This window comes from Aquarana catesbeiana, linkage group LG05 (genome assembly GCF_042186555.1).
Source record: "Aquarana catesbeiana isolate 2022-GZ linkage group LG05, ASM4218655v1, whole genome shotgun sequence".
Taxonomy (NCBI): Eukaryota; Metazoa; Chordata; class Amphibia; order Anura; family Ranidae; genus Aquarana; species Aquarana catesbeiana.
The window spans coordinates 94,946,838-95,018,926 of NC_133328.1; positions in this window are offsets into that span (position 1 = coordinate 94,946,838).

Consider the following 72,089-nt stretch of genomic DNA (forward strand, 5'->3'; position numbering starts at 1 on the left):
GAGTACTTCTATGTTGCTCACACCTCTTCTGGAGCCAGCCAAGAAGGCCTTCATTCTCAAGTCTGCCACTATACATGGTACTCTGCCTTTGTACAGCCGTTCTACAGCCTGTGTGTCACAATCAGGTATCAGGCTCGAAGATCAGTTGCTATAGCAGTAGTGGAACTACCACCGACTAGTAGGAAAAGTACACACGTAGTCACCCTGGTGAATGACGCGGGCTCACCTGAAGTGCAGAGTCTAAGTACTAATTTATGTTCACCAGAGCTCCTGATGGTGGAGATTTAATTTGCTGCATGTTAGTACCAGGCTGTGGTCCTCAGGATCGCCCCACAAGGAGATGAGCAACGCGGGGGCCAGTAGCGTATAAGCAGGCAGGGATCAAACAGAAGCGTAGCCAGTAAACAAGCCAAAAGTCAGTAACAAGTGGTTACTGACGCGTAGTCGAGGAACAAGCTAAGGGTCAAAAATGAGTGGTGGCAAAACATGGATGGCAGCAGGAAGACAAGAGCGAGATACTGGCTGGAGAAATCACAATAATCTGGCAAAACAGGGAGTGCAGAGACATGGCTTAAATCAGGAAGTTCATGGGTCGAGCAAAGATTTCAGGGTTCAAGAAAAAGGAGGTTCAAGACAGGATAATTCAAGGAATTGTCCCAGGAACTGTCCAGCATTACAGGTAGCTCAGCAAGAAGAGACATGCCTGACACCGCAGAGGTTCCAGGTTTGAATCCAGACTATATTACAATTACTGACAAACAGTGTGGGCAAAAAAAATTCCCACCATGATGTGTCAGGAAATGGCTGAAGGTATCATACTTTGGTACATTGACTGGGGGTGAATCAAGAGAGCTGCTATGATGGTGATGGCCTCTTCAGACCTTTTACCCTAAATCTTGCAGGATTCATAGAGCTCTTTATTTCAAGTGTTTGTCTTCAGTAACTGTGCATAATGCTGAGTTCTCTGCACACCCCAAGTCAAACTCATTCTTGGAGAATAGCTCTCGCCATCTCCGGAGCTGGGCCTGGAGTCTGTTCTTCCACTCTGTCCATATTGGAGAGTTTGTTGGATAGAAGTGTTCCACAGGAATTTCATCTTCTGTTCCCTCCACTGAAACAGAAGGAGAAATTAGGGTAGCTGAGTTAATTTGTCTAAGCAGCATTCAAGTCCATAGTTCCACTGAAGAGTCAGTGGTGCTGGGGACATTTACTGGAACGCTTCCTCAAGCTCTCTGTAGCATTTTCATGAAGATGATTTTGAGGATAAGCTCTCTCCCAGAGTCTCCTCTGTCGGGTCTGCTTCTAATATGACATGGAGGCCTGCCTGTTTACAACTTAACTCCACTAATGCCTTTTCTCCAGGATGTAAAACACTTTTGCCTCGTACACACGATTGGACTTTACGACAACAAAACTGTGGATTTTTGTTCGAAGGTTGTTGGCTCCAACTTGTCTTGCATACACACGGTCACACAAATGTTGGCCAACAATTACGAACGTAGTGATGTACAAGACGTACGACGGCTGATAAAAAGGAAGTTCAATAACCAGTGCACCACCTTTTGGGCTCCTTCTGCTAATCTCGTGTTTATCTCGTGTTAGTAGAAGTTTGATGAGAGACGATTCGCGCTTTTCAGCCTCGTGCTTTTCAGTTAGTTTCTGCTGTGTAGTTTGTGCTTGTCGGTTCGTATCTGTTCTTCGGTGCATGCTTGTCAGTTCACTCCTGTCTTTCAGTATGTTCTATTTACAGTTCACTTCTGATTTCCAGTGCGTTCTTCTCTGGTCGTTTCTGATTTTCAGTGTGTTCTGTCAGTTCGTTCTGAGCAGCCGTTCGTTTATTAACCATGTTGCGGTTACGTACTCGTCGTAGAGTTCATGCTGTTGTTGAGCTTGGTGTTGGAGTTATTGCTTTGACCCAAGTCCAGTTCATGAACAGGGGGAGGAGGAGTTCTTGGACCAAGAATTGGTTGCTTAATCGTAACCAATTCTGTCATATGCCTTTGTTGCGGGAGCTCCAGGAGAATAATCCTGATGATTTCAGGAATTATCTCTGGATGACAGACACCAACTTTCACCGTCTCTTGGCTTTGCTGACCCCTTATGTTACGAAGCAGGACACCTGCATGCAGCAAGCCATCACTCCCCAGCAAAGACTCGTCGCCACCTTGCGGAACTTGGCGACGGGGAGAAGTCTCCAGGACTTGAAGTTCATGACTGGTATCTCCCCCCAGGCTCTGGGAGTCATTATTCCAGAGACCTGTTCTGCCATAATTCAGGTCCTGCAGAAGGACTATATTAAGGTAAGTTGTATCCTTTAACATCACATTCTATGTATTTAATGTTTGCTAATGTATTGTATTTATTTCATCATTCCATAATTATCATGATTGTAATATGCTGTGAATGTTCTCTTTGTCCTCATGCTGTAAGCTTTTACTGCTCCTTTTTTGTCCTTCATGCATATTTGCCTTCACTAACCTCCCCAGCATGCTATCCTGGGCCCATACACACCTAGCCTAGTAACTTAACAATGTATTTTGTCAGCTCCATTGTAGTGCTTACCCTAAACACCCCCTAAAATGTGTCCAAATGTTATTGTTGTCCTTAAATTCAGGCAGAGTGCAAGAGGCTTTTTTTGGGGTCAAAACTCATTTGGAACCCTCCCTCCACCCCAACCGCTAAATCAGCAGATACCAATACTCTATCTGCTGACTTTGCCAAACCCATACACACTATACCTACCTCTTTTGTGGTCATATTTATGGATGAATTCACCAAAGCATGTATTGCAAATGCCTGCCTGAATACTTTCAAATGGTACTGTTTAAAGTTTTGTTTTCCTATTATCTTGATAGGTAATTGCAGAATGTAAAAATGTGCTTCAATTCGGACAGTGTGTATTCATATTTTTGGATTATGGTATTCCTTACCTGTCCAGTGGGCTGCCAATAGTGTAAGTAAGGAGGGGCTGGCCAAAGTAACACACATTATTTATGCATTCAGCTCTCAATGAAGTGGAGAGGGTTACCTGTCCAAAACATCTCCCCCCCACCCTGGGCCATCAGAGGGGGTGAGGAATCTGATAAGTGGGCCTTATACTTTTGTCTTTAAATATTCATTTCAATCAATGTTATACTTATGTTTGGCCAAGGATGTTTGTGTCTAATCTGCTTGCAATGTTATGTGCAAAAGTACTATTTTTTTTTCTTGTTTGACTCCACAGTTTCCTTCCAACCCACAGGAATGGCAGAGTGTGGCCTCCCAATTCCACCAGCAGTGGGACTTTCCCAATTGCGGTGGTGCGATCGAAGCACGTCCGGATGATCCCACCACCCAACTCGGGGTCATACTACTTCAATTATAAGGGGTACAGTAATATTGTGATGTTGGCGGTGGTGACGGCGAATTATGAGTTCCTATATCCGGACGTAGGTAACAATGGCCGTATGTCTGATGGAGGAGTGATTGCCCAGACGGAATTTTACTGGCTTCTCCAGAATGGCACCTTGGGGTTGCCACCTCCAGAGGATAACGTTGCGGGCCTCAAGATGCACACAAATTGGGACTCAAAATTTGAAATTCCCTCATGATCCCATGCCTAAAATGTGTGTATTTTCCCTACATCTATTTTGCTAAAGCCACAAAACACACAGAGGGGGTTATTTACTAAAGGAAAATCCACTTTGCACTGCAAGTGCACTTGAAAGTGCACTGAAAGTGCACTTGAAAGTAAAGTCGCTATAGATCCGAGGGGGAAATGCAAGGAAAATAAAAAACAGCATCTTAGCTTGCACATGATTGGATGATAAAATCAGCAGAGCTTCCACTCATTTCAGATCTACCCATTAGATTTAGAGCGACAGCACTTCCAAGTGCACTTTCAGTGCAATTTCAAGTGCACTTGCAGTGAAAAGTGGATTTGCCTTTTGTAAATAACCCCCAGTGTGTCAACATGTGCTATATGCCTTCATGGGATATCAATGTACGCGTTTTGTGGGTGCAACCCCCTTCCTCCAAACTAAAGTAGGTGAGAGGAAGGGGTTGCACCCCCAAAACACGTCCATTGATCCCCCATGATGGGAGCTAGCACATGTTGACACACTGGGCCTTATTTCAGAAAGGACAATCCACTTTGCCCTACAAGTGCACTTGCATTGCACTTGTAGTGCAAAGTGGTTTTGCTTTTTTGAAATAAGCCACAGTGTGTCAACATGTGCTAGATCCCATCAATGGACATGTTTCAGGGCTGCAACCCCTTCCTCTCACCTACTTTAGTTTGGAGGAAAGGGTTGCACCCACAAAACGCATACATTGATATCCCATGTTCCTCCCCACTGCCCTCCAACCAAAAGGACCAGGAAGGCAAGGAACCTGGAGGAGTCCGTGGCTGCTTTCCTAAAACAGGTTACTGCGGCAATTACCACGACCAATGGTATCCAAGAGGCATTTGGATGTGTCGCTGCCAGCAAACTAGAACACATGGAGGAGGGCCAACGCACTATATGTGAAGAAATTAAACAAGGGGACGAGGGGCGAACTCACACCTCAAACACACCTGTGTGAGTTGGACCATGCTCCTCCACCACCTCCAGCCACACTTCCAACACCACAGCCACCCCACCCACCACAGCAGCATAGAAGGAAGCGTGGAAGGAAGTGTTGAGAGTGATGGCCTGGGTTTAATGTGGTCTGGCAAAAAACGCAGGCTGTTGTAAGACCACAGCCTCGGGGCATATATGTCATCTGCTGCTGCTCCCGATCTCTCGGAGTCCTGGACCATATTGTGCTCCCTATTAAATGGACTCCTCAGGTTACCAATTTTGACAGTGCCTGCCCTGGGGTACAAAGGCTTCACCAACTCCAACTGTTTCTCCAGCGTTTCCTTCCTCTTTAGATAATAATGGTGTTGTGGTAACTTGACACACAAATGAAAAAAAGATTATTCTGGAGATCACGAGGAAAAAAACAAACCAGTGACATTTACACAGTAATCAGAGCATTTTTATAGCACTGATCACTGTATAAGAGTCAGTGGTCCCAAAAATGTCTCAAAAGTGTCCAGTCTGTCCGCCGCAATGTTGCGGTCCCGCTAAAAATCACAGATCCCCACCATTACTGGTAAAAAATAAAAATAATAATAAAAATGCCATAAATCTATCCCCTATTTTGTAGACGCTATAACTTTTGCACAAACCAATCAACATATGCTTATTGCATATTTTTACCAAAAACATGTAGAAGAATTTTTTTGGGGGGGGATATTAAGTATAGCAAAAAGTAAAAAATATTGTTTTTTTTTCAAAATTGTCGCTCTTTTTTCGTTTATAGCACAAAAAATAAAAACCACAGAGGTGATCAAATACCACCAAAAGAAAGCTCTATTTGTGGGAAAAAAGTACATAAATTTTGTTTGGTTACAACGTCGCATGCAATTGTCAGTTAAAGCGACGCACTGCCGTATCGCAAAAAATGGCCTGGTCGTTATTTGGGCAAATCCTTGTAGTCCCTAAGTGGTTAATTGTCCCACTTTTTAGTCAGATGTATAGAACTCTATTCATAAATGTTAAAGTATATCTAAACCCAAAACAACATTTATTGCAGCTTAGCCATTTTTAATTGTGGTGGTTGCATTGCTTTCTTTTTCAAGATTTTTTTTTCAAATTTTTACCTGGTGATTCTGGATATGGAAGTCAGCAGGTGGCAGGTGGCTGCATGACACTGAAACAAAATTATGGATGCTAATTAAATTGTAATGGGTGATGGGGGTGGGATCAACGCATTTGTATTCCATTTCCTCTATTATTTTATTTTTATGTACTGTACTGAGTTTTATCCCAACTCAAATATCAACACAAGTGAACAAGTACCTTCACCTTCAAAATAAACGTGAAGCATTTTTTTTCTGCACAGATATAGTGAGATAGTACAACATTCGAGTTCTGTGTATCTTCTCTTTATTTGATCTTCCTTTGAACCTTCAATAGAGCAGAGATCGTGTTGATGTTGTGTATGAATTACTCTCGCACTCATAAGAGACTTGCTATCACTCTGAAGTTTTAAAAGTAGAACACAATATTCCAAATAAATATGTCCAGTATTAGTTCCCCCCTTGAAGATTGTTGGCAGTCATGAGCATAGTAAATTAAAAACAGCATGTCCAAATAACCCACAGCTCCACAGAGACCGCATCTGAATTAAAGCTGAACAAAAAGCAATTAAATAAAAGTGCAACTCTTTATTAGCGCAATTTGTAGAAACTTCAGGTGAAAAGAAATAATGAAAAAAAAAAAGAATAAATAACAAACACAAAATTGCTCTTGATAATTTTGTTACAGAGATTAATGCAGATGAGGTCCAGAATGAGGAAATTCAATTTGGCTCAGCCAAAGCTCACAGTTTGAAGTGATTCTCTGCAAAGAACAAGATGTTAAATGTAAGCAGTATATTGGAAAATGGGGCTAAATTGTGGATTAATTAGTGAGTAAGTTTCATTGTTTTTCAGCGGCCAAAATCTTAACACATGCAGTGACAGAGAAAGGGGCTAAATAGCATTCAGACATCACACAGGCATACTGAAGACTATATTCAGAGGTCATACAGCTGTACATATGTGTGGAAAAGGACACTTTTTACGAAATGCCCCACTGCTTTCTACAGGTTTTCACATTTGGTACAGCAGTTCAAGAGAGTACAAGTAGTTGTCTCTCTGATAAACCTTAAGTGGATCTTCCGTGGCAAATGAAAAGTCTTATTTTTAAAAAAAATAAAAACAGATGTAAAAATTTGTACTCAAACTGTTTGCCCTAAAAAAAACAAAAAAAAAACAACTTGACCCCAGTCTCAGATGCTTCCCAGAGGCACAGGTGATTTCACCATGTCTCCCAGCAGAGCTGGAAGCTTTAAATCTCAGCTTTGCCTGGAGGCACGGTGACGTAATTTATTTGGGGTGTTGGGGGGGTTGCACAGTTTGTTTATAACTGACTTTTTAGGAAGTATACTTTAGTGAATTTATAACCGTTCATATCAAAATGAACAACAGATAACAGATTCTGAGATATAGAAAGTGGGAGTTACATGGAAAGCCAAACTTTTCTTGCAAAAGTGAAATTTGGTCCCCTCCTGTTATGCCTTTTGAGACTGCTTATTTGTTACTGAGCCTGTGCATTACATTATAGAGCAAATAGGAAGGCATGAAAAGTAAATATGAAGTTAGGTCCACTCATAAGGGGAAGATCCGCTTATCTGCCTCTTCCCCCCCTCCGGTGTGACATTTGGCACCTTTAAGGTGGGGGGGGGACGGGTCCTGGTTTTGACAGGTACCTGCCCCCACTTCCGGGAGATCTCGCCACGGCAAGCTCTCAGAAGTTCGGTTCCCCTCCTCATCCCCCGCCACCAAGCCATTCGGAAAGGCTTCACTGTTTCCCTTACAGGCAATGGTGGTGACAGCACCCGAGAGTCAATGGAAACATTGGCTGGGGTGCTGACATCACTGGATTCTAGCCCAATCCTCATCCTAACTGTACTCTTTTACATGGTATCAAGTCGTTCCTTTAAACTTCTACCAGAAGAGTAAACTTTTCCTGAATGAAATGTGGTGGTTGCCATTACTGACTTCTTGAAACCCAGTTTGTCTTTGCTTCAATCCTCTGGCTTCAATACTGCATTCCCAAAGTCAGGGTTAATGGTGAAGACTTGGATAAGTCACCGCATTCTGGGAAATTCACCATACTCTGTGCTTGCTTTCTCACACTGAGGTGTCACTACTTCAACTTTCTCTCCCGTGAATCCAGGCTGGGTCCTTAGGCACTCTGTGCCAGAAAGTGAGGAGCCATGCACATAACCCCCTTCACTACCAAAGTAAATATCACCTTGGCCATGTCACCCATCTCCTGGCTGGTTTGCTGCATTAGCATGGGACACAGACACTGTAGTCATTAGCAATGACATACTAGCTTCCTTTGGACAGCATTCTGCTCGTTAGATCCACATGCTGTATCTTCTCTAACCCTAGTCCCCTTTTGTTATAAGTGCTGTCCTTTTGATATGCTGTGCATGCACCCCTTTAAGGGACTTCAGACCAGGCAAAACAGGTGAATAAACAAACATCCTTTACTGAGGTCATTTGCAAATAACAAGAAACAGTTCTCAAAGACATCTTTCATACAATTTCCTATACAAGGCTCTATTGTGCCCCATAATTTGACTGTACCTAAGGCAGATAACAAAGTCCATTAAGCAATCATTTCAAGTCAAAAGTCTATTTAGGCAATAAACCTACAAGAGTCCATGATTTGTCAAAAATCCCCAAAGACAATAAAGTCCATACTGACAGTTATAAGTCCACAAGGGTCTACAGGCTTTAAACCCCACTGGGAACCCCCCGACAAGGCTTCATCACCACCCCCCCTCCCTAAAGGGGTTGAGCACTGCAACATAATAACAGCTATTTTGGCAATATTTTCACCCAGAGCCCTTCTAGGGCATTGGTGAGCCCTTTTATATGGTATGACCTGCAGGGGGTGGTAACCTTGCTGAAAAGTGCAGAAAATGTTAACCTTTTCTGTTCAGATACCCCCAGCTCAGAAGGTCAAACTGAGGACACAGTTAAACATTAAGACGTTATAACAATTTACACCTGGCTAGCCCAATTGACTCAAGGGCATGAACACAGACAGGAAAAACACATTAACCCTTCAGAAAACACACACACACACACACACACTGCTCTCTTACCATGTGGGAGCAAGGAGATAAATACCAACCTAGGGAAGTGGGCAGAGCTAAAAATGGCCAGAAGCCAGGCAAAATCCTCTTGGCTGGATGCTAGGGGTGGGTCCTACCCCATGCTTGCACTAACAGCCAATCAGTGCTCAGTCCTTCCTCTTCATGCTCTCTCTCCCTCTCCAAATTAGACTGGAGTTTCAGCTTTCCCACTCTAATAAAATGAAACGCATTTTTATTTCTGTTTATGCTGTTGTAGAGCTTTACATGCCTATCTGGTAAAATAATGTCAGCAGAAAAGGAATTCAGGGTATATTTCTCTAATTATCAATATTACAGAATACCCTGTGCTTACCTACCTACACCGATTATAAATATTATAAAATTATAAATATTTTCTCCTTTTTCATAAGTGATTACATAACCTCTGTTCTCAGCTGCATAGAGAGCTGGGGGAGAAGAAGCAGCAGCACACTGGTTTTCAAAGTGGATGGCTGTGCTCTCATGCCTAGTGTGGGCATTTTGCATTAGGAAAGCAGAGGGACTGGCAGGAACACCATGGGGTTGATTTACTAAAGGGAAATACACTTTGCACTACAAGTGCACTGCAAGTGCACATGGAAGTGCAGTCGCTGAAGATCCAAAGGGGACGGAAAATAAAAAATAGCATTTTTGCTTGTACATGATTGGATGATAAAATCAGCAGAGTTTCCCCTGATTTCAGAACTTTCCCTCGGGTTTACAGCGACTGCACCTCCAAGTGCACTTGCAGTGCACTTGTAGTGCAGAGTGGATTTGTCTTTAGTAAATCAACACCCATGTATTTCACACAAAAGAAGCAATACAAAGAAAACACTGTACATTCATACAAGTACATGGTACAGCAGGCACATATCGTGAATATGAATGTTGGGTTTACATAAAAAATCCACCTAAATCTTCTAGTGCATCTAACACCACCCTTTCCCCAGATTGACAATACTGTTGTCCAAGGGTGGCTCCTTTGCTCCTCCATACAGTGGAGCCACCCTAAAACAGGAAGTGTGCTACTGGCCAGATCACCAGGTGAAAATAAAGAAAAAAAGGCCAAAAAAAAAAAAGAAAGCAAATGCATCCACCACCATTAAAGTGATATTAAAGTCTTTTTTTGTTTAAAAATAACAAACATGTCATACTTACCTGCTCTGTCTAGTGGTTTTGCACAGAGCAGTGCAGCTTCTGCTTTTCTCAGCGTCCCTGGACCCTCCCTCCTGCCAAGTATCCCCACAGCAAACAGCTTGCTATGGGGGCATCCGAGCCAAGCTGCTGCTTTGTGTGTCCATTCAGGCACAGAGCTGCGGCTCGGCCCTCCCTCTCCTCATTGGCTCACTGACTTTGATTGACAGCAGCGGGAACCAATTGCACCCGCTGCTTTCTCAGCAATGAGGAGGGAGAGTCCCGGACAGCTGAGGCTCTCGTGCAACATCGCTGAGTCGGGATGGGGCTCACTTTAAGGATCAGTAAGCTGCACTATATTCAATTTTTGTTTTTGACTTTAACCACTTGCCGACCGCCTCACGTCTATATACGTCAACAGAGCGGCACGGGCAGGCAAAATCACGTACCTGGTACGTGATTGCCTTCCCGCGGGCGGGGGGTCCAATCGCCCCCCCCCCCGGTGCCAGCGGCGGTCGGCATTTGTCTAGGAGCGATCAGAGATGAGGGGGAGGCCATCCGATCGTGGCCCCCCCCTCGCGATCGCTCCCAGCCAATGAGAAACATCCCCTTTTTTTTTTTTTTTTTTCCTGATTACTGATTGGTGTCAGTTTGTGACAGTTAGAAGTGGTAGGGCAGTGAGTATTAGCCCCCTGTAGGTCTAGGGTACCCCCCTAACCCCCTCTAATAATGTTTTAACCCCTTGATCACCCCCCGTCACCAGTGTCGCTAAGCGATCATTTTTCTGATCGCTGTATTAGTGTCGCTGGTGACGCTAGTTAGTGAGGTAAATATTTAGGTTCGCCGTCAGCGTTTTATAGCGACAGGGACCCCCATATACTACCTAATAAATGTTTTAACCCCTTGATTGCCCCCTAGTTAACCCTTTCACCACTGATCACTGTATAACCGTTACGGGTGACGCTGGTTAGTTTGTTTATTTTTTATAGTGTCAGGGCACCCGCCGTTTACTACCGAATAAAGGTTTAGCCCCCCGATCGCCCGGCGGTGATATGCGTCGCCCCAGGCAGCGTCAGATTAGCGCCAGTACCGCTAACACCCACGCACGCAGCATACGCCTCCCTTAGTGGTATAGTATCTAAACGGATCAATATCTGATCCGATCAGATCTATACTAGCGTCCCCAGAAGTTTAGGATTCCCAAAAACGCAGGATCAGCCCAGATACCTGCTAGCACCTGCGTTTTGCCCCTCCGCCCGGCCCAGCCCAGCCCACCCAAGTGTAGTATCGATCGATCACTGTCACTTACAAAACACTAAACGCATAACTGCAGCGTTCGAAGAGTCAGGCCTGATCCCTGCGATCGCTAACAGTTTTTTTGGTAGCGTTTTGGTGAACTGGCAAGCGCCAGCGGCCTAGTACACCCCGGTCGTAGTCAAACCAGCACTGCAGTAACACTTGGTGACGTGGCGAGTCCCATAAGTGCAGTTCAAGCTGGTGAGGTGGCAAGCACAAGTAGTGTCCCACTGCCACCAAGAAAACGAACACAGGCCCGTCGTGCCCATAGTGCCCTTCCTGCTGCATTCGTCAATCCTAATTGGGAAACCACCGCTTCTGCAGCGCCCGTACTTCCCCCATTCACATCCCCAACCAAATGCAGTCGGCTGCATGAGAGGCATTTTCTTTATGTCCTACCCAACGAACCCCCCCAAAAAAGATGTTGTGTCTGCAGCAAGCGCGGATATAGGGGTGACACCCGCTATTATTGTCCCTCCTGTCCTGACAATCCTGGTCTTTGCATTGGTGAATGTTTTGAACGCTACCATTCACTAGTTGAGTATTAGCGTAGGGTACAGCATTGCACAGACTAGGCACACTTTCACAGGGTCTCCCAAGATGCCATCGCATTTTGAGAGACCCGAACCTGGAACCGGTTACAGTTATAAAAGTTACAGTTACAAAAAAAAGTGTAAAAAAAAAAAAAAAACCACAAACAAAAATAAAAAAAAATAAATAGTTGTCGTTTTATTGTTCTCTCTCTCTCTATTCTCTCTCTCTATGGTTCTGCTCTTTTTTACTGTATTCTATTCTGCAATGTTTTATTGTTATTATGTTTTATCATGTTTGCTTTTCAGGTATGCAATTTTTTATACTTTACTGTTCACTGTGCTTTATTGTTAACCATTTTTTTGTCTTCAGGTACGCCATTCACGACTTTGAGTGGTTATACCAGAATGATGCCTGCAGGTTTAGGTATCATCTTGGTATCATTCTTTTCAGCCAGCGGTCGGCTTTCATGTAAAAGCAATCCTAGCGGCTAATTAGCCTCTAGACTGCTTTTACAAGCAGTGGGAGGGAATGCCCCCCCCCACCGTCTTCCATGTTTTTCTCTGGCTCTCCTGTCTCAACAGGGAACCTGAGAATGCAGCCGGTGATTCAGCCAGCTGACCATAGAGCTGATCAGAGACCAGAGTGCCTCCAAACATCTCTATGGCCTAAGAAACCGGAAGCTACAAGCATTTTATGACTTAGATTTCGCCGGATGTAAACAGCGTCATTGGGAAATTGGGGAAGCATTTTTTCACATCGATCTTGGTGTGGTCAGATGCTTTGAGGGCACAGGAGAGATCTAGGGTCTAATAGACCCCAATTTTTTCAAAAAAGAGTACCTGTCACTACCTATTGCTATCATAGGGATATTTACATTCCCTGAGATAACAATAAAAATGATTAAAAAAAAAAAAAATGAAAGGAACAGTTTAAAAATAAGATAAAAAAGCAAAAAAATAATAAAGAAAAAAAAAAAAAAAAAGCACCCCTGTCCCCCTTGCTCTCGCGCTAAGGCGAACGCAAGCGTCGGTCTGGTGTCAAATGTAAACAGCAATTGCACCATGCATGTGAGGTGTCACCGCAACGTCAGATCGAGGGCAGTAATTTTAGCAGTAGACCTCCTCTGTAAATCTAAAATGGTAACCTGTAAAGGCTTTTAAAGGCTTTTAAAAATGTATTAATTTTGTTGCCACTGCATGTTTGTGCGCAATTTTAAAGCATGTCATGTTTGGTATCCATGTACTCGGCCTAAGATCATCTTTTTTATTTCATCAAACATTTGGGCAATATAGTGTGTTTTAGTGCATTAAAATTTAAAAAAGTGTGTTTTTTCCACAAAAAATGCGTTTGAAAAATCGCTGCGCAAATACTGTGTGAAAAAAAATGAAACACCCACCATTTTAATCTGTAGGGCATTTGCTTTAAAAAAATATGTAATGTTTGGGGGTTCAAAGTAATTTTCTTGCAAAAAAAATAATTTTTTCATGTAATCAAAAAGTGTCAGAAAGGGCTTTGTATTCAAGTGGTTAGAAGAGTGGGTGATGTGTGACATAAGCTTCTAAATGTTGTGCATAAAATGCCAGGACAGTTCAACCCCCCCCAAATGACCCCATTTTGGAAAGTAGACACCCCAAGCTATTTGCTGAGAGGCATGTCGAGTCCATGGAATATTTTATATTGTGACACAAGTTGCAGGAAAGAGACAAATTTTTTTTTTTTTTTTTGCACAAAGTTGTTACTAAATGAGATATTGCTCAAACATGCCATGGGGATATGTGAAATTACACCCCAAAATAAATTCTGTTGCTTCTCCTGAGTATGGGGATACCACATGTGTGGGACTTTTTGGGAGCCTAGCCGCGCACAGGACCCCGAAATCCAAGCACCGCCTTCAGGCTTTCTCAGGGCGTAAATTTTTGAATTCACTCTTCACTGCCTATCACAGTTTCGGAGGCCATGGAATGCCCAGGTGGCACCAACCCCCCCCAAATGACCCCATTTTAGAAAGTAGACACCCCAAGCTATTTGCTGAGAGGTATAGTGAGTATTTTGCAGACCTCACTTTTTGTCACAAAGTTTTGAAAATTGAAAAAAGAAAAAAAAAATTTTTTTCTGGTCTTTCTTCATTTTTCAAAAACAAATGAGAGCTGCAAAATACTCACCATGCCTCTCAGCAAATAGCTTGGGGTGTCTACTTTCCAAAATGGGGTCATTTGGGGGGGGTTTGTGCTATCATGGCATTTTATGGCCTTCAAAACTGTGATAGGCAACGAGGAGTGAAATCAAAAATTTATGCCCTTAGAAATCCTGAAGGCGGTGCTTGGTTTTTGGGGCCCCGTACGCGGCTAGGCTCCCAAAAAGTCCCACACATGTGGTATCCCCGTACTCAGGAGAAGCAGCTGAATGTATTTTGGGGTGCAATTCCACATATGCCCATGGCCTGTGTGAGCAATATATCATTTAGTGACAACTTTTTGTAAATTTTTTTTTTTTATTTTTTTTTTGTCATTATTCAATCACTTGGGACAAAAAAAATAAATATTCAATGGGCTCAACATGCCTCTCAGCAATTTCCTTGGGGTGTCTACTTTCCAAAATGGGGTAATTTGGGGGGGTTTTGTACTGCCCTGCCATTTTAGCACCTCAAGAAATGACATAGGCAGTCATAAACTAAAAGCTGTGCAAATTCCAGAAAATGTACCCTAGTTTGTAGACGCTATAACTTTTGCGCAAACCAATAAATATACGCTTATTGACATTTTTTTTACCAAAGACATGTGGCCGAATACATTTTGGCCTAAATGTATGACTAAAATTGAGTTTATTGGATTTTTTTTATAACAAAAAGTAGAAAATATCATTTTTTTTCAAAATTTTTCGGTCTTTTTCCGTTTATAGCGCAAAAAATAAAAACGGCAGAGGTGATCAAATACCATCAAAAGAAAGCTCTATTTGTGGGAAGAAAAGGACACAAATTTCGTTTGGGTACAGCATTGCATGACCGCGCAATTAGCAGTTAAAGCGACACAGTGCCGAATTGTAAAAAGTGCTCTGGTCAGGAAGGGGGTAAAACCTTCCGGGGCTGAAGTGGTTAATACCATTTTAAACTGTGAGTTTACTCTACATTGACCTAACACCCTAATACTAAGGGCCATTTTACATTGCCTTTATGTGCATTATTTTGCATGTTATCATGTGTTGTATTAAGGCAATGCATTCATTTGAATGAACAGCTAGTGGAACACAAGGCAGTTAAAACAGACATGCATCATTCCTTTCAATACAGAACTCCACAACAAGCATAACTTGCACTGCAGTAAAGGTTCATTAGGATTCATTGGCATGACAATGCAAAAACGTGCTTTACTTTGCGTTACAACATCGCATAGATGTGAATGGGCCCTAACACCCCAAAGCTGAATACTGACTTTATTTAAGTTGACAATGTCCCGCATGGTACTTACAGTGGTGGCAATGAAATCTCACAGCGCCAAAACCCCTTCACCAATGTGAAATGGCTAAAAAAAAAAATATTTGCTGATTTGTGGCAACCCTTAGACCCTACCTAAGGGCATTACACATTTACCTTCTAAACAATACATTTGTATGTTGCACTGTCTGCATTCTTCCCTCTTTTATAAGGCTTACAAGCTTGAGTCACCTCCTCCACTTCTGTTTTCCTGCAGTAACTACAAATATTATTTACACAGAGCTGCAGAAGGTAATGTTGTTCATTGCGTAAAAAATAATGTCGTCCCTTAACCAAAACCGTTGGATGAATTCATAAACAGATCATTAAGACTACAGATTGAGAATGAACACTGTTTACACTCATCTCTGCCCCCTCCCGTTACTCCTTCTAAGGTGGAAGCTTTTATTTCATAACTTTTTTATGTGAATGTTTTATCATAACACATCCCATCACAAGGTGTCCCGTAAAAGTGATAAAACCGTGTCTGAGCTAAGAGCAGCATTTGGATAATGACAACATTAAGTTCCATGTGAAAACAAAGTGCCAAAAATGTTTTCAACATCATTAGCCACCAGCACACAAACTGTGTCAAGAGAATTTTCTTCTAATTGTAGAACAAACCCATCTGTATTTTCAGAGATATGATTCATTATGTTGGCTAGCTTAGAACATAGAATTTTTTTCCCTTCAATTAAAGAAGTTCCAGATATGAGACACATATAATTATGAGCACAGAACTTAGAACTCATAAAATATAATGAATACAATAAATATGATATCATGAAAGCTAAATTGTTGCCCTCCTTAACTCGGAAGTGCCCAGTCAGTATCTCAGCAGCTGCTTACAACTTGGCCTTCGCTCATCTTATATTATAAAAAATCCAACACAGGTTTAATAACAAAGTCGGTACATTTATTTACAACAGAATTTTGGATAAATGTTAAAAGTGTATTGTAAGCCAAAAACTTTTTTTCTAGTTTTGGAAAGAGTGAGGGTCCTTTCACACGGGCTGACCGAACAGGTCCGCCTGTCAGTTTTTCAGGCAGACCTGATTGGACCCTCCATTCATCCCTATGAAACACCGTTATCTGATCCACTCCTGTCTGCAAAATAGAGACACATGGTGGTCCTATTTTCCATCCATCTGGCGGATCCGATGTGATTGGATGAAAATGAACAGGAGGTCCATTTTCATCCGATCTCCCCATAGAGGAGAGCGGGACTGGGTCCGTCTCCCCTTACTGAGCAGAGCGGAGACAGATCCTGTTATCCGCCAGCTCAGCAGGGATGGAAGGGGCCTGAGAGAAGATTAGAACTTGTCAGGTTTTTACCGCTTTAGGGGGCTCCATTAGTGGACCTTCATTTTCTGTCCAGTGGTCAACATCTTCACCAGACAAGAAAATCTACAACATGAACACAGGCAGAAATCCAAATTTGACTGGAGTTTCAGCATTCCCTATTCTAATAAAAAGAAAAAAAAAATTCTATGTTGTTTTTGTAGGGCTTTGCTCACCTGTCTGCTAAAATGTTGTCAGCAGAAAATGAACGGAGGGTAAATCTTTCTACGTATTATATTTGGGGAGGGAACCTGGGGAATGTAAGCATCAGTGCAGAGGAAGCAGGCTATCCAGCATACTTATTATTTTCCCTAAAGAAGGAAAGCATTACGATAGAATGGGTTCTTAGGCAAGGTAGCAGCTTTGCCCCCCCCCAATTCTTCAACTGACTTTGAAGAAGCTCATTTGCATTGTCTGTACTGGCATGGCCATCCCCATCAGACACCAACTACCTACAAGTACGTTTCCTCTTGAAAAGCTACAGGTAGCCACACAGCTTTGATCAATTGCACTGTCCCCCTAATTTATTGCAGATGCATAGTTTCTATAGATGGCCCCCCTGTACATCTTCTGGGCCCTAGACTCCTGGCCAGGATGCCTTGTGAATAATCAGGCTCTGGCCCTAGGTGTAGAATTTCCACAAATCCAGGTCTAGTCTAGTAATGCAGAAGTCCTCATATGGTCAGAACCAGACAGAGGTTTATCGGCCTGTCTGGTACCACAATATGACATAAAATAGTTTTCCTAAACTACTTTAAAACTTTTTTAACCACATACACATTTTCTGCTTATATATTTAATCATTACGGTTGCAGTGTTTGCCGCATGCTGTTTTTACAATAGAGGCTCAGAAAGCTATTCAGATTACATAAATATCACATATGGTGCGTTCGTGGGAGTCTACAAATGATCTCAATCGAGACAAAGTGCTCTTTTTCATAAACCATTTCACTTTTCAGCTTTGAGTTATAACTTGCCACACTTAACATAATGCGTGATTACACACTTGCCTGCCTCTCTAGTCTAGAATGCACCTTATATGTTAGCTAAATTGGGCTTCTAATTTGCCTATAAATTCCTGCATACCTAATGTTGAGCAGTCTGACATAACGAGCAAACCTCGGGGTGCTAATATATATGTATAATACTTGGTGAATGAATTTAAATTTATCAGAATCATGCTGTGCCAAATGATACAAAGAATAGCTGCTCATTTAATGAACGGCTCAAGAAAATGGAAACAGACAGTCCCATCTTTGATTTAACATTAATTGGAGCTTTTTTTTCTTTTTATCAGTAAACTTTATGAACACTGAAGCAACACAAAATGAGGATTATGCAAATCTTCAACTGATCTTTTTCTTTAAAATAAGCTGTAACAATGTTTCATAATGTTCCCAGTCGTCTAGGGTAATTTTGCTCATTAGCTTGGCCGCTGATTAGATATATTATTCCGTATAATGCGAAGCAACAGAGGCAGGATATAGCGGAAAAATCTTGAAATTCAGCGTATATAATAGCACAATGTGTAACCTTATAGGCTCTGCTGCAGCTGTAAATATCATGAGTAGGAAGAGAATGAATTTCATCTGGAAGTAATGAGCACACTAAATATCAAAGAATCCATTAGGGGGAACCTGTAAGGAATAGAGTGATCTATGAATATCAGTCCTACTGAGGTATATTGTTAAGGTAAGATTCAAATTTAATCACTGACCTGATTTAAGAGCAACTCCAGGTAACAAATAATTAATTTGATTACTTGCAAATATTATCCTGAGAACATGATGTGCTAAAGTCAGGAAGCCCACTCTGTGGACTTTCATTAAAATTTTACACAATATCCCTTCTGCTACTTTGGAGTTCCACAGTGCCTCTGGGAGGGAGTACAACACCTTTCCAGTCCTTCAGTGATGAGCAACCTCTATGCTTCTAGAGGACTGCATTGGAGAAGATCAGGAATACAATTTATGTCTAAACAGTGTAGTGGGAGTATCCTGGGATATTATCCTGTAGGGCAGCAGCACCCAAGCTTTTTGGCACCAAGGACCGGTTTCATGGCAGCCAATTTTCCCAGGGACTGGGGGGAGGTTGTGTTTGGTGGATGGGTCAGGGAATGGGTTTTTCACAGTCTGTCCTCAGCCCCCTTCACACCACAACCCATCTTTACAGCACAGTCCCATCTTTACATCAGTGTCCTCAGTTTCCCTTCACAGCATAGCCCCACTTTTATAGTGCCCCTTTACAGTACAGTGCTCCTTTACATTAATATAATGGGGACTGCTCTGTAAGGGGGCACTGTGAGGGGCGACCTCGGTCGCCACTCACTTCCTGCTGAGTGGCCCGGTCATCAACAGGTCGCAGACCGGAACCTGTCCAGCAGAGGCGGCTCTCTAATTAGGCAAATTAGGTGGTCGCCTAAGACCTCGCGCTCACAAGGGCCTCGCAGCTGCCTAATTTACCTGTGATCAATCACTGATGTCACCGCCTCATCACGGAGCGTCCCAGTCTGGTGGCAGCAGGTGCGGGGAGCGGGACAGTAGAGGCCTCTAGGTGGCGGAAGCGGCTGGATGATAGCACCCGGCTCCAAGTGTTTTCTCTACAAGGCTTGCGGGCTGCATGTCCATGTGGGACCCGCAGCTGAGCAGCTCCTTCAGCCTGTGCTGCTCACCCGACCTCTCTGCACCTGCCTCCTATTCAGTTCAGCAGTCGAGGGCCGGGGGGGTCGCTGAAACTATCCAGCTGAGCTGCCCAATGACTGTGAAGAGGAAGGATATCCGCCTTCAATGTCCTTGTGCTGCCTGGCCAACTGGAGAGAACGTGAGTGCCCGTGCAGCCTCCCTGTGTTCCTGAATAGGAGGAGCAGTGGGGAGACTGCCCATAGTGGAATAGATTTTTCCATATTCCTCCTGCAGCCGCTGAATGTCTGCAGGATTGAGAGGAGGAGAAGTGATCATTCAGCGGCTGCATGGAGGAATATGGAAAAATCAATTCCACTATGTGCAGTCTCCCTACCGCTCCTTCTATCTAACTTCTTCTGCATCCTGTGCTCTCAGGCCCCTCCTTGTGCTCGCTAGCTTCTCTCCTCCTGGTATCCAGCACCTCCTTGTGCTCCCTGGCTCCTCCCCCAGTGCTTTCCAGTACCCCCCTGCTCTCCATTCCAATTCTTTCTTCCCCCCTTGCTCTCAAGCTTCCCCCCAGTGCTCTCCAGCCCCTGCCCCTCCTGTGCTCTCCCCCCCAGCACTCTCCAGCTCCTCCCTGCTCTTTGCCCCCGTGCTCTCACAGACTGGGACATGGTGCACAGGAGGGGCTGCAGACAGGGACAGGGCTAGGGATCTCTCTCACCTCCCTTTCCCTCACCCCTCTCTCTCCCTCTCTCTCTCCCCTTTCTCTCTCTTACCCCCTGTCACTCCTCTCCCCCCCTCCTCTCTCCACCTCCCCCTCTCTCTCTCTCCCTCCCTCCCCCTCTCTTCCCCCTTCCTCTCTCCACCTCCCCCCTCTCCCCCCTCCCCCTCACTCCATCTCTTCCCCCTTCCTCTCTCCACCCCCCTCTCTCCCTCTCTTCCCCCATCCCCCCTCTCTCTCTCTCCTTTTCTATCCTTCCCTCTTCTTTCTCCCCTCCCTCTGTCACCCTCCTTTCTCTCACCCCCTGTCTCTCTCTCTCGCCACCCCTCTCTCCCTCAACCCTTCTCTCTCTCCCACCTCCCTCTCTCTCACTCCCCTCCCCCTCTGTCACCCCCTTCTCTTTCTCTCTCACCACACTCCTCCACTTACCCCTTCCCACCACTCCCTCCCTCTCCTCTCCACCACTCCCTCCCTTTCTCTCTCTTCCCCTCTCTCTCCTCACCTCTCCCCTCTCTCTCCCCCCACCTCTCCTCACTTTCTCCTCCTCTCTCCCCACCTCTCTCTCTCTCCCCCCTCTCTCTCTCCCCCCCTCTAGCTCACCATCTCTCTCCCCCTTTTGCGCACCCTAGAGCCGCCTCTGCTGTCTGGCCCGGGGGTTGGGGACCCCTGCTGTAGGGTACACATTTATAATGGACATTCATTGTAGGTACATTCAGAAGATAATTACAGAACTTTAGCACCAAATGTTTTGGGAAACTGTTTCTTCAGAAAGTCTCCATGTAACTAAATGATTTTCAGATATCAAATATACTTGTGCCTGTGCAATCAAACCAATGAATAACACAATAATACATATGATTATGTTTAAGGTTTAGGTGTTATTAACCCTTTGATTGTCATATATGTAATACATAGATCGCGGCTGTATTCCCTTTCAGGGAGCTAATGTTGTATGTAATTTGTTTTAACAATCAAAGAGTTAAAACAAACGCACTATTGTCTGCTATCTGTAAGTGACTTAGGCTGCTGCATAACCTCTAACCCCTATCACTAATGCCTGATCTTCAGAGATGATACTGGCATCTTTTCCTCTACAAAGTTTTATCACCAGCACCTATGGTAAGGATGGCAAAATGGGTGAACAATGAATGGGATGGGGACCCCATGTTAACCTTTTAGCTTTATTTATAACCTTGGGGTTGATAAGAAGCAATGGGTATAGATTTAATTTCAAGTTTTGCAAACAGATGTCAAAAGGTTGTAATGGTTATAGTTAAAGTATGGGAAAGGGCAGGGATTGCCTCTAGTCATTCTAGTCATGAGTAAGGTTACTATGAGAAAGCTTTAGCTTTGGGATGAATGTGTGAAGTCTGGGTCACAACTTCTAGGAGAACACCACAAGGGAAAATTGACAATGCTTTACATCTACCTGCATTAATTCTGCCACCCCAGACAGATCATATGTACAACACCTGGGCGAGCTGCATGTCCTCTTGTTGGAATAACTACTCGTCTTCCCCATGGCAAACATACTTTATGCAATGCCATGCCTAAAATGGGGCAAAATTAGACTTTTGCCTCAGGTGACGCTATGTGCTGTCATGTGCTGAGTGGCAGCCAGAGTGGCATGTCGGTTGCACTTTGTGCAATATGCCTGCCTGCTGCCACCTTCCCAAGTAAGGGGTGGAAGCTGAAGCATAGCAGCATGTCTACATAGCATAGCATAACAGCTGTATCTGTCTGTGCATGTGTGTTTGTATGTATCAAAGTGTGTATATGTATGTGTGCAATGTTCGCTGTGGAGATCTACACTGGTCACTACTGGGCACAATGAGATGTGTACTGGCCACTGTTGGGGACACTAAGATCTATAATGGTCACTGCTGGAAGCACAGAGGTCTGTACTGGTCACTATTGGAGACACAAAGATCTACAGTATACTGGTCACTTCTGAGGGCATTAAAATCTATACTGGTAACTGCTGAGGCTCTGAGGTCTGTACTAGTCACTACTGGGGCCATGAGATCTATACAGGTCACTGCTGGGGATATTGAGATCTGTACTGGTCACTGCTGTGGGCATTGAGATCTATATAGGTAACTACTCGGGGCACTGAGATCTACTGGGGATGCAGAAATCTGCATTGGTCAATGCTGGGGATCTACAATAATCACTACTGGGGATACTGATATCTACACTGGTCACTGTTGGGGGCATGGAGAGCTATACTGTTTGCTGTTGGGGACATTGAGATCCTCACTGGTCACTTCTTAAAACACTGAAAAAGTTACTGCTCACTACTGAGGACACCAAGATCTATACTGGTCACTGCTGGGGACACTGAGATCTGTACTTGTCACTGCCGGAGATACTAAGGTCTTTATTGGGCACTGCTGGGGACACTGAGATCTGTACTGGTCACTACTGGGGGCACTGACATCTGCACTAGTCACTACTGAGAACACTAAGATATTTACTTGTCTCTGCTGTAGGCACTGAAGTCTGTACTAGTCGCTACTGGGAACACTGAGGTCTATAGTGGTCACTGTGGGGGGTACTGAAATCTATACTAGTCACTGCTGGGGACACTGAGATCTGTACTGGTCACTGCCAGAGACACTAAGGTCTTTATTGGTGACTGCTGGGGACACTAAGATCTGTACTGGTCACTACTGGGAACACTGACATCTGCACTAGTCACTACTGGGAACACTAAGATCTTTACTGGTCACTGCTGGGGGTATTAAGATCTATACTGGTCACTTCTAGGGGTCGGGAGGTCTATACTGGAATCTGTACTAGTCTGGGGACTGCCGGGGGCATTAAGATCCAGCAGCGGCGCGTGCGTATGGGATGCAGGGGCGTGCCCCCCTAATCTCTATGTGCCCGGCCCCTAATCACCATGCAAGGCGCTGAACACATAGAGTTCTATAGGGGTTTTTTTTTCTTTTCTTGAAGCATGTGATTAGAGCCGGAGGCTCTAATTGGCTTCAAAAAGGGGGGGCTCGGGGCACAGAGCACTGCACCCTGAGCCCACCCATTTTTTACAATAGTGAATCAACATTCGCTATTGTCTTCCTGCTTCTCCTCTTGGCCAAACATGACAGGAAGCAGACCAGATTGGCTGGGAGAAGAAGTGACCGGATTGGCCGAGAGGAGAAGCTGGGGAAGCCACCGAAGCCACCTGGGACCTGGATGGGGTAAGTGTGGGGGCTGGCGAGCAGGTGAGCGGCCTTGCGAGCGGAGCTGGTGAGCAGGCCTGGCGGGGGTTGAGTGGGGGGTTTGTTTGCTGCCCCCCCGCCCAAAAAAATGGAGCACCAGCCGCCACTGTTGAGATCTATATAGGTAACTGCTGAGGATACTGAACTATAACCACTAATGTAGACACTGAAATCTGTGCTGGAAAGATGGGGACACTGAGATCTATATTAATCACTGCTGGGCACACTGAGACCTATACTGCTCTCTGCTGGGGACACAAAGAGCTATACTGGTTATTTAAAACCCTTACATTTTTACTGATCACTACTGGGGACACTAAGATCTATACTGGTCACTGTGGGGGACACTGAGATCTATACTGGTCACTGCTGGGGCACTGAGGTCTGTACTGGTAACTGCTGTGGGGACTAAAATCTATATGAATCACTGCTGGGGACACTGATATTTATACTAGTCACTGCTGGGTAGAGTTGGGCAAACACTTTGAATCGAGCAACACACCGAATTTGCACCAGCATGTACCGGTCAGTGATGTCACAAGGGGGGGCGGTGCCACCAGGTGGCGTCACCCGGTAGCTCCGCCGCTTTCCTATTTTAGAACTGTTAAACAGGGATTCGGCTAGCCTTCTTCGTGGGCGGAGTGTTTTTTGGAGTGAGTGAAATTGTCAGAAGGGAGCCTTTGCCTATTTAAGAATTTAAGAGCTGTCAAAGCGAAGAGAAAGCAGTCGGCAGGAGGCCTGTCATGGAGGCGGAGCATTTTCATTTTTGCTATTTTTCGGGTCCGTTGGGCTGCGTGATTGACAGTGAATTTATATCACTTTTTTATTTTTTAATAAAGAATTTGTCAAAAACTGTCTCTTGTGACATTTTTGACACTTTTTTGGTGAATGGGTAGGGGTACGATGTTCCCGATACCAATTCACATAGGGGGGCCGGGATCTGGGGGCCTTCTTGTAAAAGGGGGCTTCCAGATCCTGATAAGCCCCCTGCCCCCAGACCCCAACAACGAAAGGCCAGGGTTGTCAGAAAGAGACCCTTGTCCCCAAAGCACCCTCCCTATTTTGTCAGGCAAGTGGCCTGGTATGGTTCAGGAGGGGGGGTGACGAGAGACTATCCTGGCCTGCCAAGCTGCTTACTCAGATAAGGGTGTGGTATGGATTTGGGGGGGAGGGGCCAATTTTTGTTTTGTTGTGGATTTCTCCTTAAAATCTATACCAAACCCAAAGGGCCTGGTATGGATTTTGGGGGGGGAACCCAATGCATTTTTTTTCTTAATTCTGTCATAGGGTTCCCTTTACCACTTCAATACACTGTATTATATACTCAGCACTGCACTATATACTCAGCACTGCACTACATACACTACACTGACTGAACTATATACTCTGCACTATATTATATATACTACACTGACTGCACTAAATACTCTGCACTGTGTTATAAACACTACACTGACTGAAATAAATATACTCTGCACTACATTATATACACTACACTGGCTGCACTATATACTCTGCACTGCATTATATACACTACACTGACTGCACTATATACTCTGCACTGTGTTATATACACTACACTTACTGCACTATATACTCTGCACTGCATTATATACACTACACTGACTGCACTGTATTATATATTCTACGCTGACTGCACTATACACTCTACACTGTATGATTATATACACTACACTGACTGCATGCTCAATCCACTAACTAACCTGCCTAATCTCTCTCCATTCATAAACACTATACATGGCCGCCATGTAAGCAGCCTTTTATAGTGTGTGGCGTGGACTTAGCCCCTGAACCATGATTGGCCAAAGGCACCCTGCCTTTGGCCAATCATGGCTCTCACAGCACATCATGCTGTGATTGGCCAAAGCATACAGGTCAGGTGCATGCTTTGTCCAATCAGCAGCCTTCAATGCACTGTGATCTCGCAGTGCATTATGGGGCACATCACGGTGGGTGAACTTCCCACAAGCGCCTAATATGTTTGTTTGTTCTAGGAACAAATGAACACCAGATGTTTGTGTCAAACTTACGTTCAACTCGAACATCGGGACCATCTCTATTTACTAATTAGGTGACTTTTGAAGGCAATTGGTTCCATTAGATTTTAGTTAGGGGTATAAGAGTAAAGGGGGCTGAATACAAATGCACGCTACGCTTTCACATATTTATTTGTAAAAAATTTAGAAAACCATTTATCATTTTCCTTCCACTTCACAATTATGTGTCACTTTGTGTTGGTCTATCACATAAAATCCCAATAAAATAAATGTACATTTTTGGCTGTAGTATGACCAAATGTGGAACATTTTAAAAGGTATGAATACTTTTTCAAGGCACTGTAAACATGATTCTTGGTCCTAAAGTTTATGTATGTCTATAAGACTGTCACTTCTGACACAGTATTTAGCAGTATTTTGTGGTTGCAAGGAATGCGGCATATGTGTGTATTGTATGCAGTGAATAGACCTAAGTTTTGTTTATTCATCCCTCTTTAAGCCACTCCCACTGTTAGGCACAGTCCTGCGATACTAACCATTTGCTACAGCATGTTAAGCAGGTGTCCTAGGTCTAGAGATGTCATAGTCTGCAGATGTTTTCAGGTATGAAATATGTTTCCTGAAAATTTAAATCTCTACTCTAAATTTTACTTTATCTTTTTTCTTTAGAATGTGTATCTTGACTCTGATGAACTGGTTGCCTCTTGAAAAAAAAATGTTTATTACATTATATGACTGAATTTTATTGTTTCTCTCTCTCAACCTAACTTATTTTACATACAGCAGCTATAATTTTAGAAGGGACACCATTTCACACTTTGCCTCAGGTGGCAAGAAGGCTAGAAATTCCCCTGCTTTTATGGGCAAATTGCTTGTTTTGTCAACTGGCATACGGTTTGGATTCTGACAAATTTTGTGCAAACAATTCCATCCACAGTCAAGATCAAAAGACTACCCCGGATTTATTTCAGTCATTTTGATCGCTCTGAACATTTCAGGTTATTCACTGCTAGAGTTTCACCAAGATGGTTTTCTAGTTGTTAAAGTGAATTTTTTTGAAAAAGTACAATTATTATTATTATTATCATTACTAATAATATTGTTTTCTTGATGACTCTTTGTCTTGCAAAAACATATAACATGGCCCTTCTTCTTGCAAAAGTGAATGTAGTATATTTAAAGAAATATGCAAAGAAACTTTGCTGTTTAGCTTAAAAGAGAAGTATGGTTTTTTTTTTAGATTTATACTTACCTAGCTGGATGCGATGCAGCCTCAGTCCGCTGCTGCAGCTGTCCCCCGGCGTCTTTGCACTGAGAACCGAGCTACTGAACACCGCCGATGGCTTGGTTCTCTCACCTCCCCAAGCGGAGAGCTGCTGACTGTCAATCAGCATCTCTCCTGCTCTGCTCTTCCATGCTCACTGGAGCACTGAGCTGTGGAGGGGCGGGGTGCGGCTGTCTCAGTGGCTTGCTGTAATCAGTTGAGGCAGTGGCTCGTCATCTCGACTTCGGAAGTCGGGATGACGCACTGCCTCTACCGATTGCAGTGACATCAGTGGAGAGCGGACTTCAGACCAATCTCTGCTGAAAACGGGTCACAGGAGTGCAAAATGGATTTCACTTCTGTGACCCTTAGGAGAAGCCCAGCCTAAAAAGTTCAGGCTAGACTTCTCCTTTAAACAAGACTTAAATGTGGATGCTGATGATGTGGGACATTACATAGTTACTCTGGTTGAAAAAAGACACAAGTCCAACCAGTTCAACCAACACAAAAAAAAACTCACGGGGGGGGGGCATGGCTGGATGCCGAGCTGAATTGCTGTGTGATCTCCCCGCTCCTCACGGACCTGCTCGTAGGAGGCTTCTAATGGGGACTTAGCTCCAGACTGATGGGCAGAAATCGTGCCAGCAGGACACAGAAACAAGGGGGAGACTCAGGGCGCTCCATCTCACTGGGTCCCCCGATCCAGACCTACTTCTCCACGCTCCTGGAATCAGCCATGCAGGTAGCGGACAACATGGTGCAGCACCTCGTCACACAGCCATCCTCTCTTCTTCCTCTGGAACAAAACGGACGGCTGCAGCGACTTCCATGGACACATTTTCCAGCGGTATGTCCACCTGCAGCAGGCACTCACCTCGGCCCGCCAGCTCTGCACAGCCTCCCTCACTACATCATGAGGAGCAGCCGTCGCCATCTTGCGGCCTGGACACCAGGACCTCTCTAACGGATCTGCGGGTAAGTCCCTCTTCTGTCGCTTCTCCCTTAAATGCCCTGGACCTGCTTTAATCTCCCTGCGGGGCACCCCACCGGCCTTCCAATATTGGGGGCTCTCCCCCACATCCCAAACGGGCCGCTCACATTCCCTGCCGCGGCTGTGGCCTACCTCTCACACCACCCTAACCCCATCTTCTACCCCAGGCTCACCAAAGCCGCAGAGACTGCCCCGCTCCTATGTACCCAGTACCACATGCTTAACCAGGACCCATGAGGAGCTCCTGGCTTCCCCATCCCCCCCGCCTGGTCCCCCTCAGAGTCCAGCGCCACCATTACAGTTGGAAAATCAAAGAGAGTGGTTTGATCCTTGGGCTTCCCCTTCACAGGCCCTGGCCCACCATCAACCTCTGCCCAGGATACCCTCCATCCTTACAGCAGACAAATTGGTTTCCTGGCGGGAACAATTACACTCATTACCTACCAAAGCTGACTTTAAGCTGCTGATAGGTGAAGTTAGGAAGCCTGCCGGGGTGATCTTCAGTAACTTGCTGGGAGTGCCGGCCTCAACGCACAATGAAATGGACAGAGCCCACAGAGCCTTGAAGCCTAAGGATCAAACGTCCAAACCTAGAGACGTAATTTGTAGAGTGCACTCATTTGCTTTAAAAGAGGACATCATGCGTAAAGCCCGGCTGATCAAACCTATCCTTGTAGATGGTGCCCCGATCCAGCTCTTTCCCGACCTATCTTGGATTACTGTACAGAAGCATAGGCTACTTAAACCATTCCTTCACTCTCTGCAGGACAACTCCATCACTTACTGGTGGGGTTTCCCCTCCAGCCTGATGGCCACACATGCCGGGAAGATGGCGACACTCCGAGAGCCTGAGGACATTCGCTTCCTCTGTGAGACTCTGAACGTCCCCACTCCAGACTTCCCAGGCTGAGATATCATCCCTCCTCCTCCTCCCCCATCGACTGGCTGGCAAAGGGTCCCTGTGAAAAAGAGAGGACGTCCCCCTGATGCCCCCTGCAAGAGCCCTAAGCAATGCCCAGCCTGAAAACTGTCATGGCTACTTTCAATTTGTTTGACCCATTTTACAGGTGATGAGCCCAGTCCTGGAGGGACATTTTGATTTTGCGTGGTTCAACAAAGTTGGAGTTTGTATTTGCGTTGACTGCCTGGTTTTTGTTCTCCTTCCATGATTGTCGCCCCTCCTCTGCGGTAGGCGACCTCTGTCCCTCCTGGCTGCCCCGTCCTCTGGCACTTGGGCCGTCTCGTCGGGATGATGGCTCTCCTGACGCCCGGCCTGGGTGCGGGCCACCCTGTGACTGTGACTCACAGCTCACGTTTTTCTGCCCACATGTTCAAGTTATTCCTTGAAGTGACTAGTATTGTCCCCTAGCCTTTGTTTAATCTTTAACCGCTTCCTTTTTGGCAGGTCCCAGATTATAGGTACCAGTTGGACTTCGGTATCTGACACTACCCCCCTAATTGATTAGTGATTTAAAAGTTCCTTCCTAATCATTGGATGTGAAAAAATGTAGCGCTTAACATATTACGTGCACAAATAATAAGTGCAATACAGTGAAAATAATATGTGTAAAGTCCAACATATATAAAAGTGTGACAGTGAGTCTCTAGCCCCAAATCCTGATCAAGAAATGGGAAGGTAAACTAATGTAAGTCCTCAAACAATGAAGTAAGGATCTTCTTTGATGTGCAGGGAATAATGTGAAACATCCACACTGGTGAATCCAGAAAAATGGAAAAATGGGTACTCTTACTAGAGTACGTGGACCCGGATGTCAGCAAAACTGAATCATAAAAGCTTAAAAATCGAATCCATGGCACTCTCCGATGGAAGTAGGGGTCCAGGGTCTTCTACGGATGGCTCCAAAGGATCTCGGTGAACTCAACCCGACCAGGAAATGGACATTTCAGAAGGAACCGCAACAGCAACTCTGGTGTATACACCGTTGTTTTTGATGAGAGTTGCTGTTGAGGTTCCTTCTGAGATGTCCGTTTCCTGGTCGGGTTGAGCAACTCTTATCAAAAACAGCAACTCTCATCAAAAACAACGGTGTATACACCGTTGTTTTTGATGAGAGTTGCTGTTGAGGTTCCTTCTGAGATGTCCGTTTCCTGGTCGGGTTGAGTTCACCGAGATCCTTTGGAGCCATCCGTAGAAGACCCCGGACCCGTACTTCCATCGGAGAGTGCCACGGATTCGATCTTTAAGCTTTTAAGATTCGGTGTCGCTGACATCCGGGTCCACCTGCTCTAGTAAGAGTACCCATTTTTTCATTTTTCTGGATTCACCAGTGTGGATGTTTCACATTATTCCTTGCACGTCAAAGAAGATCCTTACTTCATTGTTTGAGGACTTACATTAGTTTACCTTCCCATTTCCTGGTCAGGATTTTGGGCTAGAGACTCACTGTCACACCTTTATATATGTTGGACTTTATACATATTATTTTCACTGTATTGCACTTATTATTTGTGCACATAATATGTTAAGCGCTACATTTTTTCACATCCCTTGTATTGAAATTTGTCACATTTAGTGTAGCAGCTGTTATATTTGGTTTATGTTTTTGCGCAGTATTATTTCACCTTCCTTCCTAATCATCACTTACCCCCCTCACCCCTGTTGGACGATGAGGGTAACCTGGAACTATCGGCCTAATGTTGGACCTTCATGGTTTGTTATGCGAATTGTGAATTCTGTTTGCTTTGTTAACATATCTTTGTTTTTTCTCTCCTCCCCTTTCTGGCTCTTCTCTTCTGGGCTCCTGTGTTTACCCACATGTGAGGGTCGCCATCCCTGGTCTCAAGTCTGGTCTCCCTGGATCCCTGGGTTCGATAAGTATATAACACTCCTACACACGTTTTCCCACTATCTCCTGCCCATACCTCACTCCCAACATGGTACAGGTTTACTCACATAATGTTAATGGTCTTGACTCAAATTTTAGATGGCAATTGACACTGAGGAGCTTCAGAGACTCTGGAGCGGAGGTTATTTTTGTACAGGAAACACACTTTAATAAGACGGGCACTCTGGTGTTCGCGTCACGGTTCTTTCCTACAGGATTCCTAGCCTCTAGTACCAAAAAGAAAGCAGGGGTGGCCATTCTGATAAAAAAGAGATCTCCATTCACGCCCACTTCCTCCTACTCTGACCCCCAGGGCCAGTTTTTGATCCTTAGTGGCAGATGGCAACAATCTGACATAACTTTCTGCAACATCTACGCACCAAATGTGAACCAGATGCCCTTTGTGACTAAGGTGTATAACCGCCTATTTAGAACCACACATTCCTTTTTAGTAGTGGGAGGGGACTTCAACCTTCCCTTAACAAAAAAATCCCCCCCCGCCTCTCCTGGAAATCCCAACAATTCTGTCAGGTCACCCGCAAGTTTGCTCTGTTTGACGCATGGCGCGTGGAGCACCCACCGGAACGTCAATACTCCCATTACTTCCACCAATTTCGCACACACACGCAGCTAGATTACTTTTTTGTTAATGTCCCTTCCCTGCGGGCAATCACTGACGTGGGAATTCTGCCTATATCGTGGCCGGACTATGCTCTGATCCTCTTGAAACTTAAATTGGATGCTTCCAGGGTCAGAGGCTGCCACTGGCGACCCTAATGACTTTCTCCTGAAGGATCTCGCTCATAGGTTGGAGTTGGAAAACACCTTAAAACTGTACTTTGTAGAGAACAATACTCTGGAAATCTCTGTGGGAACCCTCTGGGAGGCACACAAAACGGTCATACGTGGCCAATGTATAGCGGTCTCTACAGCCTGGAAGAAATATACCAAGCTGTTGAGACAACAGATGGCACAGCGACTATGGAACTTAGAATCCAGACTTACGACTTTATCCTCAATCCGTCTCTTGAGAGAAATTATACGTCTACGGGCAGTTCTCAAAAGTATAGATATAGGCAAGGTTGAAAAAGCCCTTCAGAGGCTCTGTCAGTTATATTATGATAAAGGTAACAAAGCCCACACCTTATTAGCACGTAAACTCCAGGAACATACTCACATCTCGGCTCCCCAAGCCCTGCAGGACCCAACTGGAACCCTTCACTTCCACCCCAACCGTATCGCCCAATTACTCCAAGACTATTACTCAGACCTTTACAACAATCCCTCTATACCGCACTTACCGACTCAAGCAACTTACACTGACCGTGTACGAACCTACCTCGCATCCAGTGGGGTGGCCATTTTACCAGCAGAGGCCCTACACTCCCTTAATTCTCCGATCACCGGCAAGGAGATCTCAGAGACTTTGAAGCTTCTCCCAAATAATAAGGCCCCACGCCCTAATGGCCTTCCGTATGAATACTATAAAACTTTCCTTCTCACCCTGCTCCCACATATGGTTCGTTTATTTAATGGATTCATGGGCAAAGATGGAATCTCACGAGACATGCAGACCTCACGCTCATACCCAAACCTGATAAATTCCACACACTGTGGGGGATTTACAGACCCATAGCTTAATTAAATTCGGACCTAAAAATTTTTACAAAATTATTATCCCTCCGAGTGAATGACATCCTTCCCTCTCTGATCCATAAGGACCAGGTGGGCTTTGTCCCAGGGCGGCAAGCGGGGTCATCAACTTAATTGACATCATTAATAGACAAAAAGACGAGGCGCTGTTGCTCAGCTTAGATGCTGAGAAAGCATTTGATAGGCTTAGCTGGCCTTTTATGTTTTCCACCCTCGAATATCTGGGCTTCTGGGGGCTGTTCCTTAGGGCGATTAGGCACTTATACGCAACTCCATCTGCCTCCATCAAAACACCCTTTGCGGCATCTGCTTCCTTTTCCATCTCAAATGGAACTAGGCAAGAATGTCCGCTCTCCCCGTTGCTTTGCGCCCTGTGTATGGAACCCCTGGTGGCCCAGATCCCACCACAACATCAGTGGCGTAATGGTTAGAGGTCATGAATTTAAAAACTCATTGTTTGCGGATGACGTTCTTCTGACCCTAACACTCCCGCATATCACCCTCCCCAACCTTCATAAACTCTTTGAGGAATATGGGTCCCTGTCAGGATACAAGGTTAACCCAGCTAAATCAGAAGCCCTCCCACTCTACCTTCCCCCTAGACATGTGCATTTTGTTTCGTTCCGAATCGAAATTCAGACGAATTTTTCATTATTCGGAAATTCGGATGCATCCGAATTTCCGAATTACAAAAGTGATGAATTTAAACGAATCCGAATAAAAGCGAACAAATTCGAATCAAATTGGAAAACAAATTCGGATCGAATTCGAAAACAAATTCGAATCGAAATCGAAAACAAATTCGAATCGAATTCGAAAACATATTCGAATTTGAAAACATTCGAACCGCAGTCGAAAACATATTTGAATCGAATTCGAAAACATAATCGAATTCGAAAACAAATTTGAATCGAATTTGAAAACAATAGAAATCGATTTTCTAAAAAATACAATAAAATAGAATAAAAAATCATAAAGCAATAGAATACAGATATATAATATTTTTTTTTATTCTGTTTTATTGTTTTTCTATGCTTTTCTTTTCTATTATTTTCTATTCTTTAATAGTCTTTTCTATTCAAATTCGAATTTCGGAACATGGCTTCTGAAAATCGAATTTCGTATAGAATGAATTTGAATAGAAAAGATTAGAATAGAAAAGAAAATAATAGAAAAGAATAAACTAGAAAAACATATATTGTATTTGATTCTATTCTGTTCTATTGTTTTTCTATTGTATTCTTTTTTATTATTTTCTATTCTATTCTAATCTTTTCTATTCAAATTCAAAATCATTCTATACGAAATTTGAATTTCGGAAAAAGGTTTTATATATATATATATAACCATTTTCAGAAATTCTAATTTCGAAAATCAAATTAGAATAGAAGTAAAGAATAGAAAAGAATAGACTAGAAAAACAATAGAATTATATATATATATATATATATATATATATATATATATATATATATATATATATATATATATATATATATATATATATATATATAAAGTTCCAAAGGTTGCTGCACTTAAAAATTTGTTGCTTTATTCCATCAAATCTTTAAAAGAAGATTACAACGCAAGTAGAGTCAGAGTCATTACAATCATTTGTTCAGACAAAGAGTACGTTTCAGGCTGATTTGTTCGCACCCTTCCTTAGATCAGTCACACATCTGAACTTTATTTTTATATATACAAGGAAGGTGGGAGGACCTGTTTGCTGACACTAGATTGAAAGCTGTGTGTGGTTCTCCTCTACACTTCAATCTATATATATATATATTATATTTTTTTCTATTCTGTTCTATTGTTTTCTATGCTATTCGTTTCTATTACTTTCTATTCTAGTCTAATCTTTTCTATTCAAACTTGATTTCAGTCTATATGAAATTCGAATTTTGGAAGATGATATATATACAGATAGATATATATAGATAGATATATATCTATCTATATATATCTATCTATATAGATATCTATCTATATAGATATAGATAGATATCTATATAGATAGATATATATATAGATAGATAGATATATATATATATAATATTTTTTTTCTATTCTGTTCCGTTGTTTTTCTATGCTATTCTTTTCTATTCTAAACTTTTCTATTCCAATTTGAATTCATTCTAGACAAAATTCGAGAATGAATTTGAATTTGAATGGAAAAGATTAGAATAGAAAATAATAGAAAATAGACTAGAAAAACAATAGAACAGGATAGAATAAAATATAATACATGTATATATTATGTTTTATTCTATTCTGTTCTATTGTTTTTCTAGTCTATTCTTTTCTACTCTATTCTAATCTTTTCTATTCAAATTCTAATTCATTTTATACAAAATTCAAATTTCGGAAGATGGTTTTATATATCTATATATTATTTTTTTCTATGCTGGTCTATGGTTTTTCTATGCTATTCTTTCCTATTATTTTCAATTTTTTTTCTAATCTTTTCTATTTGAATGCAAATTCATTCTATGCGAAATTCGAATTTCAGAGAATGGTTATATAGAAATAAGAAATAGAATGAAATCGAATTCTAATAGAAAAGACTAGAATAGAAAAAACAATAGAATAATATATATAAAACATCTTCCGGAATTGGAATTTGAAATTGGTACAGAATGAATTCGAATTTGAATAGAAAAGATTAGAATAGAATATATTATATTTTTTTCTATTCTGTTTTATTGTTTTTGCATGCTATTTTCTATTCTATTTATTTTTTCAAATTCGGTCAAATTTTTTTCGAATGCGGTAGAATTTTTTCGAAATTGATAGTTATTTTTCGAATGCGGTAGAATTTTTTCGAATTTGATAGTTTTTTTTCAAATGCGGTAGAATTTTTTCGAATTTGATCGTTTTTTTCAAATGCGGTAGAATTTTTTCGAATTTGATAGTTTTTTTTCAAATGCGGTAGAATTTTTTCGAATTTGATAGTTTTTTTCGAATTCGGTAGAATTTTTTTCGAATTTGATAGTTTTTTCGAATGCGGTTGAATTTTTTCGAATTCGAATACGAAACTAAACGAATCCCGAAAACGAATGTAATGAATGCAACTAATTTAACTAAACTAATTTAGGTAAATAACAAACCGAAACTAAACTAAACTAAACACATTTTTTCATCCTGCACATGTCTACTTCCCCCCACGGAAGTGCACCGCCTATCAGAAAACTTTTCATACACGTGGAAGTCCCACGTCATCAAATATCTAGGGGTATACCCAGGGGCGGCTCCAGACATTTTTTTTTGGGGGGTGCTGTGTGGGTGCTGAAAGTGTAAGTGGTGGTGCTAATGCGGCACGCGTCGCCCTCTTGTGGGCTTGGTCAAAAGTGGGTGTGGCCAAAAAGTGGGTGTTTTTTCATTGTCTCTCCTATTGTATAGATAAAATAGGACCTTCGGCATACATAATTGATTGTGGGAGTAAAAAAAGCCCAAATGGAACCAGCGATGATAAACCCCAGCATGTATAAGGGCCAGCAATGACAACCCCTAGTACATGTTAGGGCCAGCCAGAACACCCAGCACAGCACAACAGTGAGCAGCATACAGTGGAGGTCAGTGAGCAATACACAGCATACAGTGCAGAGCGGGGGTGACACCTTAGAGTGCCCAGATTAGGAGTGAGCCCTTAGAGCGCAAAGAGAATGAGAGTGACCCCAAAGAGAGAGTGCCCCCTGCACAGCAGGAGGGTGACCCCATACACAGTGTCCACAGCAGGAGAGTGACCCATACACAGTGCCCACAGCAGAAGGGTGACCCCATACACAGTGCCCACAGCAAGAGGGTGACCCCATACATAGTGCCCACAACAGGAGGGTGACCCCATACACAGTGCCTACAGCAGGAGGGTGACTCCATACACAGTGTCCACAGCACAACGGTGACCCCATACACAGTGTTCACAGCACAACAGTGACCCCATACACAGTGCTCACAGCACAACAGTGACCCCATACACAGTGCCCACAGCACAACAGTGACCCCATACACAGTGCTCACAGCAGGAGGGTGACCCCATACACAGTGCCCACAGGAGGAGGGTGACCCCATACACAGTGCCCACAGCAGGAGGGTGACCCCATACACAGTGCCCACAGCAGGAGGGTGACCCCATACACAGTGCCCACAGCAGGAGGGTGACCCCATACACAGTGTCCACAGCACAACAGTGACCCCATACACAGTGCCCACAGCACAACAGTGACCCCATACACAGTGCCCACAGCACAACAGTGACCCCATACACAGTGCCCACAGCACAACAGTGACCCCTTACACAGTGCCCGCAGGAGGGTGACTCAATACACAGTACCCACAGCACAACGGTGACCCCATGCACCGAGCACACTGCAGGAAGATGACACCATATACAGTGTCCACAGCATGACGGTGACCCCATACACAGTGTCCACAACACAACAGTGACCCCATACACAGTACCAACAGCACAATGGTGACCCCATACACAGTACCCACAGCACAACGGTGACCCCATACACAGTACCCACAGCACAACGGTGACCCCATACACAGTGCCCACAGCAGGAGGATGACCCCATACACAGTGCCCACAGCACTATGGTGACCGCTTACACAGTGCCCACAGCAGGAGGGTGACCCCATACACAGTGCCCACAGCAGGAGGGTGACCCCATACACAGTACCCACAGCAGGAGGGTGACCCCATACACAGTGCCCACAGCAGGATGGTGACCCCATACACAGTGCCCACAGCAGGAGGGTGACCCCATACACAGTGCCCACAGCAAGAGGGTGACCCCATACACAGTGCCCACAACAGTGACCCCATACACAGTGCCCACAGCACAACAGTGACCCCATATACAGTGCTCACAGCACAACAGTGACCCAATACACAGTGCCCACAGCACAACAGTGACCCCATACACAGTGCCCACAGCACAACAGTGACCCCATAGTCCAATGGTGCACTGTTATGGGAACACCTGATCATCATTTAGGCACTGTAAGTAGCAGGCACAGGCACTCCTGGTCTGCGTGGCATTCTAATGATTGCAGTACATGTCTCCAAGCCCAAAGAGAGGGCTGATATCAGAGGATTTCCCTCAGTGTCCACTGCTCAGTCCAGATCAGGCATGCCACTCAATCAGTGTAATACAGCATGCTGCTATAGATCAAAGAACTGGAAAGCCCCCCTCCCTTCCAGGCTCAGCAGCTACAATAAAAACAGAATGATGCCTGCAGCAGTGATCAGCCTCACTCGTCCTAAGCCTTCCCCCTCGGACCACACCATGTGACAAACACGCCCCTCTTGTCCTCTGACACTGGCAGGCTCAGTAAGCCCTGCAGACTGCAGTGCACTGAGTGCAGCAGCTCTGTTTTGCTCCCTCACTCCTACCCCCACCATATAAGTAAACACAGCTTCTCTCCTCCTCTCTCTCCTTAGAATACCTGCTTCCTCCAGGTTTCCTGGGGAACTGCACAGGGCTGGGCTCTCTCTGCTGCTTCCATCCAAATTCTTCTTTTGGCGGCAAATGCAGGAGACCAGCACTGGATCAATCCTCCACTGATGCAGGCTCCTCACCACCCAGCCCCTACCGGGTCTAACTGATCCTTAGCAGCATATTCGGCTGTATCCCTCCACTTTACAAAAGAGTCCCTAGCCTCTTGCAGACAGGATTCACAGCATGTACCAAATCATTTGTTTAAAATCCTGTGACTGTACTGTAACACCTCTGTGGAAATTTTGGGGGTGCTATGAGGGTGCTTGAAGATTTTTTGGGGAAGCTTCAGCACACCCAAGCACCCACCTGGCGCCGCCACTGGGTATACCACACTCCTCGATACAAATCTCTATACGATGCAAACTTCAGACCCCTGTTTGCATCTATACGATCCCTATTGACCAAATGGAGACATTACCCAATGTCTTGGTTTGGACACATTGCCTCAGTCAAGATGAACATATTACCTAGACTCTTGTACCACTTTATGACCCTCCTGGTGCCCATCCCATCTGCCCAGCTTAGGAAACTCCAGAATGACCTCCTAAATTTTACGTGGAATTATAAACAGCACTGAATAGCCACCTCCATATTGTGTGCCTTCCCGCACCTCCAGCCTTACCATTATGGGGCCCAACTGAGGGCTATAGCTTCCAGAGTTACCCTTCCGGCCTATAATCGCTGGACTCAAGTAGACAAAATATGGCTAGCCCCCATCCACCTGAACAATTTATTGTGGAATACTAATGCCAATGTCCCCTCCACAGCCCTACTACATACCATGAACCTCCTACGCACTGTTTGGAGACAACTAAATTGCAACACACCCCTACAATCTGAGGCTTCCTTGGTAACAGCTTTCCTTTACAACCCTAAACTACCCGACAACTTAACCCCCCAGATGATTTCCCCCTGGTTGCAGAGGAATCTCTTTCAATATGGACATCTGGTGAACCCAGTTTCTAGGATTTTGTTGCCCTTCGACAAACTCAGAACTAAACACGAACTCCCGCGCAGCACCTTTTTTGTTTACCTCCAAATCAGGCACTACGCACTCACCATCACCCCAACCCTCCAATTCTCTAAGTCATCCCCATTTGAATGCTTAATCTTATCAGGCCCTACACAGAAAGGGCTGACTTCGGACATATGTAAGCTTTTAAACTCCTATGATATCGTCTTTCGGGGGAAACATAGCTATATAGGTAGATGGGAGGAACGCCTTGGAGAGGAGCTAACCCTTGAACAATGGGCCATCATATGGTCTTGGGTAGCCAAGAGTTCTATGTGTACTCTTTACAAAGAGAACACATACAAGGTACTCTTCCACTGGCCTTGGATCGCTGCTGGAGATGTCTCCAGGACCGGGGCGCGCTACTTCATATTTACTGGAGCTGCTCATCCCTCCAGCCCTATTGGAATTCAGTCCAGGGACTGCTCCGTCGGCTGTTCAAGGTAATATTCCTCTCTCCCCTGTTTTTACTGGGCCTCCCCCCCAAAACTTTCCACACTAGCCAAAAAGTTGACCACACAAATTTTAACAGCAGCCAGATGTCTAGTAGCGAGAGGTTGGTGGTGAGGTATTAATAATTTGTAGATAAATGGTACCGCTAAAAGATTTATTACGGGTTGCTCATTTTTTTCTCACCATGGTGAATACATTTTTTGGGGGGAATTACTGGTATACCACAAAACAAAAATCCATGTGGTATTAATATGTATTAAGTAATACATATTATTAATAAGTTGAGCTCAACAATTTTTTGGTATTTAAAAAAAAAAAAAGTGCACTGTTTATGTAATGTAATGTAATGTATATTTGGGTGTCATAGGCTAATGTCTTGTTACAGGTATATAACCATTGATGCGTTGTTTCTAGGCAAAAAATTGAATGTTTATTACTAAATTTTATTGGTGTTTTATCCCTCAGATTCGATAATTGGGTTTCATGGCTTTCAGAACAAAGAATATCACAGCCTCCATAGACAATTTTTTTTATTTTTCCTGGTTTCAGCACCATTATCTAGTTGGTGCTTCTATTTGACAGCCCATTCGGCTTTGTTTTTGACTACCTAAGTGTGTGTTGTATGTTCTGATCCAATTCTAGAAAATCAGTGGCTATGCTGACTTTTGTGTAGATTTGTTTAAGACTGCTTAATCCCCACCTGCGGTTATTGTAATTAGTTACCCACCCAGCCAGTGCTTTCTTTGCCTTAGGCTAAGGTATGTTAATGTCCCTAGCAATCTGTGTGTCCCCAAGTGTATTTGAAACCTGCTTCCTGCCCAGTGACACTGTTTTTACGTGGCTATTTGTTACCAATTGTCTAATGTGTCTGTGGCGTATCTGTCACTAATATCTGTGTGTTTCAAGACACAGCGGTCGGCTCATGTACCCGCTACTGTTCAATGATCCCGGCGCCTCAGTGCTGCAAGGGATTTTTCTTTGTGTTTGGTAGCAACAGTTCCTTAAGCTGGATACACAGTATGCAATTTTTGCTGTTCGGTTTCCTTTAGATTTACCTTCAGATGTGTAGTACGAGGGCCTGCCTGATGGCATACAAGTTGAGAGTGTATAGGTCTGGCCTCGTATTGTATAGTTTTGGGTGAGCCTGCAGAAGAGTTGTGCAGGAAGATGGTGTGGGGTGTTACAAGCTCATGGCTGTTCTCCACCACATGGCGCTGCAACATCTCACAGTGGTTGATAAAAACCTATTACCCTATATGTGCTGAGTATACATGGAATCAAGTGCAGTCATTGTACCTTTGGCTTTCTCCCAGAGATGTGTGGACACAGGATGAGGTTCATGCAGGACGCTTATTTCTGAGGAGTAACCCGAAAGAGGAGGGATGTATTCAGCACTATATTGGGGGGGAATAGGAGCTGGCATGAGTGTTGTTAATGGAGTGGACATTGATCTCCTGAGGAACAAACTCTCAGCTATAGCTTCAGACAGTAAGCGGGGCTTTGTTGCTCAGAGAGAGGTTAATGACATTCTTGATAATATTCAACAACGTCACATAAATACCCAGGTAAAAGTAGCTCAAGATTTTATCTGCCATTTTAAGAGGTTGGTAGATAGTGTGGTGATACAGGGCAAAAATATGTCATGGGCTCTGGCGTGCACGCAGTGGCAGGCGGAATTATCAACCGATATTAAGCTGATTGTACAGTCTCTGTATGAGGGGCAGTGGCCTGATGAGTTAGCATCACCGCTCAGTAAGACTTTGCCAAAACTAATCCAAAGTGGTAGTTGAATGCCTGGATGGGCTGTACTAGTTTGGATTGTGAAAGGTGTTATGCTGTATGATCCCATATACAGAAGTGCAGACTCGGTCTGTATATTTGGTGGCATCAATGGGCTTACAGACTGAGGATTCTATCTTGTTGCATTTGAGGCTAAATTACCCACATGTGATCAGAGAAGATGGAAGCTGGAGGCAGGTTGATACTTCCCTCTGTCGGAAGCATGACCATGATGTCCTTTGTAGGCCAGGTCAATACATGGTGGTGAGCGAAAAATGTTGGGAAAATATTGCACTCTGTGTTCTAGATGGAGAGGTCATTGCTGGGAAGAAAGCCCCTGGGTATTATTTGGGACATGGACGAGTTTATTACTTTGTCCTAAAGAATACCGATGTAATGTTAGTCATGGAACTAGAGGGTTCCTTGAACCTAACCATAGGTAGAGGTGCATTGTATACCCTGGGCATGGTCTCTGAAATCCAGGTACATGGATGGAGTTGTGTTGGCGTGCTGTATTCTCCTCAGTTAATACCCATAGGTGTCCTTCCTGTCCTAGGCTCCTTGCGTACCTTAACTAGTGGTCTGTGTCCTGCATGCCAGGAAGACCAGTGCCCCAGTGTTGCACTGTCATTCATGTGAGTCCTGTCTGAATAGTGTAGACAGTTTATTTTGTAGGGGCGAAGGATAAAATGGTCTGATTACCGAATTGATAAAGGAGGGAGAAGGTGTGCAGCCTCTATAAAGAAACAAGTGTACCTGGTGGCAGGTGGTTTTCAATACAGGTATTCAGACTATTTCCCATCCTTAGGAAAGAGAGGCTTAATGGAGACTGTCTTTGGAGCTGGAGGTGTGGCACTGGGTACCTTAAAACACTATGGAGCTGGAGATACTCAGGATCAAATTGGGGGGGGTCTTGTGCTACATATCAGGGAAGGGGTTAGGAAAGCCAACTTGCTCTGTCCAGCATCACTTTGCAAGGACAGGCAGGTGGAGGTAATATCCAGGTTGCCTATGAGTCGTAATAGATTGGTGGATGACTCAGTTCCAAGATCATCAAAAATCTAACTTGCACTGTTATCATCCCTAATGGCAGGGCTGGAACATTGTGCAGATATCACGGTCAATCTGGATACTATCCTATCAGACTCTACTGTGTTACACCCTAGAGTCCATCTTGTTCTGATGGTTTGAGTCTGGACAGCCTCAGATGACTGGTACTGATGAGTGCTGGAGAAAGGAAGGTGTGCTATGGGAAAAGGCAACAATGCTGGCACAGAGGGGGTCATGTCTAATGGATGCCGGGGTAGTGCCACAACTGGTCCTAAACAAAGTTAAAAATACTTGAGACCTGAGACCAGGGTACTGGTGCTGGTATCATGCACTGTTTTCAGCATCAGGTTAAATGGTACTCAGCAGGGTACACTACCTCGGGGAGTCTATGGTACATCTCCTCTAGCCCTTGGCATGGATATAGCAGGAACACGGGGTTGTACCCCGATCACCCCTGAAGAAAGAATTTATAGCAAACCTGACATCACCTTACACTTACTGAAACTTCCGTTGGGATTCGAGGAGGAGTTAGAAGTTGGGTAGTTGGGTAGTTTAGGCAACAGAATTTAGTGCCAACAATCCGTGCAGGGTGTGAATAGAAGGGCCCTGCTCAAGGGGTTTATGATCTAAGGAGAGGAGGTTGGTACAAAAATAATAGCGGCTGGGAATATGGAGCTGGCTGAGGTAACATTTTAGGTGGAGGTGGGGTAAGCTTCCCGGAATAAAAGTTTTTTTTTGGGATCGCCTAGGTGTGAAAAGGGTAGGGCCTGGCTGGATATATTGGGGTGGGGAGTTCCAGAGGTTCTAGAGCAGTCCTGAGGTTGAGCATGGGAGGAGATAACAAGGGAGCCGGAAATCAGGATGTCTGATCAGGAGGAGTGAAGTGGACGATTTGGGTGATCTCAAGATCAAAAGAGGTTAATCCAAATATCTCAAACTAAGCTTTCTTAGTGGGAAAAGTTTATTCAGGTACAGTCTTAGGGCCACACCTTTAGTAAACTCTACCCTGTTGCTGTCCTGATGTGGATAACTATTAAGAGACCGATGTAAAGTATTGTGCGCATTTAAAAAGAGGACCCTAGAACTATATTTTTCTTTTTGTTGTTTTGGGAAAAAGCCTCTAAAATAATTTTGAGCAAAAAAAATGCAGTCGGGTTTGACTACATTCTAAAAGTTTTTGGCAACCATTTGTTTTATTCTCTCCTTTTGTTTAAATATTTTTTGTATCCGACTTGTAAATTTTTAGTGACAGTGATCCTGTTCACCTGTTGATCACTAATATGGGAGAGGTGTTACCTATTTTTATTTTTTTTTGTTCCTCTATTTTTTTTTGCTAAGTTGCTGCTGTAATGGCGGTAATGTATTATTTTTCAAGGCACTTTATAATAATTTTTCAGGACAGTTATATATTGCTCGTTTGAATGCAGATCCAATGCTCTTTGACATCTGGGTTGAAGCAGCATCAAACCTGTATGTTTTTTAATTTTTTGCTTTATTTAATTTTTTTCTCTTCCTTCTCGTTCCTACTTTCTTTGTTTCATATTCTTATCTTTAATTACCTTAAGTGATGGCACCAGTCCATTAGCTGATAATGTTCTAACTTCTTCTATATCTTTAAAAGTAAATGTATTAGTCCTCTGGAACTTTTGTTTGAATATCAGAGATGAGCTGTGAATTGTTTACTATTTCTGCTGGACTCCGTTTTTAAAAGTCCAGTGGGTCCTATAGAATGGTTTCCTGAAACATGCAAGTACCATTTTTGCATTTTTTAGTGCTTTTTATACTGTTCTAAATGTGTTTTTAATTAACCTATTTATCTTATATATATCCTTTTTTGGGCTCTCTGCTGTTTTATCTATTTAGTACAAGCCTACTACTTTTATGGATCAATTTGTTTTCCAATAGGCTTAATATAAGTGTTCTGGCTTATTATATATTGTATTTTATATTCATTTTTTATTCCATTTTTATTTATATACTTTATATTTTTTTTCGGTTTTTATTTTTGTTTTTATTAGCACTGTTGGTGTATGCTGCCTCTCTGTTCCCGTTCCCCGGGCTCCGCAGATCTCAATTACTATGGCAATTAACAGTGTTAGTAATTATGCCAGTTCTTTCTATTTATTTGTATTATTCCCCTCCAATTTTCCCCCCGCTATTATCTGTATATATATTACGGTGATACTTCCTTTGCTGACAGCTCCTCATCTGACAATATAGTCAGATGGTGCTTATTGGTTCCGCTATGTCAGCTGACACCTCCACACAGACATACATCTATGGCGGTAAGGTCAAATCTATTGGAAAATGGCCGCCGTACCAATCCAATGAAACTTCGGGAAAATGGCCGCCGTATAGGGGTTAATATTAGACTATTTAAGGACACAATTTCAGCCATTGTTTATCCCCTGATGAAGTCACGTGGTGTGACGTCACGCGTAGGGACGAGATAGGCTGAATACACTAACAGAGGCATACGAGCTCGCCGCTCGTCGGATTGATACCACTGTTCTTTTATCTTCATGTGAGTACCTATTATTATTAATAAAGAGATATTTACTCATTAAACGGGATTACACTATTGGCTTTTCTTTTGCCGATTACTCCCTATACCTACAATCCTCCCCCGCATTCTACCTGAGGAGACCCCATCCTTGGATCTAGGACAGTGAGGGACGTGTCTTTTGGAGACTATAGGTGGACGCCCTAATTACCATCTTGATATATGCTTTTGCCCTATTACCCTAAGGTAAGGGGCCATTACCTACCTGAGTGGTTTTTTTTTGCACGAAGAAAACACTGGATGTGGCTCACCTCAGCACTTTAATTGCAACGTGTGCATGCTAGCACGTTGCTGTCACTAATTTTTTTTTTTCTTTTTTTTAAACGGACTTTTATATGCATTTTTTTTTCATGCGTTTTTTTCTTTGTCATTTTCCTTTTTTGATGTCAGTTTTACATATGTATTATATGATTATTAGCTAGTCATCACCTTGTAAAGTTGCACATTGCACTTTTGTGTTTGCACTGCACACTTTGTTGGTTTATAGATGCACGTTGTTTTTACTTGGAATTTTTTATGTTTATTGTTTCTATTACTAGCTAATGTTACAGGCAGCTATATCCACTACGTTCACAATTTTTAGATTTACCATCCTTTTTAATATATGCTTGCCACGTTTGCTCCAGCCACTTTATTTATTGATTATTGTGGTTATATTTACATATATTTTTTAAGAAATTGCACTGAATTTTTGACACATTTACTTACACCTATTCTTGGATTAGCGCAGCACCACTCACTTTTACCATTTACTCAAAAAGGCCTGGTGTTCACCTTACCGGTGCATGCGGCTTTTCCAATCTTAGCCATTTCCATATCTGATAGCGCGGGAATAACTCTCTAAATCTACAAGTCTGTTCTTATACACTCTCCATTCCTGCAGCAATCATGGATGTGTTTACATATATGGAAAAAAGGCAAGTCAATTTAGAGGAAGTATTTAACATTAATAATAAAAAAAGTAATCGAAATTTGGACTTGGAAAGCCTAATGCGAAAATTGGGACATAATATGGAAAAGAAGCTGAGTCTCTGGTGGGACACCTGCACCTTCGAAACCTATCTCAAAGAAAACATTGTTCCCAGAAGGCTTAGGTGGGATGTCCCTCCAAATGATGGTCTCATAGACCAGGAATCAATTGAGGAATGGCATAAATTTTTCAATGATAAAGGCCTAGAACTTATAGGCTTTCTGTTGGACAGAAAAAGGAGGAAAAGCAAATTAATAGATCAGAATATTGCGGATCTCAAAGGAGAATTAGAACAACATAAAGACACGACGGAATATAAAACTCTAATGACACAACTGAATAAGGACTTGGCTAAGAAAGATAAAGAAGTACAACAAAGAAAAAGTAAAAAACACACAAGAGACACTAATGACTATCTTAATGACCAAGTCTTTAAATGGCAAAGCCAATTAGGTAAAGTGGAATCCCTATCAACATACTCCACACCTGATAAAACAGTGAGAATGCACCCCCAGCCTCCTAACGAACCATCAAGGCCAGCTACAGGAAATAGAAGCCAACAAGATCATAGAGATGAAATTAGGTACATGACCCCAAGAGAAGGCGAAAATGAGGGAAGATACTACGAATATCAAAACTACACCCCTTATCGGAATGAACAGAGACCCCAATACAGCAATCGAACACCACGAAATAGAGGAAGAAAACCCTATTATGGGAAGAACAACAGAAGACCCAATAATCGTAACAACTGGTATAGACCTCCATATGATGAACGTGAAACAAGAGGCCCACCCTATGAATATAGAGGCCAAAGGAGACCCATACAAGAAGTTAGAGGCAATAGAAATCCAGACTATTATAGACACAGAGACAGAAGTCCCATACAGGAATATAGACATGAAACTAGAAGTGGTCCACCACAAAGGTACCATGAACCGGATGAACGAAGTCCGGTCCCGACTTATAACTATTATGCCCCTTTGGCAAATAGAGAAGGTGATGAAAGATCAGCCAGACCATACCCTCCACCATATGGAGAACAGGAATCAAACCGACCTTTTTTAGACAGAAGCAGAGAGAACCATCCGGTGAGATATCAAGAAGATACACGAGGCCCCAGAAGAAGTCCCGAAAGAAAAGAGGACGAAGATCCGGTAAGAGACAACAAAAGAAGGAGAGTATAAAGAAGGGGGGGGGATCTTCAACCTCAGTGGGAAAGTGCTCACACATGAAGAAATTGGAGTACTAGATAGAGGATTGAAATATGCACCCACAAAAAACCTGAACAAATTTGAGACATATATTGGCATTCAAAAATTTGTACGGAAGCTAAATATACAAAAATATATGGTAGGAAACCCCCCACTACCTAAATTAGCACAGCCATCAGACAATGGGATTTTGCACAGCTCACTTAGGAACAAATCTATCTTTAATCCACCGGCAAAAGACAATAAATATATTGATGTTTTTAAGAAAATTGTTTTAGATGAAATTAAAGATGTACCAATTAGGAAAAAAGAAGAACCCAAATATATTAAAAGTGGGATTCGGAAGCTCACTAAGAGGCAGGATATTGTCATTCGTCCAGCTGACAAGGGGGGAGGGATTGTAATCCTCTCCAAAGAACAGTACCATAATACAATGACCCTCATGCTAAATGATAATAATACCTACACCAGACTATTGAAGAACCCGGTCTTTGGATGTCGTAGAGCACTTGAACAAGTGGTACATTTGGGAGCAAAGAAGGGGATTCTAAATAAGAAGGAAGCAAGATACCTTATACCAGACTCTTGTAGAACACCAATAATCTATTCAGTACCAAAAATACACAAAAACAGTACTGACCCACCTCCCAGACCGATCGTAAATGGTATCGAGTCAATATTATCGAGGATGGGCCAGTACATAGACGTTTTCCTACAGCCAGTAGTACAGAAAACCGAGGCATACCTAAAAGACAGCCAAGAGATGCTACGAGTGATTGAGAACATCCAAGAAGAAGATAAAACATGGATTATGGCCACAGCCGATGTATCAGCCTTATACACCATTATTCCCCATCACAGGGCGTGTGAAGCAGCAAAATGGGGTTTAAGGAAATACACTGAACTCCCATGCTCACAAAGGAAGTTTCTGATTAAATGTTTAGAATTTAGTCTTAAAAATAACTATTTTTGGTACGATGGATCCTACTACCATCAGCAAACCGGGGTAGCCATGGGTGCCAGGTTTGCCCCGAGTATAGCTGGCATATTTATGGCGCAGTGGGAAGAATATAATGTTTTTGGTGATCGCCCGAGTCAACTCATCATATACAAAAGATATATAGATGATATTTTTATTTTATGGGATGGAGATGAAAAAGACTTAATTAAATTCTTTGAAAAACTTAATGATAACGATAGAAATATCGTATTAACGTGGGATATAAGTAAGGAAAAAATCAATTTCTTAGATCTAGAGATTTCACTAGATGAATCAGGATTTAGTACTAAGACGCATTTCAAAGAAGTTGACAGAAACAGCTACCTCCCCACCACAAGCTGCCATCACCAAAACTGGATTTTTAATATCCCTAAGGGACAATTGATGAGAATAAAAAGAAACTGTACCAAAATTGAAACTTACTTTGAACAAGCAGAAAAACTAGGTGAAAGATTTAAGTCAAAAGGCTATGACCATAAATTTATAAAGGCCAAAATTGCTGAAATCTCCACACTCGATCGGAACCAATTGATCAAAGAGAAATCGACACAACAAAGAAAGATAGCTGAAGGATTACCTCTTATCTTGGACTTCAACGTGCAATATAAAAAGATTGAAACGATAATCAAGGAACATTGGCATATTTTATTGGCAGATAAGCAACTACAAGACATCCTCCCCAAGAAACCAAAGTTCATATACAAGAGGGCGCCCACTATCAGAGATTTAATAGTTAAAAATGTAGTTGATCCCCCCAAAAAACAGTTTTCCTTTTTTACTGGAAATGGCTTTTATCCGTGTAAGAGGTGTTTCGCCTGCCTCAGAACGAAAAGACCAAATAAGAAGGTACTCAATTTTAGTTCAACCAGTACAGGTGAAAATCATGTAATCAAAGATTTTATCTGTTGTAACACTGAGGGGGCAGTTTACGCATTAGAATGCAGTTGCGGCCTCCAATATGTGGGCCGCAGTAAGAGACCCCTGAGGACCCGCATCAAGGAACATGTCCAAAATATACTTAAGGGCTATGATAAGCATTGTGTGTCCAAACACTTCCTAACCTGCCACAATAAGGACCCCACACAGTTAAAGTTTTGGGGTATTACCCCATACACTAGACATTGGCGGGGGGGCCACAAAGTGAGAACTCTAAGCAAACTAGAATCCAAATGGATCTTCACCTTAGACACCTTCTGGCCCCGTGGCCTAAATATTGAGTTTGACCTAAACTGCTTCCTAAGTGACTTTTAATTCCCACCATTTTTAACTGTATTTCTATTTTAGTATTATCCCTCTTACAAAAATGCAAGGCAACCGCTCTTCCCTATGCAATGCTTTTCGTTAGGGCCTATATGAGCAGATTTTCTGTGCATCTTTCACCAGTTAGAGAACCAACATATAGTCTGTGGCAGGATATTACAATGAAAAGATACTGGCCATCCGTGCACACATATTTTACATACCTTAACCCATCAGAAACCTATACTCTATACCAATACCAGTCATTATAGGTAATTTGCATTTTTTAGTGCTTTTTATACTGTTCTAAATGTGTTTTTAATAAACCTATTTATCTTATATATATCCTTTTTTGGGCTCTCTGCTGTTTTATCTATTTAGTACAAGCCTACTACTTTTATGGATCAATTTGTTTTCCAATAGGCTTAATATAAGTGTTCTGGCTTATTATATATTGTATTTTATATTCATTTTTTATTCCATTTTTATTTATATACTTTATATTTTTTTTCGGTTTTTATTTTTGTTTTTATTAGCACTGTTGGTGTATGCTGCCTCTCTGTTCCCGTTCCCCGGGCTCCGCAGATCTCAATTACTATGGCAATTAACAGTGTTAGTAATTATGCCAGTTCTTTCTATTTATTTGTATTATTCCCCTCCAATTTTCCCCCCGCTATTATCTGTATATATATTACGGTGATACTTCCTTTGCTGACAGCTCCTCATCTGACAATATAGTCAGATGGTGCTTATTGGTTCCGCTATGTCAGCTGACACCTCCACACAGACATACATCTATGGCGGTAAGGTCAAATCTATTGGAAAATGGCCGCCGTACCAATCCAATGAAACTTCGGGAAAATGGCCGCCGTATAGGGGTTAATATTAGACTATTTAAGGACACAATTTCAGCCATTGTTTATCCCCTGATGAAGTCACGTGGTGTGACGTCACGCGTAGGGACGAGATAGGCTGAATACACTAACAGAGGCATACGAGCTCCCTGCTCGTCGGATTGATACCACTGTTCTTTTATCTTCATGTGAGTACCTATTATTATTAATAAAGAGATATTTACTCATTAAACGGGATTACACTATTGGCTTTTCTTTTGCCGATTACTCCCTATACCTACAATCCTCCCCCGCATTCTACCTGAGGAGACCCCATCCTTGGATCTAGGACAGTGAGGGACGTGTCTTTTGGAGACTATAGGTGGACGCCCTAATTACCATCTTGATATATGCTTTTGCCCTATTACCCTAAGGTAAGGGGCCATTACCTACCTGAGTGGTTTTTTTTTGCACGAAGAAAACACTGGATGTGGCTCACCTCAGCACTTTAATTGCAACGTGTGCATGCTAGCACGTTGCTGTCACTAATTTTTTTTTTCTTTTTTTTTAAACGGACTTTTATATGCATTTTTTTTTCATGCGTTTTTTTCTTTGTCATTTTCCTTTTTTGATGTCAGTTTTACATATGTATTATATGATTATTAGCTAGTCATCACCTTGTAAAGTTGCACATTGCACTTTTGTGTTTGCACTGCACACTTTGTTGGTTTATAGATGCACGTTGTTTTTACTTGGAATTTTTTATGTTTATTGTTTCTATTACTAGCTAATGTTACAGGCAGCTATATCCACTACGTTCACAATTTTTAGATTTACCATCCTTTTTAATATATGCTTGCCACGTTTGCTCCAGCCACTTTATTTATTGATTATTGTGGTTATATTTACATATATTTTTTAAGAAATTGCACTGAATTTTTGACACATTTACTTACACCTATTCTTGGATTAGCGCAGCACCACTCACTTTTACCATTTACTCAAAAAGGCCTGGTGTTCACCTTACCGGTGCATGCGGCTTTTCCAATCTTAGCCATTTCCATATCTGATAGCGCGGGAATAACTCTCTAAATCTACAAGTCTGTTCTTATACACTCTCCATTCCTGCAGCAATCATGGATGTGTTTACATATATGGAAAAAAGGCAAGTCAATTTAGAGGAAGTATTTAACATTAATAATAAAAAAAGTAATCGAAATTTGGACTTGGAAAGCCTAATGCGAAAATTGGGACATAATATGGAAAAGAAGCTGAGTCTCTGGTGGGACACCTGCACCTTCGAAACCTATCTCAAAGAAAACATTGTTCCCAGAAGGCTTAGGTGGGATGTCCCTCCAAATGATGGTCTCATAGACCAGGAATCAATTGAGGAATGGCATAAATTTTTCAATGATAAAGGCCTAGAACTTATAGGCTTTCTGTTGGACAGAAAAAGGAGGAAAAGCAAATTAATAGATCAGAATATTGCGGATCTCAAAGGAGAATTAGAACAACATAAAGACACGACGGAATATAAAACTCTAATGACACAACTGAATAAGGACTTGGCTAAGAAAGATAAAGAAGTACAACAAAGAAAAAGTAAAAAACACACAAGAGACACTAATGACTATCTTAATGACCAAGTCTTTAAATGGCAAAGCCAATTAGGTAAAGTGGAATCCCTATCAACATACTCCACACCTGATAAAACAGTGAGAATGCACCCCCAGCCTCCTAACGAACCATCAAGGCCAGCTACAGGAAATAGAAGCCAACAAGATCATAGAGATGAAATTAGGTACATGACCCCAAGAGAAGGCGAAAATGAGGGAAGATACTACGAATATCAAAACTACACCCCTTATCGGAATGAACAGAGACCCCAATACAGCAATCGAACACCACGAAATAGAGGAAGAAAACCCTATTATGGGAAGAACAACAGAAGACCCAATAATCGTAACAACTGGTATAGACCTCCATATGATGAACGTGAAACAAGAGGCCCACCCTATGAATATAGAGGCCAAAGGAGACCCATACAAGAAGTTAGAGGCAATAGAAATCCAGACTATTATAGACACAGAGACAGAAGTCCCATACAGGAATATAGACATGAAACTAGAAGTGGTCCACCACAAAGGTACCATGAACCGGATGAACGAAGTCCGGTCCCGACTTATAACTATTATGCCCCTTTGGCAAATAGAGAAGGTGATGAAAGATCAGCCAGACCATACCCTCCACCATATGGAGAACAGGAATCAAACCGACCTTTTTTAGACAGAAGCAGAGAGAACCATCCGGTGAGATATCAAGAAGATACACGAGGCCCCAGAAGAAGTCCCGAAAGAAAAGAGGACGAAGATCCGGTAAGAGACAACAAAAGAAGGAGAGTATAAAGAAGGGGGGGGGGATCTTCAACCTCAGTGGGAAAGTGCTCACACATGAAGAAATTGGAGTACTAGATAGAGGATTGAAATATGCACCCACAAAAAACCTGAACAAATTTGAGACATATATTGGCATTCAAAAATTTGTACGGAAGCTAAATATACAAAAATATATGGTAGGAAACCCCCCACTACCTAAATTAGCACAGCCATCAGACAATGGGATTTTGCACAGCTCACTTAGGAACAAATCTATCTTTAATCCACCGGCAAAAGACAATAAATATATTGATGTTTTTAAGAAAATTGTTTTAGATGAAATTAAAGATGTACCAATTAGGAAAAAAGAAGAACCCAAATATATTAAAAGTGGGATTCGGAAGCTCACTAAGAGGCAGGATATTGTCATTCGTCCAGCTGACAAGGGGGGAGGGATTGTAATCCTCTCCAAAGAACAGTACCATAATACAATGACCCTCATGCTAAATGATAATAATACCTACACCAGACTATTGAAGAACCCGGTCTTTGGATGTCGTAGAGCACTTGAACAAGTGGTACATTTGGGAGCAAAGAAGGGGATTCTAAATAAGAAGGAAGCAAGATACCTTATACCAGACTCTTGTAGAACACCAATAATCTATTCAGTACCAAAAATACACAAAAACAGTACTGACCCACCTCCCAGACCGATCGTAAATGGTATCGAGTCAATATTATCGAGGATGGGCCAGTACATAGACGTTTTCCTACAGCCAGTAGTACAGAAAACCGAGGCATACCTAAAAGACAGCCAAGAGATGCTACGAGTGATTGAGAACATCCAAGAAGAAGATAAAACATGGATTATGGCCACAGCCGATGTATCAGCCTTATACACCATTATTCCCCATCACAGGGCGTGTGAAGCAGCAAAATGGGGTTTAAGGAAATACACTGAACTCCCATGCTCACAAAGGAAGTTTCTGATTAAATGTTTAGAATTTAGTCTTAAAAATAACTATTTTTGGTACGATGGATCCTACTACCATCAGCAAACCGGGGTAGCCATGGGTGCCAGGTTTGCCCCGAGTATAGCTGGCATATTTATGGCGCAGTGGGAAGAATATAATGTTTTTGGTGATCGCCCGAGTCAACTCATCATATACAAAAGATATATAGATGATATTTTTATTTTATGGGATGGAGATGAAAAAGACTTAATTAAATTCTTTGAAAAACTTAATGATAACGATAGAAATATCGTATTAACGTGGGATATAAGTAAGGAAAAAATCAATTTCTTAGATCTAGAGATTTCACTAGATGAATCAGGATTTAGTACTAAGACGCATTTCAAAGAAGTTGACAGAAACAGCTACCTCCCCACCACAAGCTGCCATCACCAAAACTGGATTTTTAATATCCCTAAGGGACAATTGATGAGAATAAAAAGAAACTGTACCAAAATTGAAACTTACTTTGAACAAGCAGAAAAACTAGGTGAAAGATTTAAGTCAAAAGGCTATGACCATAAATTTATAAAGGCCAAAATTGCTGAAATCTCCACACTCGATCGGAACCAATTGATCAAAGAGAAATCGACACAACAAAGAAAGATAGCTGAAGGATTACCTCTTATCTTGGACTTCAACGTGCAATATAAAAAGATTGAAACGATAATCAAGGAACATTGGCATATTTTATTGGCAGATAAGCAACTACAAGACATCCTCCCCAAGAAACCAAAGTTCATATACAAGAGTGTAGTTGATCCCCCCAAAAAACAGTTTTCCTTTTTTACTGGAAATGGCTTTTATCCGTGTAAGAGGTGTTTCGCCTGCCTCAGAACGAAAAGACCAAATAAGAAGGTACTCAATTTTAGTTCAACCAGTACAGGTGAAAATCATGTAATCAAAGATTTTATCTGTTGTAACACTGAGGGGGCAGTTTACGCATTAGAATGCAGTTGCGGCCTCCAATATGTGGGCCGCACTAAGAGACCCCTGAGGACCCGCATCAAGGAACATGTCCAAAATATACTTAAGGGCTATGATAAGCATTGTGTGTCCAAACACTTCCTAACCTGCCACAATAAGGACCCCACACAGTTAAAGTTTTGGGGTATTACCCCATACACTAGACATTGGCGGGGGGGCCACAAAGTGAGAACTCTAAGCAAACTAGAATCCAAATGGATCTTCACCTTAGACACCTTCTGGCCCCGTGGCCTAAATATTGAGTTTGACCTAAACTGCTTCCTAAGTGACTTTTAATTCCCACCATTTTTAACTGTATTTCTATTTTAGTATTATCCCTCTTACAAAAATGCAAGGCAACCGCTCTTCCCTATGCAATGCTTTTCGTTAGGGCCTATATGAGCAGATTTTCTGTGCATCTTTCACCAGTTAGAGAACCAACATATAGTCTGTGGCAGGATATTACAATGAAAAGATACTGGCCATCCGTGCACACATATTTTACATACCTTAACCCATCAGAAACCTATACTCTATACCAATACCAGTCATTATAGGTAATTTGCATTTTTTAGTGCTTTTTATACTGTTCTAAATGTGTTTTTAATTAACCTATTTATCTTATATATATCCTTTTTTGGGCTCTCTGCTGTTTTATCTATTTAGTACAAGCCTACTACTTTTATGGATCAATTTGTTTTCCAATAGGCTTAATATAAGTGTTCTGGCTTATTATATATTGTATTTTATATTCATTTTTTATTCCATTTTTATTTATATACTTTATATTTTTTTTCGGTTTTTATTTTTGTTTTTATTAGCACTGTTGGTGTATGCTGCCTCTCTGTTCCCGTTCCCCGGGCTCCGCAGATCTCAATTACTATGGCAATTAACAGTGTTAGTAATTATGCCAGTTCTTTCTATTTATTTGTATTATTCCCCTCCAATTTTCCCCCCGCTATTATCTGTATATATATTACGGTGATACTTCCTTTGCTGACAGCTCCTCATCTGACAATATAGTCAGATGGTGCTTATTGGTTCCGCTATGTCAGCTGACACCTCCACACAGACATACATCTATGGCGGTAAGGTCAAATCTATTGGAAAATGGCCGCCGTACCAATCCAATGAAACTTCGGGAAAATGGCCGCCGTATAGGGGTTAATATTAGACTATTTAAGGACACAATTTCAGCCATTGTTTATCCCCTGATGAAGTCACGTGGTGTGACGTCACGCGTAGGGACGAGATAGGCTGAATACACTAACAGAGGCATACGAGCTCGCCGCTCGTCGGATTGATACCACTGTTCTTTTATCTTCATGTGAGTACCTATTATTATTAATAAAGAGATATTTACTCATTAAACGGGATTACACTATTGGCTTTTCTTTTGCCGATTACTCCCTATACCTACAATCCTCCCCCGCATTCTACCTGAGGAGACCCCATCCTTGGATCTAGGACAGTGAGGGACGTGTCTTTTGGAGACTATAGGTGGACGCCCTAATTACCATCTTGATATATGCTTTTGCCCTATTACCCTAAGGTAAGGGGCCATTACCTACCTGAGTGGTCTTTTTTGCACGAAGAAAACACTGGATGTGGCTCACCTCAGCACTTTAATTGCAACGTGTGCATGCTAGCACGTTGCTGTCACTAATTTTTTTTTTTTTTTTCTTTTTTTTTTAAACGGACTTTTATATGCATTTTTTTTCATGCGTTTTTTTCTTTGTCATTTTCCTTTTTTGATGTCAGTTTTACATATGTATTATATGATTATTAGCTAGTCATCACCTTGTAAAGTTGCACATTGCACTTTTGTGTTTGCACTGCACACTTTGTTGGTTTATAGATGCACGTTGTTTTTACTTGGAATTTTTTATGTTTATTGTTTCTATTACTAGCTAATGTTACAGGCAGCTATATCCACTACGTTCACAATTTTTAGATTTACCATCCTTTTTAATATATGCTTGCCACGTTTGCTCCAGCCACTTTATTTATTGATTATTGTGGTTATATTTACATATATTTTTTAAGAAATTGCACTGAATTTTTGACACATTTACTTACACCTATTCTTGGATTAGCGCAGCACCACTCACTTTTACCATGCAAGTACCATAGTTCACAAAGTATCTCTGGACATCCAGTTTTTATGTCTTAATGTTATTCTACCTCCCCTAGTCTACCTACTGCTTTAACCTGAGCCCTGTGAGCAGGTGTGGTGAACCCAGGGACCTGGTAATAGCAGGCAGTGTTGACTATCCCTACCATCAAGGGCCATGGATGATACTGGCTGTTGCTCAGACTCTGTACCCTGTGGGGATCCCACTCTACTCGTCCATATTACACCCCTTATAAGTATTTAGCCTTAATGGCCAACCCGCTGCTCCTGTCTGGCATTCCTCCAATAACTGTACACTAATGTTCTCCTCTCTCTTTTTGTATTCATGTACGACTGTCCGGAGGCCCGCCCAACCACCACCCGAAGACAACCAAGTAATTTCTTGAGACAAATGTGTCACAAATAAGACTCTACCTGAAATTTCCTTCACCATGCTGAAAAGTGCTGTCTCGCGGTCCGATCCAATCGGTGCAACCATTACACGGTCTTACCAAGTTACAGGACTAGATATGCCAGGATCCTGCCATCAATGTTGGAGTTCCACTCTTCCAAGGCAGAGGGGTGATGAAACATTGCAGTACTAACACTCATGGTTTAGATGTGAAGTCTCAAAGGCACCAGGATTTCTTTGCTGTCTCAAGCCTACCTTGAGGAGCTCCGTCGTGTTCAAGAAAGGAAGAGGAGGCCGTGGTGGTGGTGGGGAAGGGTCGGGGCTTCTGGGCTGTTGTGGGTGGGTACAGAATCATTGAAGGAGGACATAAGTTCAAGAATGAACTTCAGGGGGGAATGTGATGGAGATTTTGAATATTCATATTTATATCAAGGAGCTTCAAGGGAACCATCGTGAGGACTTTCTAATTAGATTACCATGCCCCATTTTGCATGTGTATGTGTGTATATATATATATATATATATATATATATATATATATAAAATTTATATTTATTATGGGTGTATATAGGTGTATTTGTTAAGAGAACATGTGTACTAGAAGGTGGGCCTATTTACTGTTTTTGGTATCTCAAACACACCTGTGTGTTGGTCTGCTGTTTGCATAGTAACTAAGTTACCCTATTGTTCGTAGAGAGAGCCAGGGCGGACATTGCGTCTCTCAAGTCCTTGAAATACTAATTTATGTTATATCACAGAGGGCTGACGGTTGGAAATCAAGAGGTAATTAAACAGGTACTCAGGTTCTCAGACAGAAAGGCACCGGAAGTTTAGTCCTGGGCATGGTACTCAAAGAGGCTTGAGGTGCAGCCAATTAGAATTTGAGGCAACTGTAAACCAATGAGCAGTAAGCTTCAAATGTACCCAACCAGACTTTGAGGCAACTCTGAACCAATGAATGTGTGGCATCTGTTGATTGGTGGAGAATGTATATAAAAAAGGAAGAGAGCCAGCTGTTTGCTCTCTGTCCAGCCCCAGACCATCGAGGCGACATGATGTCCGTGTAAAGTATCCTTGTATCTCTCTTAACTCCATGTCCCATTTCTTCCTCCTGCCTTTTTGGGGGTCCCTTGGATGGGACAAATGGGACAGCTCCATCCCCTACAACTGGGATACCCCTTGGTACTACTTGGACACTTTCAAGTTTATTAAGGGGGTGGGGCTGCATGGAGTGAAGCCCGACTTGTTGAAGCCAAAAACTATCCACAAGTTGATTAGAGCATCAGACATTGTTGAGACTGTTCCAGGCCTCCCTTCAGCCACTTGCAAAGTGGTCTGGAGGAATGTTTCTTCAAAGAGACTCACCAACAGACACAAAGATCTGGCATGGATGGCAATCCAAGGGGGGTTGCCACTTAGGACATTCATGCATGCCAGAAACCTGTGCAGATACAGGCACTGCCCCTTTTGCATCATCCAGGAGGAAACTGCTTTGCATGTTTTCTGGGAGTGCCCCTTTGCACAGGACCTGTTGAGGGCCTTGGAACCTGAACTGAAAGACTTTGTACCACAGACTGCTATCACACATTTTGCTGTGTTGAACGGACTCTACTGGGGAACTCATTCACTGGAGGACATTGACAGTGCCTGGCAGGTGCTGTGTTGGTTTAAGGATGCTTTGTGGTGCGCCAAAAAGCGCCTCATTCACCAGCGCGAGAGGATGTCCATCGAGGATTGTCGCAGACTGGTTCACACTTGATGGATTTCAAGGATGAAAAGGAGGTCTGAAGATCCCCCCCCTTCCCCACCTGTGTATCCTTTGGCAGTTCAATAAAGCTTCGGGCCTGTGAACTCTTTTTTCCCTCCCCTACCCCACCTCCTCCACCCCCCCCCCCCATACCCGTTGCCCATTTGAATGCTAGTAGACAGTATATGACCTGACTATTTGTGACATGTTGTTGAAGTAATGCTTTCAGGGTAATGCGGCGTCATGCATGATGTGATGTTTCGGGGTACCATTACTCTGTACAACACATCAGGCATCATACCGCAGGATGAATGTAATTTATTTGTATGCTTGGAAATGTATTGTTATGTAGTGTATTTATGCGGTGCGTCGCAGTACAGAGTGGAATGTACCCTGTTGAAGTATTTGTTTTTTTGTATATTTTCTTGCAAAATAAAGTATACATTTTCAATCCTTGTATCTCTCTTTCTGTTTTTTCCTAACCTTTTGTATCCTAGGAGTTGTCTTATAATATTAATAGCCTGTGTATGAAAGTTTGTAATCTTATCTAAGGTTGGCCTAAATTATCTCGGTAATCTGACTACACTGTAATGCCCCGTACACACGGTCGGACTTTGTTCGGACATTCCGACAACAAAATCCTAGGATTTTTTCCGACGGATGTTGGCTCAAACTTGTCTTGCATACACACGGTCACACAAAGTTGTCGGAAAATCCGATCGTTCTAAACGCGGTGACGTAAAACACGTACGTTGGGACTATAAACGGGGCAGTGGCCAATAGCTTTCATCTCTTTATTTATTCTGAGCATGCGTGGCACTTTGTCCGTCGGATTTGTGTACACACGATCAGAATTTCCGACAACGGATTTTGTTGTCGGAAAATTTTATCTCCTGCTCTCCAACTTTGTGTGTCCGAAAATCCGATGGAAAATGTCCGATGGAGCCCACACACGGTCGGAATTTCCGACAACACGCTCCGATCGGACATTTTCCATCGGAAAATCCGACCGTGTGTACGGGGCATAACTGTAACATCACCTGAGGTATATGATACATTCTAATTGTTCTAACTTTCTTTTCTGTGTAAATAGGCAAAAAAAAAAACCAATGACACATGATCCAATTTGTTCCAGTGGGGGGGGGATCCTTTCTGATCCCCCAACAGGCAATCAGATATTCCCTGGATCAACTTTACCTATAAAATATAAGTATCCAGTTATATTACGTGCATTTAGGAACAAATCCAAGCCTTTTTTTAAATAATCTACTGAGCTGGTCAGAACCAAATCTTATGCCCGATATACACAATGAGATTATCGGACGAATGATCATCCATTTCTTTTTTTTTTTTGCATGCTAATCTCAGACCGAATCTGATGAGTTTACTAAAGTCACGAAAATGTTCTTTCCCGGTCCATGGACTCCGGCTGCGTGATTGGGGGAGCCACCCTTCATGGCACAGGAATATGAAGGAACGGCACATTCGGAGCGCATGCACGAATGTATGCTAAATATCTCCTAAATGGTGCCTATTTACAGTACCTATAGGTAGCCCTTATTATAGGCTTACCTATAGGTACAAGTAATGGATCAGAGGTTACTTCCTCTTTAACCACTTCAGCCCCGGAAGGATTTGCCCCCTTAATGATGAGGCCGATTTTTGCAATACGGCACTGAGTTACTTTAACTGACAATTGCGTGGACGTGCAACGCTGTACCCAAATAAAACTGACGTCCTTTTTTTCCCACACATAGAGCTTTCTTTTGGTGGTATTTGATCACCTCTGTGTTTTTTTTTTTGTTTGTTTTTTTCTGCACTATAAACAAAAAACAACCGACAATTTAGAAAAAAAATTAGATTTTTTTACATTCTGCTATAATACATATCCAAAAATATATATATATAAAAAAACTAATTTATTCATTATTTTAGGCCAATATGTATTCTTCTACATATTTTTGGTAAAAAGAAATTTGCAATAAGCGTATATTGATTGGTTTGTATAAAAGTTATAGCATCTACAAAATAGGGGATAGAAGGTGTGACAGGAGGGCCCGTGGAACTCAGAATACATCTTATGTCTAAGTCACCCTGTGCCATCCTGGTGCAGGGTGAGTGAGAAAATATATCTTGGACTACTTAAAATGGGACAGTAATATTTGTCCACAATATCTCCCAGGATGCATGTAGAGACTATTATTGGTTTGGTTGATTCTGAACGCAACCTGTTCATTGAATGAGCTGATCACATTGTCCTCTATACAATGTAGGAGACGGGACGACTCCTATTGGAGCTCATGTTAATTAGGTTAATTAGGTTTTGTCTGTATTGTTAATTGTAATTAGCTCCAGCTATTGTGTTGATATAACTGTGTGAAACTCGGTGCCCACAAGTCTGGGCGAAAGGTCATGTCTCAGTCACCTAGGCTGTATAAAGGATTAGATAATTAGCTCATGTTAATTAGGTTACGTTTGTATTGTTAGAGTAATCTCCTGTGTATATAAGACGGTATTCTGGTTCTGAATAAAGTGAGTTCTTGGTAGCAACAAGCAAGTGTCGCCTTGTTTGTGCTCAGAAAGGTTGGGATATCTGTATACAGACTGGGAGGAAGTGGTATATGACGGAAGCACTCAAGCGGAGTGTGGGACGTTCCGTGACATTGGTGGCAAGCAGCGGGAAAGCTTCCTGAAGTCTGGGACATCCAAACCTCCAACTGGATCCAAGATCAGCATAGCAGACTTCAGTCACCCCAGCGGAGATATGGACCTGGCATCAGAGTTCCCGGGGCTGCTGCGGATCATCCTTTCAACATACACCAGGACTGTGTCTGAGGATGAATACCTGGAGCTTAGGCAGCAAATTCGGGTGGAGCTCTGGATTGCAGCCCTCCGTCTCGCTGGTATAAAACAAGGCAAGTGCTTTCCAACCCAAGAGCAACGGGCCAGTGACCAACGGGCATTGCGGATGGCATTCCTGGGAGAGCAGCCCCAGGAGCAATGGGTGACTGAGTTGGACAGGTTGGTCCAGCAGGAGATAGAGCTGGACAATCGTTATCGGGCTCTGCAATGGCACGCAGAGGAGGGATATTTAGGGGAGACAACAGAATGCTCTCCAGAGGGATATGACTTTGGCGGCCCTGAATTGCTGTGGGAGAGCCTTACAGATCTTTTTATGTTTGGCGATGAAGGGGAACCTGACCTTGAGGACCTGAGAGACTATAGAGAGTCTATGCTCGGTCTTGCAGGGGTCTCAGAGCTCAAACCTGATCTGGACCATTTGCTAAGGAAGGAACAGCATCTGGAAAGGGCATACAGGAAACTGCTAGAACAAGTTCAGCAGCATGCCAGAGAATCGGCAGTGGAAAATCCGGAGATTGCCGTCCCCAAACCTGAAGTGCTGACAACAGGGCCGAGCTCTGCTAACCTCTGCCCAGAAATGATAGCATCTTCTGGGTTCCATGGACAGGAGATGGTGAACCTCTATCCCCAGACATCAGTTGCAGAGACATGGGATTTGATAGACTTTTCTGCTGAGGAAGAACAACCTGATGAGCCTCCAGCAGAAGAGCTGCTATCAGGGCCAAAGTTCACTGTGTTCTGCCCAGCACCAACAGTGGCTTCAGCCTTCCTGAGAGAAGAGGTAGTCGGCCTTTCTCCCACAACACTGACAGGGACATGTGATTTTCTGCCAGCAGCATCTATGGAGTTAAAACAAACTTCTCCAGATGAAGATCTGGTAACTGAACAGAGGGTCCAAGACCTCTGTCCCACACTTTTACCAATTACAGAGACTGGGGATTTAATAGACGTTTCTGTAGAGGAGGAACCACCTGGCAAACCCCCAGCAGAAGTGCTGGCAACCGGACAGAGGGTCCAAGACCTCTGCCCCACACCTGCAGCAATTGTGGAGGCTCAGGCTGAGAAGATGGCAATCACTTCCCAGCAGCAGATACAGGGGGAGAAGGGAGAGGAGGTGTGTGTTGTCCCTCCCCAACAGTTGGCCAGGGTGGAGGAAGTGGGCTTTCCTCCCCAGCAAAGATCCGTGTACCTAGGAGACAGTACCATCGACATGTCGTCCCAGCAGCCAGATGAGGGAATGGAAAAGGAAGCAGCCGGCTCACCTCCCCAATGGCAGCTACACAGTTTGGGAGTGGAGGAAGCCAGCCTCCTGCCCCAACGGTTAGCCGGAGCGGAGGATGCGGAGTCTCCAGCAGAAGTGCTGGCAACAGGGCAGAGTGCTACCAACCTCTGCCCAGCACCGGCAACAACTACAGAGTTCCAGGGAGGCGGGGCAGTCGGCCTCCCTCTCCAACAGTTAGCCGGAACAGATGGTGTGGGGTTTCCAGCAGAAGGGCTGGCAACAGGGCCGAGGACTGCTGGACTCTGCCCTCAACTAACACAGGATGGATTTCCTGTGAAGGTGGATGGGACTTCAGTCTCCACCTGTATACCCCAGGGATGCTGGGCAGTGGGCCCCGATCCCCAACAGCATGACAGAGTGAGCCCAGACACCCTGTCTTCTCTCCAGCGGCAGAAAGGATTCCAGGGAGAAGAGCCAGTCCAGGCCTCTCCCCAGCGGCAGATATGTTCTCTGAGAGAGGCAGAGGTTGGCTGGGTGAGTAATACTCTGTTTGGAACAATTTGTTTGGGGTACTGTGTGGGTACAGGCATTAGAGGACTGGAGCTACTTACTAACTTCGGAGTCAACCCGTCTGGGGTCTCCTCCTGTGTTAGTCTCCTGCCGAAAGGGGAGAGATGTGACAGGAGGGCCCGTGGAACTCAGAATACATCTTATGTCTAAGTCACCCTGTGCCATCCTGGTGCAGGGTGAGTGAGAAAATATATCTTGGACTACTTAAAATGGGACAGTAATATTTGTCCACAATATCTCCCAGGATGTATGTAGAGACTATTATTGGTTTGGTTGATTCTGAACGCAACCTGTTAATTGAATGAGCTGATCACATTGTCCTCTATACAATGTAGGAGATGGGACGACTCCTATTGGAGCTCATGTTAATTAGGTTAATTAGGTTTTGTCTGTATTGTTAATTGTAATTAGCTCCAGCTATTGTGTTGATATAACTGTGTGAAACTCGGTGCCCACAAGTCTGGGCGAAAGGTCATGTCTCAGTCACCTAGGCTGTATAAAGGATTAGATAATTAGCTCATGTTAATTAGGTTACGTTTGTATTGTTAGAGTAATCTTCTCCTGTGTATATAAGACGGTATTCTGGTTCTGAATAAAGTGAGTTTTTGGTAGCAACAAGCAAGTGTCGCCTTGTTTGTGCTCAGAGAGGTTGGAATATCTGTATACAGACTGGGAGGAAGTGGTATATGACGGAAGCACTCAAGCGGAGTGTGGGACGTTCCGTGACAGAAGGGGTTAACTACAAGGGGGATCAAAGGGTTAACTGTGTCACCTCAGTGTGCTTCTAACTATGTGGGGGAAGTGCTGACAGGAACAACACAGAGATCGCTGATCACTAGGAACAGCAGATCTCCATGTTGTCCTCTGTCAGAATGGAGATCTGCCTTGTTTACATAGGCAGATCCCCGGTCTGCCTCTCTGTTCCATGATCATGGGTGGCCGGTGGACATCGGTTCCGCCGGGCACGCGCATCGGCCCCTCCTCCACACAGTGGACGTGCGCGCACCCACACTGTCTATTACATGAAACGACGTACAGGTGTGCTGTTTCATGCAATAGAGCCGCCCTGCCGCAGTATATATGCGGTGGGCGGTCTTTAAGTGGTTAAAGTGGATCTTCACTGAATCTGAGCACCACAAACCCAAAACACTATTTAATTCATTTTTAATATTTAAAGCAAATTCTCCCATCCATCCATGTCTTCATCACTTTGAAAAACAACCCCTAGCACCTCCGGCTATGGCCATCTTGAATAAGGGCAAATGATTCATGTAGCATTTACTTCCTGGAATCAATATGCCCTTAGATCAAGCATGCATGCAAGAGAGTGTGCTTAGCTCAGAAAACCCCTGCTCCTCTCCTCCCCTCCTGAAGACTCCTGGGATGTATGACATAATTTGCCTAGGCAAGAAACCAGAAAGAAGCTAAAGAAATGTAAAAACAAAAATTTAACACAATAAAATAAATAAATAAAATAAACACAATATACTTTCCTAACTATTTACTAATGCTAGCAACACAAGGATTAAAAAAAATGAGTGTTGATTGGGAGAGTGAAGTTCCACTTTAAATCACTTATAGTTACCAGACTATAAAAAAGTATCCTTTTCACTCATTAACCCCTTCCCGACCAGCTGCCACAGTTATACTGTGGCAGGATGGCTCCCCTGCGCGAGCCGTCGTAGCTGTACGTCGGCTCTTTAAGACGCTGTAGCAGGCGCGATGAACACCGGCCATCTGCAATCGTGACAGAGCGAGAACCGGGATCTGTGTGTGAATCCCGGTTATGTCAGGGGAGAGGAGAGAGATTGTGTGTTCCTACCAAGTAGGAAAAACGACCTCTCTCCTCCTCTAGTCAGCCACATTCCCCCCACAGTTAGAAACACATCTAGGAAACACATTTAACCTCTTGATTGCCCCCGAGTTTTAACCTCTTCCATTTCAGTAACATTTATACAGTAATCAGTGGCTATTTTTAGCTCTGATCGCTGTAAAAATGTCATTGGTCCCAAAAAATGTCAAAAGTGTCCGATATGTTCGTCGCAATGTTGCAGTCCCAATAAAAATCACAGATCACCACCATTACTAGTAAAAAAAATAACAATAATAAAAATGACATAAATCTATCCCCTATTTTGTAGACTCTATAACTTTTGCGCAAACTAATCAATATACGCTTATTGTGATTTTTTGTTTTTACCAAAAATATGTAGAAGAATGTATATTGGCCTAAACTGATGAAGAAATTTGTTTTTTTTTAATTTTTTTTAGATATTTATAGCAAAAAGTGCAAAATATTGTGTTTTTTTTTTTCAAAATTGTTGCGCTTTTTTGGTTTATAGCTCAAAAAATGCCGCAGTGCCGTATCGCAAAAAATGGTCTGATCAGGAAGGGGGTAAATTCTTCCAGGGCTGAAGTGGTTAAAATGTATACCAGCATACTTTTTTAAATCTCCATGCAGTTGCTTGCTGAACATTGTTGATCCTCAAACAGAGGAATAATCTAAAAGAAAGACTGAAAAAACTTTAATAGAGATCACCAGTCAATCCTGAAGCAGAGGCCCGGAAAATGTATTCATTCCACATAAAACCAACAAACATCCTCAAAGCTGGGCAATCAGCTATGCTGTTTTCTCTGCATGTTTTGTTTGCTGTTTTTTTTTTTTTTTGTTTTTTTTTTATCACCTTAACTTTAATTAAAGATTTTATCACAGGACACTGCCATTAGTTATTACTTGACTGCCTTTAATGTTTATTATCACCTGTTTAGTGTGCCTGAAATCATTAATTGCCTTTGACTCCTGGAGTGGTTGTTACATGACTGCTTAGGGTAATTTCAGAGTTCCGATTAGATGAGAACGTTTGCTGCGGATTGTTTACAGAATTCACCATGCAAATTGGGTAAACAAGCATGGGCACATTCCGGTGCTTCAAAAGAGTTCAAAAAGATTTTTTCCAATGTGACAAAATTCAAAACAGTGATTTCTGCAGTAGCAAAGAAAATATCTATTAATGCCAATGATATTGCTAAATCCATGTGATTATGAAATACAGCTTACAGTTCATATCCGAGGACCTCTTCCCTCCCCAACCCACTACTGTTAACCAAAAATTCTGATCAAACTAATTTTTGGGTCTATGACTTCCAAAAAGCCAGCATCCAGTTCAAATCCACGGTAATCTTTAATAATCACATACCAAATAAAAAACATGAACGTTGACCAAATTTTGGCCATTCCTGATCTCCAGAAGATTTTACCACCAGGTAAATGACGAGGCCATTTTTTGCTATTCAGCAGCTCCTTCAATCCTTCATTTGTGTGGTCATGCAACATTGTAATCAAATGAAATTTTTTTTCACACAAATAGAGCTTTGTGTTTTTTGCTATAGAAATGGAAAAAGCAGAAAATGTTAAAAAAAACAATAAAAAAACATATCCAATAAAATCAAAATTCTTCATAAATGTAGGCCAAAATGAATTCTGCTACGTCTTTGGTAAAAAAATAACCCAAACATTGTATATTAATTGATTTTTGCCAATGAGAAAGCGTCTACAAACTATGGTATATATATTTGAAAATGTATCAGTCCTGATGTACTGATGGCCTCATTACATGATCTCATTTCTCGAGGCCCTTAAAACACCAGGATAGTACAAATTCCCCCCATTGACCCCTTTTTGGAAAGTCGACAGTATGAGGTATTTAGTAGGCATGGCAAGTTTTTTTGAAGTTTAAACTTTTGGTCACAATTTTTTGGAAAATGAAGAATATAAAAAAAAAATGTTACATACTATCACCCATGCAGAAAATCATCATCATATGACCGGTGTGGTGGTGATCAGGGATACTGACTGGTAACAGTATGGTAAAAAAAAAAAAAAAAGTTTTATAAATAAAGTACATTTTTATTCAATTTTTTAAAATATTTTTAAACACTTTTTTTTTAACATTTAATTGTTTTATTTTATTTTTATTTTTTTACATACTCTTTTATTAAAGCAGTTCAGTGTCACCAAAGTAACACTGCACTCTGGAGAGTGATTTTTTTTTTACATTTTGATTGCTGTTGCAATGATGATCATTGTATCAGCCATAATTTGAACTGTCATGAATGGGTTACATTCATACCAGCTTTGAATACTAGTAATCTGTGATCGGCTACAGCTAATCACATGGTACAGTCTGCTGTGATTGGTCCAGGTACCATGTGATAGCTGTGGACCAGTCACAGCATCACTTAATAGGAAACACAGCTGTTATGAATGAAATGTATTCAAAACAACCAGCTTTGTTGACATTGTGATCAGAGGCAGCTGGGTACCGGGATCCACAATCCGCTGTGGCCGCTGGACACAGCAGTTGTGGGAGCAGTGTGCTGCATGCCCCTAACCCGTAACAGGCTGGATGACATACATGTACGTGATCCAGCCTGCCTGTGCTGACTACCTACAATAAATGTACTGTGGGTGGTCGGCAAGTGGTTAAAGAAAAAAAATGTTTCCTTATCTGAATCTAAAGTCACATGATGTGCCTAGTTTCAAGTCTCCTTTCTTCTAGAATAGAAGGCTCCTTATTCTGGTGCTCACACTGCTGCCTAGGTGACATGGACAACTTCCAATGGCTGTATAGTAGTGAGGGCCTCTTAGACTCAATAAGAATGTAGTGGCAGGATAGTTTTATTGCACACCCTGCAGACTTGACCAACATTAATGCAGGGTGCTGTACAGGCCTGGTGCAAGGATTTTCTTCTACACAGGCAAAGGTGCAATTTACCACCCCCCACCCCCATATGGAGTCCTATTAACCTCCCCCTACTATCTCAATAATGGGAGCTGTCAATGTGCATGACAAGACAAAGACTTCTCCAACATATTACAATGATCAGTGCTGAGTGTATGGGTGAGTCTAAACTGTAACACATCAATATCACCAATATTACTGAGATCAATTCATCACAATATTAGGGTCACTGATAATACTGGGATCAAGAAATGATAATACTGGAGTCACTGATAATTCTGGGGTCACTAATATTTAGGTCACTGCTAATACTGGGGGCACTGACTATTCTGGGGGCCCCATAGTTTCTGGGGTCAAAGATAACACTGATTGACTGATGACCCCTGTTCTACCTAATACTTACAGTAGTGAAATATCCGTAATACGATAAGTGAATACAGCTTGTTTAAAGAATAGTTGCTGCAACACTTAATGTGTTCCCACATACAACAGAATAAATCAATACAAATGGTGTTACACAGTCTGTAGCATAAATTAAAACACTATGTGACATATACACTATAAACCGTGATTGTGATAAAACATAAAAATTAAGACATGAAATAAATATGTGCCCATTTGATTCCAAGTGCATCAACACTAAGTGCTGTGGCTGCAAGACAGTGTCCAAGTGAAGTAGAACAGGAAATACATTACTTTTATCATTCAATGTGATCTGTTTGAGCTAATGTTGTGAACTTCCACCAATGTTGGTCACCTCTGTGCTCACAGAGCTCTCACCTTAATCCAAATTAGAATAAGCATTAAAATGGGGTTTCAGTGGATGATTTAGGTATTACTTAGTGGAACATCCTCCTCCTTTGTCTCCCAGATGAATGCTCGACTAGAGGGTGTTCCCCTTTAAGGTGTCATTGGCTGCATGTATCCTTATGTCGGGGTAAAGCAAAATAGAGTGCCTCCCATAGTGTAATATGTTAAAATCACAAATTTATTAAAATAAAGTATTCAGCTTACATCAATAAAATGTTACATTTTCATGCAAACCGTATAAAACATCGGCAATGCTGCCTCTCACATCACTTCCGGTCCGCCGTCTGCTCTAAGAGACCCAAATATATAATATCGCTGCCATGTTATTATGGATATTGTTGCGGTGCCTAATATAAAATAGGATACTAGGTAGATCTTAAAAATATAATTCTATGCTAAGACCCTCAATAATAAATAAAACAAAAATAAAATTACAATTGTTAATAAGGAGAGTTACTCCGCAGCCTGGAAATGATTTGTGAGGTATGCTAAGTTAATTATATACAATCGTTTCTCACAGTAATTTCTTATCTCAAGAAAATATTAAAATGTAATGAGTATCCAACCGGCATCATATTGTAAAAAGCCAGTTATTTAAGACTTAAATATATCTGCTCTATTCTATTCTTGAATAGATGGGATATGCATAATAAACTCATGAATAAAACTGGGGGGGGGGGGGGAGAGAGGGAAGGGGAAGGGAGGAAAAAGGAGGGGAGGATAGAGGAGAGGGGGAAGGGAAAGAGGAAGGGAGGAAAATGGGAGGGGGAGGAGGGGGAGGAAGAATGACTATGGATAATTAAGAAGGGGATGACAGAGGGGAGGGGCATATGTCCAGAGAATCAATAGTCACTGATAAAGCAATTCAAATCGATTTCAACATTTAAACCTTCTGGTGTGAGGGTCCTAAGGGTGTATATCCATTTTGATTCCCTCTGACTGAGGGTTCTGATTTTATGACTACCGCTCCAAGATTTATTATACTTTTCTATGCCCCAAAATTTTAAATGCACTGGGTTTTTGTTATATACTAATGCAAAGTGTTTGGATATGCTATGCTATGGAATCCTTTAATGGTGTTTTATATAAGTGTATATGTGCTTTAATCCTGGCTTTTCGAGTTCTTTTAGTTCTGCCTACATATTGTAGTTGGCAAGTACATTCCAGAACATACACTGCTCCATCTGTGTTACAACTTATAAAGTCTCTGATCAAGTAGATACATCCCATTTTTGTGGCTTTAAATTCTATTCTTTTTGTGCTTGGTTTATTTGAAAGTTTAAAAGGAAAATAGTGCTTGCATGGAAAAAAAAATGTTTTCCTTTGAAAAAGGTGAACTCTCTCTTAGGTGGTGGTTCAAGCACATTCTTAACAATCATATCTCTCAATGTGGGGGCTCTCTTATTGATGAAGCTCGTTTTTTCCGGTAAAATGCTCTGTAAATGTTTGTCAGCTTTCAGGATGTGCCAGTGTGGTTTTATGCCTTTTCCACTTGTTTATATTGGATGTTGAAGTCGAGGATTATTGATGGGGCTTCTTGTAGTTCTTGTGCTGTGCTTCTACTATTGTATATCAGTGTTTCTCAACCTTTTTTAAGGCACCCTTGAAAATTATTGAGGCACCCCATTCTATGTAAAAAAAAAAAACTGGTGGCTTTGTGTAACTAAAAGGCAGGCTTCATCCACCTACTGGCTTGTATACAAGGCACCCCTGAAGAAACTTGAAGGCAACCCAGGGTGCCTGGGCACCCTGGTTGAAAAGGGCTGTTGTATATCATTGGGTTCCTCTCCATTTTGTTTACTTGCTCAATTTTATCTTGTATACATTTATAGGTGTATCTTTTGTTTATGAATCATTTGCATCTTCTTTCCTGGTACAGTTCTGCCTTAGTCTCATCAATTGGCCTCTTGGAATATAGTAAAGTAATGGGTTGAAATGACAGCTGTCAGTAGGTAGATAACTATTTCTATCTACCGAGTTTCATCAATAAAAGAGCCCCCACATTAAGAGATATGATTGTTAGGAATGTGATTGAACCACCACCTAAGAGAGTATTCACCTTTATCACAGAAAAAGTTTATTCTCCATGTAAGCATTGTTATGCGTGTAAATAGTCAAATAAGCCAAGCACAAAAAGAATCGAATTTAAAGCCATGAAAACGGGACATACCTACCTAATCAGAGACATCATAAGTTGTAACACAGAGGGAGCAGACCCCTAATGAAGAAGTCTACGGATTGACGATACGCATATAGGGGGCGGAGTCAGTGTACTGACATCACATCACGGCCATCTCGGGAAACATTGATGTTTGCATGCAATTACCAGCTAGCACAGCTTCTAGTGCCTTTCTTGTGAGTGTATTATCTGCTTTTTTTTATGAGAATAAATGTCCTTTTTCTACAGAGAGCACTTGATTCTGCCTTTTTTTTTCCCTCACATATATCCCATTTAATGAGAGGTGTTGAGGCTCAGATTGAACCTATAAAAGGGGATTCTAAAGCGGAATGTGAGGTGAGCAGCCTATAACACTGGTGGAGGCGAGAATTATAAGAATATTTTTTGCACTAAGGTGAAGTGTTTATTTTGGATCTACCACAGTCAATCACTGGTCATTTCAAGTTTATGGACTATGTTATACACATTTATTTATTTTTGGAGGAATTTTTTTGAGATTTATTAATTATATATTATATGATGATGATTTATTATTAAGCACTATATTATTAAGAATCACAGTTTACAATTGATTATTTAGTAGCACAGCACTGTTATTTAATATATTATCTTTAAGTTTAGTGAAAGCACTTTTTGTGACAGCAGCTACTCATATAGTATTTCTAATTATTTTTTATCACAATATTTTTTTGTGCCGATTGATATTTGAGTTTTAAATATATCTGAAAATGGATCAATCCTGATGTACTGATGGCCCATCTTGTTTCTTGAGGCCCGAAAATAACAGGACAGTACAAATACCCCCCAAATGACCCCTTTTTTGGAATGTAGACAGTTCAAGGTATTTGGTAAGAGGCATGGGGGTTTTTTTGAAGTTGTAATTTTTTGGAATAATTTTTGAGAAAATTAAGAAATGTGAAAAAAAATTCACAATTTTTGTTTTTAATATACTGTCACCAGTGCAGTACAGCATATGACTGGCGTTGATCAGAGACACTGACTGGTGACAGTATGGGGAAAAAAATTATCATTTTTTACACTTATTTATAATTTTTTTATTACATTTTTGTTCACAATTTTTTTTAACACACCGTGACCAGAGCAATATAATGTTACCATAGTAACATTGTACTATTCTGTAAAAATAATCAGGCCCTTTCCTTTTTTTTTTTTTACACAATATGTTTGCTTATAGCAGTGAATTACATTGCTATAAGCAAGCATTTTACTGAATGAAATTGATCCATTCAGTTTGTTTTGTTATGATTAGCTATGATTGGTCAAAGCTAATCACATGGTACAGATAGGCTGTGATTGGCCCTGTCTGTACCATGTGATCAAATTGACGAATCACAGCTAGCAACACAATTGTACACAATGGATGTCATGAAAGGAAGCCATCCATTGAGTACAACTGTCATGTGACCTGTTGTGGTACTCTGATCAGTCATCGGCTGTGTCCAGCGAGCAGCCTTTTCCGATAGGACACCATATGACATCCAGCCAGAATCTTAAAGCCACCACCCGTCCGTTGTTGTGCTGTAGGCCGGGTGGGAAGTGGTTAAGCACATCATTTATTTGCACATATTTTCTGGAACACTTAT